Source organism: Tinamus guttatus, unplaced genomic scaffold, assembly GCF_059628265.1.
Source record: "Tinamus guttatus ecotype Peru unplaced genomic scaffold, ASM5962826v1 Tinamus_guttatus_pri_ptg000356l, whole genome shotgun sequence".
Taxonomy (NCBI): Eukaryota; Metazoa; Chordata; class Aves; order Tinamiformes; family Tinamidae; genus Tinamus; species Tinamus guttatus.
The window spans coordinates 4,378,198-4,445,526 of NW_028288890.1; the positions used below are offsets into that span (position 1 = coordinate 4,378,198).

The 67,329-nt window shown below is 59.5% G+C and overlaps 7 protein-coding genes across 7 annotated transcripts; 4 read left to right on the top strand and 3 right to left on the bottom strand.

Moving 5' to 3' along the window:
- Positions 1-15,542: 15,542 nt before the first annotated feature.
- On the top strand, positions 15,543-18,754 carry LOC104575689 (caspase-1; the record flags this gene model as incomplete). Its single annotated transcript, XM_010223073.2, has 7 exons — positions 15,543-15,819; positions 16,145-16,281; positions 16,464-16,640; positions 16,825-17,059; positions 17,184-17,324; positions 18,209-18,318; positions 18,648-18,754. Coding segments are annotated over 7 exons (1,170 nt in total), but the record flags the coding sequence as incomplete, so codon positions are not given.
- Positions 18,755-21,031: 2,277 nt separating this feature from the next.
- ABHD11 (abhydrolase domain containing 11) lies at positions 21,032-23,127 on the bottom strand. Its single transcript, XM_088529962.1, has 6 exons — positions 23,039-23,127; positions 22,446-22,581; positions 22,188-22,361; positions 21,898-22,068; positions 21,466-21,647; positions 21,032-21,173 (listed from the first exon to the last, which is right to left on the bottom strand). The coding sequence occupies exons 1-6, from the start codon at positions 23,125-23,127 to the stop codon at positions 21,035-21,037; spliced, it is 891 nt and encodes a 296-aa protein (XP_088386088.1). The 3' UTR covers positions 21,032-21,034.
- A 3,742-nt stretch (positions 23,128-26,869) lies between these two features.
- Positions 26,870-27,588, bottom strand: CLDN3 (claudin 3). The gene has a single exon (XM_010222423.2). The coding sequence runs from the start codon at positions 27,543-27,545 to the stop codon at positions 26,901-26,903; it is 645 nt and encodes a 214-aa protein (XP_010220725.2). The 5' UTR covers positions 27,546-27,588; the 3' UTR covers positions 26,870-26,900.
- Positions 27,589-31,299: 3,711 nt separating this feature from the next.
- Positions 31,300-40,986, top strand: LOC104574968 (claudin-4-like). The gene is made up of 2 exons (XM_088529996.1): positions 31,300-31,371; positions 40,333-40,986. The coding sequence occupies exon 2, from the start codon at positions 40,342-40,344 to the stop codon at positions 40,984-40,986; it is 645 nt and encodes a 214-aa protein (XP_088386122.1). The 5' UTR covers positions 31,300-31,371; positions 40,333-40,341.
- On the top strand, positions 36,340-36,984 carry LOC104575481 (claudin-4-like). Its single transcript, XM_088529995.1, has one exon. The coding sequence runs from the start codon at positions 36,355-36,357 to the stop codon at positions 36,982-36,984; it is 630 nt and encodes a 209-aa protein (XP_088386121.1). The 5' UTR covers positions 36,340-36,354.
- A 2,668-nt stretch (positions 40,987-43,654) lies between the features above and the next one.
- METTL27 (methyltransferase like 27) lies at positions 43,655-44,750 on the bottom strand. Its single transcript, XM_088529997.1, has 5 exons — positions 44,637-44,750; positions 44,425-44,553; positions 44,209-44,344; positions 44,042-44,134; positions 43,655-43,893 (listed from the first exon to the last, which is right to left on the bottom strand). The coding sequence occupies exons 1-5, from the start codon at positions 44,742-44,744 to the stop codon at positions 43,655-43,657; spliced, it is 705 nt and encodes a 234-aa protein (XP_088386123.1). The 5' UTR covers positions 44,745-44,750.
- Positions 44,751-45,388: 638 nt separating this feature from the next.
- Positions 45,389-46,123, top strand: LOC148593674 (uncharacterized). The gene is made up of 2 exons (XM_088529963.1): positions 45,389-45,655; positions 45,854-46,123. Exons 1-2 carry the CDS (start codon positions 45,389-45,391, stop codon positions 46,121-46,123), a joined length of 537 nt encoding a protein of 178 aa, XP_088386089.1.
- Positions 46,124-67,329: the final 21,206 nt, after the last annotated feature.

Sequence of the window (67,329 nt, forward strand, 5' to 3'; positions counted from 1 at the left end):
GGTGGTAGGCTTTAGAAATGGCCCAATAATATTTACTTGTGATGAGAAGGTAGCCAAAATATTCAGGTTGCCCTGCAAGGCTGAGCGATCAGGACTTAACTACCTGCATTTTGGTACAACCAGAGGCAGGGCCCAAACCTGGAGAAGCAGCAGAACCTACAAGCGGGGCGGCTGTTCACACGCCGGGGGGATCCACGCTCAGCTCGGCGCCAGGACGCGCGGCTGGCAGAGCATCCGCTGCAATGGATACGTAAAGGCAGTCACTGCGCCGCGGCGGGAACCGGCTGCGTCGCTCGGCCACGGCTCGGGCGCTGCCTCCAGGTGGCCGAGTCCTACGAGGGCAAGTTCAAAGCAGGGAAGACACAAAACGATGCGGGAGCTGAGGCAAACCCAGCAGCGCACGCAGCTCCTGGAAGCAAGCTCGGAGACACGACTTGCCCGCTGTGCTGGAATATTTATGCAGAACGCACGCAGCCCCAGGCAACTCTGCTGACAAGAATATAAACACAATCCAAGCGCAGGCAGATGAAGTTTGGAAATTGGACAAATTCCACGGAGCTGAAGAGCTGGTCTTTTTACTGCTTCGGGTATTCAAAATGCGTCACAATTTGTTTTTCAGGTGAATCTCCTTGACGAATCCACGCCAGGCCCCAGAGCGAGCAGGGCTGCCCGCGACGCCCCGCGCACTCGGCCGCTCTCACCCGGCCAGTTCGGGATTTGGTGACGATTTGGGGTTACAGCTTCTATTTCATGGTCAGTGTCAGCCTAACCGCAGGGTTGGGGCAGGCAGGGAGCAGTCGCAGCACCGCAGGGGACTGCCCGTCCTGAGGACCAGGGGACGGTCCCACCTGAGCCATTTTCAGAGAAGCCACAGGCAAGACTGTCACTACCCTGTGCAAGAATCAGATCATGATGGAAAGGCCTTGAAGCCACTTCTCTTCATGTTAAAAATAAAAAAAAAAAACACCCCCACAGACACTCAATCTCAACCAAACAAAAAACCATACAAACAGGCTGAGAAGTCCCTGGAAAGGCTGCTTTTGAAGCAGGAACATCTAGATTTCAAACCAGGCAATTGCACCCAAGATGCTGCGATGAGGCGTTTAGAGCAGCTCTCCGCAGGACTGTGGACAGGCTGGGGGAAAAGGCTCCAGTCAGAAATGCTCCTTTCTCTGCAGCGCCCTCCTAAAACGGAACCTTGCCTTTTGGCCCCTAAAATCACATCAAGGGGCTTGGGCAGTGAAGGGGAGCAGTGCACGAGCCCCTGGGCACAGACAGAACAGGGGAGGACGGTGCAGGAATGAAGTCAAGGGATCACAGGGATTTCGTTCGGAATTTCAGCTGTGCTCGGGGCTGAGGAGGCCGAGCCGGGAGCTGAAATGGGAGGCTGGAGGTCAGCGCCGTTATCGAACGTGAACATAGCTAACATGGAGAGAGTTTTTACCAGAGGTGTTTGAGCCAAGTGCAACTTGGCCGACGGCCAGAGGAGAGAAATGGCAGATCCATGGATTAGCAGCAAACGAGGGGGCAGGATTACTGAAAAGAGAAGCACGTGTGAGCCCCAGCGAGAAAATCCCCAAAGGAAAGTCCTGAAGGAGCAAGACTGTGAGGAAGCAAACTGGAAAAGGGAGCTCAGGGAAGAAATTTCAGGAGCAAAATGGCAGAGGAGTCAGATACCTCGAGAGGTCAAGAGAATGAGGAGAAAAATCCGAGATTTTGGCAAGTCCAAGATTTTAGCATCAGCGATTCTGGTACAGCAGGTAAAACCTAGATGGAAGGGGTGAAGTTCAGTCTGGACAGGCTACCTACTGACACACTATTCACCTTCCCTCGACTTGGAAAAAAACTAAGTTTTCTACAGAAAATAAAGGAAGGAGGATGAGGGGTTTTAAGATGCCGGAGCTGTTCCTGGACCAGCCAAGAACATGGGTTTGAGGCCCAACAAAAGCAAAGAGCCTGTTGGGCGCAGAGGCCCCGCACGCGCTCAAGCCCGGTCACGGATGAGGCGCAGGTCAAGGCGAGCGGGAAGCTCTGCCAAAGCGGCCACATGCTGGATAGAGGGGCTAGGGAGGGCAGAGCGTGGGGGAGCCAGCAGGGAGCCCGGGGGGAGCCGGCAGGGGGGACAGGGTCCTCCCCGAGGCAGCCAGGCAGGACGCAGCGGTGCAGGAGCAGCGTCCGCTGCTGCTGTGAGAGCTGGGAGCGAGGGCGGCCAAGGGGAGGAAAGGGAGAGGAGAGGGGCAGGCACCGAACGGGAGGAGGTCTGAGCGTGGCAGGGAGACACGGGTGTGAGGAGAGCTGCAGAGGGAAGTGGATGGACAGGACTGGGGCTAAAGGGAGCTAAAATAAGACATGAGAATTTGAAAAAACGCTTAACTAGATAGGTCGTGCCCAAAACATGCATTCAGGGAAGACTTTCTGCCGATTCTCAATGCTTTGTGCTCTCTGTGCTTTCCTCCAGCACCAGGACGCTTGTCCCAGCCTTGCCTGTGCCGAGGCCACCTGCAAGCTCTCGCTGACGCCAGGACTCGAGGCAGGCGGACGAGCAGAGAGGCCAGAGCCGCATGCGGCCGCCGCGCAGAGCCATGAACCCCCCTGAGGGCAGCTCGGGAGCGACGAGGACAGTGATGCCCCCAGGGACACCAAGGTTACCAGCGGAGAAGACGGAGCCCGGTGCTCGGCCGGAGCCCTGAGGCTCAGTCTGTGCATGTGACTTTATAGCCGGTCCCTGCTCCGAGGGACATGGCCAAGGGGAAGGAAGGGACAGGAGGAAGGTGGCAGCAGGTGGCAGCAGCAGCCCAGGGATGCTCCCCTGCCAGCTCGGCCTCCTGCTTAGTGCTGCTGAGAAGCTGCAGGCCAGAGGGCCTGGCAGAGGGGCTCTCCTCGCTGCCCGGCTTCCCCACAGCAGCCAGGGAGAAGCAGAGGCCCCGGCGGGGCAAGGGGCCCTCATTCGTTTCAGCGGGATATGGAGAAATTGGGTTCCTTCCTATCCCCTCAGCTGTTTTCCTATGGATAATCCCATCTCTCTGACACCATCCCCACCCTCCATACCTTCGATCCAGGTCAGGCTGAGAAGGGCTTTGATTCCCAGGCTCCGTTTTCCAGCTGAACTTTGTAACCATGGGACTAAAGGAGGCAGGAAGCACAGCTCTGGCAAGCTTTCCTAAACCCCCTGGTAACTCTAGCCTGTTGTTCTCCAGTTTTGTTTGCTTTTCTTTAAAAAGCAGTTGGGACACTTCAAGTTACAATTAAGCCTTTATTCAACTACGAACAATTGCCTGGTCCCTACCCAAAGCCGTGCAGAGACATCCCAGCTGCATCCAGGCTCCCTCCCCGGAGGAGCGCTGGGCTCCTCGGCCGCTCAGCCCCGCGTCGCTCCAGAGCAGAAGGGGGGACCCTGCGGGCCTCCACATCCCCCAGCTGAGCTGCAGCCCTCGGGCGGCAACGGGAGCCACTCGAAACACCCAGGGAAACCCATTCCCCAGGGAGCCGGCAGCTCGCGCCCCTGCGCCGGGCAGCTGCTCCGCACCTGGGTTCAGCTCTGTCTCGGGACGGAAGCAGCAGCAGCTTCCAGGAAACGGCGCCTGCGCTGCTGGGGGCACATCCCAAGGCGCCAGGCCAGAAAACACTGTTTAGCAGATTCCTGGGCAAGTGCTCACCTCTCCTCACGCACCACAACCGCAAGCGTTTCGATTTCCATCCATACATGGAGCCCTTGACAACTGCCCAGTTCTCCTTGAAAAACTCTTTGTGATTGCAGGAAAAAGAACATAAAAGGCCCAAAATATGTGGCCCAAAAGTACGAGAATGCTCAGAAATCAAGAGAGAAAAGAGCTGGAGTGTGTCACTCCCTCCTCGCCCACTACCACCCACAACTTTCACAATCTCTGGATTTTTGGAGTACCTGAACTACAACTGTCTCACAGCAACTATCTGGGTATTTTTAAGAATTTTAACCAAACAACAGCATTACAACTGCAGACCAGATGCCATTGCTATTACTAATATAACTTTGATTATTCTGTTGCACAGGAGAGCAATCCAGGTACATGAAGCCACTCGGCAGCCTTATGGCACCCAAGACGTCTGCCAGAAGCCAGAACAGAGGGGACAGGACCAAGGCGGGAACCATGTTCCCTGGAAACACCCCAAGTGTCCTTCCTGGCTTCTGCATGTCATCTAAACTGGTGCTACAATAAATTCCTACCTGCCTTTGGCCATGTGAACTCCTCCTGCCATAGCCCGCCTGCAGAAGCAGCAGCTGAAAGGAAAAAGATCCAGTCTTTACTCCACATGATCACAGATCTGAGGTGGCTGCACTCCTAGCTCTAGCTGCATCTCCTCAGGCTTGTTCTACACATGCTGCTGATTAAATGTAGACTCCAGGGCAAAAACCTGTGCAGTATCATTAGCATTCAGAATTTCTAGGAGTCTTTTCTCCAAGGGCAATTTTTTCTGTGGGAAGAAAATGAACATTTTTTAGCTGGCATGTACGTGCAAGAGCTCCTAATGAATTGAGAAGAGGTCAGAAAGGATGACAGAACATCCAGATTTCTTCCCTTGATTCACCCAACAAACCAGTCATTCAAACCAAGCCCCATTTCCCTGGCACCATTCACATCATTCGTATGGACAAGGAAGGGGAGAGCCTGTGCTGGAATCCAAAATGCTGAAGCAAAGTCAAACAGCTCGAAAACGACGCAGGGAACGTGCGTTTCTGTTGCTTGCTCCTTGCTTGGTGCAGAAGCCCAGCTCATCTCTAAGACTCGCAGAAATCGCAGCGCTGTGGAGCTAGAGACGCAGCTCCAGCTCTGCAGGAGGACGCTCGAGCAGCAGCACAGGCCTCTGCGCAGGATTGCTGCCATCGAGACCACGGACGACCACAAGCTGAGGGGAAGCCCCCGACAGCCGTTTCCCAGAGGGCAAGAACTCACTTTTTAACGACATGGGCACTCAAAGTCTTTCTGATGAACGTGGCCGGCCGGTCCCACGGCCAAACGCACGAGTTCACGCGGAGACGCCGGGGCTGTGAGCGGCCTCCCTGGACGGGTGCCGCGACGGCGGCCACGGCACCGCGGAGAGTCGCTCGCAGCTGCGCCTCGTCCCGCCTCTATTCCCAATGCGCACAAGCAACTAACCTGGAAACCTTCAACTCCTGAGGCTGCTCCTGTGGCTGAGGGCCTTAAAACCTCCTCTGGTTTTGAGGTTACATCAGACCTCCTAGTCTTTCATTTCTAGGCATCTGGATCCTTCCAAAAAGCTTGGCACTTTAGCAATGGAAAACTATGTCAAGGAACTCTTGCATAGTAACCCACTTTTGTTAATAAACTCACCTCAAGCGACGCCGGCAAGACAGCAAACGCAGATGAGCTTAATTGCCGCTATCTCTGCTCTCTAAGACGAGTTTAATCATTTCTAAAAATAGTGCCGACCACGATGCCCTCTTGAAAGACGCACAGGCTCTTGGAAAGGGAATCCCTGGCCAATCAATAACGGGCAAGGGAAAGCAATTTGATATATATAGCAAGTCCCGGGCTTATCTACCGGCAAAAGCTGCAAAATCCACCCCGCCACTGCCAGCTTCCAGCGGGACACGGCGGGAAGAGGCCACACAACAAGCTCACCACAAAGGGCGGCCTGAAGCGCTCGCGCTAGTGCGCGAAGCATCGCTGCAACCCACCGATTTGAGCCAAGAACAGAGACTCGGACTTATTACCTTAAATAACTGAGTCTAATACAACTCCTTAAGGTTCAGATTGCTGCCTCTTAACAGTTTTAGTACAGAAAATGGAATACATCAGACTTCCTGTATCTAAACACAGAGAATAAAAATCTCAAGAAGGCAACAGGATTTACACTTTTTTTCTGCCTGTATATGAGGCAGTCCCTTTTTTCCAGCCTGTGCACCGCTGACGCGACCACAGGGAATTCCCTGCCTGCCGACAGCAGATCTGTCCCTAACTGCAGCTGGAGCCCGACTTCACCAGCACTGCCTATTCCCTTCGATGCGCCCAGCAGCACAGGGCAGGGACGCGGGGCTGGATGCAGCAGCCCTGGACCAGCCCCAATGGAAACCAGGCAGAGCAGAACGCTCCTGGAAACCAAAGCCCCATTCCCAGCGCTCAAGGAGGCATCTTGCTCCCCACAGGCGCCGCTCCAGCGAGAGCCCCTGCTCTGCCAACGGGGTGGAGAGAGACGATGCAGCTGCCTGCAGGGCCAGTGCCCGGGGACCTGCACGCGGGGCTGCAGGGAGGGCAGTGCTGGTCCAAGCTTCGCTCCTGGCTGCTTCCTCACAAGGAACAAACCGTCAGGCTTCCTCTTTTCCGGAGGATGAGACCTACGGAACCCTTCGGAAGAGCTGAAGTCACTTCCTCTCCTACTTGGATAAAGGCAAGTCCACAGATTGCACCACTCAGGTCTCGCTTCCGCAAAGCCCTCCAGTAAAAACAGCCATCGGAAGAGAAGGAAAGGCGCAAGGGAAGAGAAAGCGAAGAGCGAGGGCGAGGAGGTTTTACATTTCAGTGAGTGTGGGTTATATAAAAACAAAGCTGCTCGTCCAGTTTTAAAGACGGAAACGGTTTTGCTTCCTCTTTCACTTCATTTAGTGACAGCAATGAAAGCTTTGCAGGCCGTTTGCTAACCAGGCGGTTGGGTCTGTGCAGAGCCTCTGTGCTGAGCACCGGTTTTATCCCATTAAAACAACCTGCTGCTACCCTTGCCCTGCACAAAGCTGGCTCTGTCTAGGACTGTCCGATCCAGCATCCAGAGGCACTTGGCTCCCCCTTTTCCGATGGGGAAGCAGGGAACAGGCAATGGGAAGGCACCTGTCTGCCCTGCAGCAAGATAGGAGGGATGTAGCAGCAGAACATATCAGCTTTCAAAAACAGAGAGAGAGGAAGAGCAAAGAACAGAGGAGGTAAGAAACTACCTCGTGGCAACTTGAGGAGCTGCAAGGGAGGGAGTGAGGGGCACCCAGCACCCCCCTCTGACGCATCTCCCAGCCTCCCAAAACGAGCACAACTCCTTGTGCTGGGAACCCCCGGGAACGGGCAGTGACGCGAGGCGGCCACGGGCAAGAGCAACGAGGACAAATACCCATTCCCCGGGTAAAAGCGCTGCTCATCCAACGCCCTTTCCAATGGTTTGTCTTCAAGCACTGCAGGGGCTCCCGAGCGCACCCCGCTCTTCAGCGAGGCCATTTCCAGGTGTCAGTCTCGCACTCCTAGCGCGACTCCGCTACGACATTGATCCCCGCAGCAGATCCCGGCCCTCGCCGGCTCTGCGGGCGGCGCAGCCAGAGCTCCCCTCCAGCACCGCTCCGCCTCCTGCCCACCCGCCGGGCTGCAAAAGCGTCGGCTCTCTTCAGGGCCGGCACCCCGATGCACTGGGCATCCCAACACCGCCAGCAAACAGAGACAAGGTCCGCGCTCAGCCTGCAAGGGAAGCGTTAGTTTTGCCTGGGTCAGATCTCCAAGAAGACATCGCCTCCCAGAGCCGATATCCTTACCAAGCACTGCAGAAATCCAGCTGAGAGATCCCACCTGCGGAGCCGCTGCTCCCAAGGGAAGCTGTCCCGGCCACGGCCACGCTCGGGGCCCGGCCTTCGGCGCAGACGGAGCCGCGTCCAACGCGCCCCAGAGCGCGGGGCGACGCGGGAAGCTCTGCGACTTCCTCTTAGCTCCTCCTGGGGATTTCTCTCACAGGCTCGAATGCGTCTGAGTTTCCAGCCACAGCCCTTCCCTTACACTGCATTTCAGGTCCTGTGATAACCATGTTCCGTGGCCGAATTCCCTCTTTAATTACAACCGCCACTACAATGATGCATTGAAGCTCCAAAACCCCCAGAAACAGGGACTTCACAGCTTAAACAAGCACTTCTCCTTTGAAATTAAGGGACTTTCTTGTCCCATACGCAGCATCAATAGCACACATTCAGATCTCAACATTCCTTTCACGTTCCCAGTGACAGTTTAATGGCAATAAGGCCATAAAGGAGCAGCAGTGCAGAGGCTGGAGCAGCAGAGAGAAAAGGGTGTCAGGGACCCTCAGGACTGGGTTAGCCCAGAGATAAGAAACCTACAATATTCAACAGTAAAATCATTTTACAAGGCCACTGGATGACCTGAGCACTAGTATCCACCTAAATCTCACGGCAGCTGAGCTGGCTTCATTACCAAAATTCACCCACACTTGGTTGAGAGACTATGGAGTCGGTGAGGTCCACAACTTGGACATGCTGAAACAGGCAGTAACTGATCTGAACGCTGCCTCCTGCTTGCACAGCCTTAGCACGATGTTCGTTGGGCCCATTTCCCGCACGATCGCCCTGACAAAACGGGAAGAGGCAGCACGGGGAGCCCACGGCCAGGGTTTGGGTGCTACCATCAGCATGAGACTTCTTTGCTCAGACCCCTTCTCCCTGCATCCACATCTGCGCTCGCGAGCATCTCCTTGCCCAAATCACCAGTGCTCTGGAGACGCGGCGCACAGGGCAGTTCTCCTTGCCGAGATGCCCTGTCTCTGCCAGCTGGTTAAAAAGGGAAGGTTTGGCAGCAGCCTGTTCCACGGAGGGGACAGATGCTCATGCAACTCCCGCTCCTGCCCGCCACAGGAGGAGACACTTGGGAAAGTGAGTTACAGACCCACAGAAGGGTTGAGGTTGGCAGGGACCTCTAGAGATCGTTCAGTCCAGCCCCCCGCTCCAGCAGGGACACTCAGAGCACAGGGAGGCATCCAGGGGGGTTTCTGCAAACTGGCTGCAGGTACCTCCTAAACGAGGCACCGCGCGAGAACCCCGTTTCCCTGTTCCACGCTGAACTCCCAACATCTACCCGCTCCTGCCATGCTGTGGCAGTGCCAGCCACGCTCCAGCGACACAGGGCACTCCTGGCAGATCACTGTCAAAGAGAAAAGCAATTATTCTGCACCCAGGCCGAGCAGCTCAAAGGGAGGCAGCTGAATAGCCTCCTGCTGCATGACCGCGGGCTCCCCATCAAGTCTGAAAAGCTGCCGACTTCAACAAGCTGCTAGAACAAAAGAGAACAACAGAAACGCTTAAGCTTTCCCAAGAAACAACACGAACCATATCCCTCGCTCAGGCCAGTTCTTATTTTCAAGGGAAAACACCAGAGAAAGACTGGCAAAGGTCTAAGCAATTGAAATGGATTTTAAAATGCAGAAATGCCTTGAGGACCCTTACCATGAAGCTGTCACTCACAAGCAAGTGCCGTGTCCAAGCAAGTTCTTCTGGAATGAACAATTCCACAATTTCATTTTGCAACCAAGAACTGGACAGGCTAAAAAAATAGCAGTAACAACTTTCCGGTAAGTGTTTTTTTGAGCCATGCAACAGGAGACAGCTAAGCTCTAGAGCACATATTGCTAGGAATGCGGGCTTAAGTTCAGATATGAGACTTTGCCCCAAGCAGATAAGTTGTGAACAGCTTCTACCTGTGTCTCTGCTGCCAGGATGGGATCCTCCAAGAGGGGTGGAGCTCCCGGCAGTTAAACAACAAACTGCCGCTGCAAAAAACACCAAAAATGGCTTCTTGCTAAATCTCATTAGTGGTGCCCAACATTTGGCTTGTATTTGCTACCAAAACAGCCCCATCAAGCTCATTCCTAGCCAACTTCCTTCCCAAGGTAAATCTCACTGTTGCCACCACCCTTTCCAAGAAGCTGGGCCAATCCTTCATAGTGCAACCAAATCTGCACCTTTAAAGGAGAGAATGCAACTTTTTATTATTTTTATTCCACAGGAAAGCAAATACTGGCAAAAGCAAACTGCTGTCATGCGTGTCCAGCACAGCTGACCTTCATGGGGTTTGCAGAGCATGAGATCAGCTGTATCAAACATGTTGAGCAAACACTCCACCTAAAGATAAGAGATACAATCCACAAGGGAAGGAGCATTGCTTGAGCCAGCTGGATGGATTTTAGCCTCATTGGAGGCTATAAGGAATGAGGTGCCTACGAATAAAGATAAAAAGGAAGCCTCTTATGCCAGTAACTTAATATGTGCTGAAACAGAACATACAGACACGTAACTCCTCTCCAGAGACATGCCCTGAGCAGGATTCCTGCTGTTAGCAAGAAAGTTGGGAGATGCCCTGAAATGAGAGACAGCAGCACAGTTGAAACAAAAAGCAACAAAGTCTTTGCCCCTGGTCGGAACAGGAACCGTCTGTTTCGTTTTGTTTTTGCTCTGTCCCATTAAGGTTGTTGCCTCCCTCAGGAAAGGCAAGGTGCCCCTTCCAGCACGCAGCACACACATCATCCGGCTCTGCAGAAAGACACCGCAGAACGAACCCCACGCGAAGCTATCGGCTAATTCCCAGGATTTGACCACACGTCCCAGGGAAGCGCAACTCCCCCGGGAAGGGGAAGGTGCTCCCCTAGCTCCAAAGCAAACCCAAGAGCAGATATAGAGGCTCCTTGCCAAAGACATTGATTAAAGGAAGACTGAGCATAAATACAACAAGCAGAGCTGCCTTTTACGGCGCTGCATTGGAAATAACTCACAAGCAAGTTCATCAGGGAATCCTGAAGGTCCCTAAACCTCCCTGTGTGTCACATCTCTCACGGCAGCAACAGGACTGACCAAACCAGAGATAAAACGAAACATAAGAGAAACTGATTCAGGTAAGAGATGGGGAAGAGGGATGATGTGGCTTCATAAAGGACTCCAGTAACTTATTTTTTAGGTTGAAAGGACTTCCCTTGCACTGGCACGGACTGAGAAGAGGCTCATCTCAGAAGGAATTCAGCCACCAAATGCTTTTGGGTTTCATGTGGAACACGCACTCCCGGCGCGCGGAGCTCATTTACCCACACGGGCAAATGATCCGCACCTCCTCGAAGCAACCTCCGCCGGGAGCGTTTCCCTTCCCAGAGGCCCCAAGGTCACCAAAATTCATCAGCACTGATGAGAAGTGCCCCTTTTTCTGGAGAGTGACTTGGCTCTGCACCTTGCAGTGCCAGACCACGTTGCATTCGCAGTTTAGCAGCAGCGCAGGGAGCGAGACCAAAGCCGAGCACCATGCGCCCGAGATGAGGCCGGAGCGGGCAGGCACTATTTATAAGCCCATCACCTGATCCCTCCCAAGGGAAATCCCATCCCTTGGCCTGCCCAGGGAGCGCGCTCCTGCACGCTCGCCGCGGGATCACCAGGAAGGAACAGAAGGGAATCAATTATCCCGGAGCCGGGCACATTCCAAGAGCACGGTTAGAGTTCCTGCTGCCCTCGTAGCAGCCCGGGCATCTTCCTGAAGAAGGAACCAGGGATTACGAGCAGGGATTAATTTGTTAGGCTAATTTACTAAAAGCAAAGTAATGTTTTTAATAGCTCTCTTCTCCACCCATCATCATCTAGGAAGGGCTCCAACCTGGTTCTACAAACATGATGTTTTCCTGCAAACAGAGAGAAACAGAAGCCTTGCAAGAGATGGCATCAAAAGCCAGAGAAAACAGTTGGTGAATGAACGTGCTTTGGATGGTGGGCAAGCAAGGATGGAGGAGGCAGGTATGAAATTTCATAAATATTTCACAGTTATTAATTGCCTGGGGCACATTCACACCCTGGAAAACCGAGCACGATCTGGAAGTACACAACAGTAGTCATCTTCTCCTATGCAGCCTCCCCCCAGGTCAAAATAATTCCAGGTTAGCTTCTGCTTCCTTATTTTCTTGCAGGAGAGCGCTCAGTGATTCTCAGTGCAACCAGATACGCTTTCCCAATACAGCTACACACATTTGGGAAAGATCTCCTTTATATCAAGGCTTGGCTCTTCACCTCCCAGGCCGTTACGGAGAACATCGCTCTCCCTGCAGTGCCAGCGGCAGCTGAAGAGGGGCTGTGGATACAGCCGAGCAGGGCAAAGAGCTCCCTCTTAAAACGTAGCAAGAAGCAAACTGGGAATCCTCACGTGCAACAAGGACAAGCACCATCCAGGCCTGGTAGCTGCCTTGGCACAAGGAAAGCTCAGCAGGAGGCAGCCGCCAGGAGGGGAAATCACCCCCACCACCATCCTCTTCCTCCTCCTACCAGAGCGGGGCAAGGGCTGCTTCAAAAAGCCCCACGGGCACAAGGAACAGGAGCAAGGTAGTGAGTATCCCGGCAGAGGGGGACAGCGGGAAGAGCCGGCACTGCATCCTCCTCTGCCAAAGCCTCCGTATTGGAGCAAGGGCTGGCCCTAGCATTTCCCTGGAACTCAGGAGCCTCCTTTTTTTCCCCTCTCCCCCTGTGATTGCTGAGGACAAGTTGCACAGTTAACTGGGCAAGCCCCAGCGGCACGGAAGGATCGGAAGGACGTCGTCACATAACAACAACGGCAAAACTGAGGATGCTCCCTTGTCCAGGCTCTTGGAAAAAAACTTTTACTGCCAGTGCAGTCACATTGCTGTGTTCTTGCAGCAAAGCAGAGGGGAAACACAGATGTTCTTAGAGACTAATAACTATAAGAAGGCATTTTAAATTTATAGTATTTTTCCCCAGTCTTCACCTTATCTGGTTTTGTTGGATGGTCTTTGTCCAATTAACACTCTGAAGATATTTGTCCATGGCATCCCTGGCTCCCAACCTGGGCACAATGCTTGGCATTTCTGTGTGCATAAATATATATATACACACACATACACATACGTATGCACAGTGTGTGCACACATACACACAGAGCATATATACTTTTCCCTGAATAGTCTGTGCTCTGCATTACTACACTTAAGGCCTTATGTCAACCACAGCAAAAATACAGATTGTCTGCGCTAAAACTAACCAAATTCTCCAAGACGCTGCAATGAACAGTCCCCATCGCTCAGCTTCTACTCCTCCAACCTCTGTGTTGGGATATAAAGGTGACAACTTTTTCTCAGCTTTAAGCAAATCAACCCAAGCCTCATGGGTTGTCTGTGGGCATCCGTTGGCTTTCCCAAAACGGACACGCACTTGCAGACCTGGGATAGCAGCACAGGAACATGTGCACCAGCACGTGGGCAGAGGAAAACCACCTCTCCTGCCTCTCCCCAGCTGCAGGTGGGTATCTGAAGATCATGCCGTGCTGCCCACCTGCAGCCCTGCTGGAAGCATCTCCAGGCCCCGCACGAGCCACTGCTCCCCAGCGCGGCCCTCACTCCCCCCTCACACCTCTGCGCCTGGGACTGTTTCCCTGAAGACTCTGTGTTCTCCAGGACGAGACACGGGACCTCACATCAGCCACACCAAGAACACATGGAGCCAAACCGCTGTGCCCTGTCCCCATCCCATCTTTTCCGCCCTACTCCACGTGGCTTGCGCGCTTTGGTGATTTGAGCCATACACGTTGCCAAACACAGCGCAATGGTATCGAAACACCACCCGTAACAGCGCACTGACATAATCACCCCAATAAGGCTCCTCTAGTTCTAGGGCTACTTGAGGGGGGGCTGCTTTGAGTTCGAACCTTTTCAGTATGCCCAGAATGTAAACACAAAGAGCCCATGCCAAGAACCTGAATAAAATACACATTTATACATATACACATATGAAAATATAAGAGTGACAACCTGCGACAGCGCTGCCTCCCAAGCAGATCACCGGCAGTTTCAACAGCTTTGGAGAACTCGGAGGAACCCTCTGCTGCACGCAGAGGCTCCCGAGCAGCCGGGCAGGGAGGCGCTTCCCTGGACAAGGGCGGCTCAGGCGGGAGCACAGCGCGACCGCCCCCGGGGCGGGGGGAACGGCAGGGCAGGGACGCGCGCCCTCCGCCGCGCTGCTGGCGGCCTCCCGGCTCCAGCACCGGGAGGACGAATCTGTGCAGCCGGCGGCTCCCGCGACACCCGGCCAGGCCCCCGAGCCGCCGGGGGGCGGGAATTACACCGAATAACGAAGAGCCGCGGTTTTATTCACCAGCTGCACCCGCCCGAGCGGGGCCCGCAGCAGCCGCGGGCGGCTCCGTCGGGGCGAGCGCCCCAGGGCCGCTGCCGCCTCAGGCCGCTCGCGGCCCCCGCCAGCACCGAGGGGCGCCCGCGCGCACCGAGAGGCACCAGGAAGCAACGGGAAGCACCGGGAGGCACCGGGGCGGCGGGGGAGGTGGGGAGTGGGGGAGGGGGCGGGGGGTCTCACCTGGCTCCGTCCCCGCCGCTCCCGCCTCTGCCGCGTGCAGCCGCCCGCCCTGCCCCCACCGGCCACGCCGCGCAGCCAATGGGCGCCCGCCGCCGCCGGCGCCGCGGGCCAATGAGCGGCGCGAACGCGTCCCCGCCCCGCGCCGCGCCGCCGGCACCCGCCCTCCCGCCAGGGGCGGTGCCCGGCGCGCCGCGCCCAATGAGAACTCACAGCGCGTCCCGTCGCAGCCAATCCCGGGGCGCGCAGCGCTTCACCTCAGAATGGACGTGCGGGGGGCGGGGCGCCGCGCGGAGGGGGCGGGGCGGGGCGGGGCGGGGCGGGGGCAGCAGCAGCAGCAGCAGGAGCAGCATCCGCCGGCGCGGCGGTTGCTCCCGCCAGGGGTTGTGTCCGGGGCTGCCCCGAGTCCCTCCGCGTCCGCTCACGTTCAATAAAAGACGCTCTTTCCCTCGCAGCTTCACGCCCCCGCGTCCCGTCCGTGAACGCTCCGTGTCCCGCCGCGCGCCCAGCCGCTGTTGGCTGCTTGTCCCCGCTGAGGGGCTGGGGTCGGGGCCGAGTTGCCGCCAGGGTTCCCTGTGCCGCCCCGTTGCGGCAGTGCGGGGCGGACGGAGGGGCCCAGTGCAGCTTCTCCCCGCGGGCAGCCGAGCGGGGAAGGGAAGAGGCGCGCGGGTCCCGCCGGGGCAGCTCCCGGGAAGGGGGCGAGAGCGCCAAGGGGCCGCGGGCCCTTGGCCACGTGGCCGGTGGCCCTGGGGCCGCCTCCGCTCCCCGGAGCCCCGACGGGGCCGGCTGCGGCCGCTCTCCCGCCGCCGCGGAGCTGCCCGCCCGGCACGGGGCCTACTGCCCTCCTCGGCTGCCCTGCGCCCAACCCCGAGCGGGGCCGGGAGGGCTGGAGGGAGGGAGCCCGCGGCGGGGAGGCAGGAAGTGAGAATCGTTCACTCGCTTTCATTTTCCCCTGTTGCGAAAGGGTGACTTCAGGCGGCGCTGAGGGCCGATGGCTGGTGAGGGAGAGCGCGGCCGCGGGACGGGCCCGCTCAGCGCCCGCTCGCCCTGGCCGGCCCGGCGCGTGCGGACAGGCCGGGGCGGGGGACAGGGCAAGAAAACTGCTCCTACAGGCTGGGAGCTGAGGCAGGGACAGCTCCGGGGACGCGGGCGCTCCGGGGCCCTGGGACGTCCCTGCTGGCATGTGGGAAAGTGGGAGGTGGGCAGTGAGGGAAGCAGCTCCTGGGCGAGGGAGGGAGGGGTAGGGAGCAAGCGGAGAGGGAGATGGGGAAGGAGGAGCACCCTGGGGTGGGAAGTGGGGGAAGAGGAGCGCCAGGGCGGGGAGCGGGCACAGGGAGGGCGCCCTGGGGAGCACCGGGACCGGAGAGCGGCCTGGGGCGGGTGATGGGGAGGACGGGTGGCCCCGGGGCAGAGTGCGGGGACGGGCGGCCCGCGCTGACGGGGCTGCCCTGCAGACGAGCGGCTGCGCGGGGTGCGCACGGCCTTCGTGGAGCGTGTGGGGAAGGCGGTGATCGCGGGGCTCCTGGACGACCTGCTGGAGCAGCGGGTGCTGAGCCCCGAGGAGGTGGACACGGTGAGGGACGCGCACGCGCTGCGCGCCGACAAGGCCCGCTGCCTCATCGACAGCGTGCGCCAGAAGGGCCCCCGCGCCAGCCAGATCCTCATCAAGAGCCTCAGAAACCGGGATGGCCACTTGGCGAAAGAGCTACGCCTGGATGCAGATGCGGGTGAGCCCTGCGGAGTGGCGGCCTGTCCGGGCCCTCCTGCTGGGATTTGCCAGGCGCTGGCCTTGCCCATGCTGGGCTCTCTCTTGCCACTTACTGGGGTGCCAGAGGGAGGCCTGGCCCTGGTGGGGTGGTCGGGAGCCCCCAGCGTTGCTGGGCTGCGGCACTGCGTCCTTTGTGCCGCGCTATGGACATGGGGCTCCCTGGGGGGGCAGTTGCTGAGGGGCAGAGCTCAGCTCGCTCGCCCATGCGCACTCTGCCCTGTGCAGGGACGGTCCCCGCCTGCTGCAGCTCCTTCGTGGCGTAACTGCGGGTTTTGTGCTTGCAGGGCCCCCTGACACGCAGCTGGCCTCCCTTGGGTCTGATGTCACCCCCGTGCTCCCCACCAGCATCCAGGGCCAGCAGTGGATCCAGCGGTGCTCCCTGAGCGAGTATCAGCGCATCCGTGAGGCAGAGGGAAACCAGGTGCAGTGGGTGCAGGAGAGGAGAGCTGGGAGCACGAGCAGGCAGGGGCTGCCAGGGGGATAGGGCAAGAGCTTTGGGGAGATGCCCTGCGGGTACAGAGAGGTGGGTGCTGGGATGAGGGACCCAAGAACCCCCCTCTGCAGTCTGCCACAGCTGAGCCCAGCCTCTGTCCCTGCTTACAGATCTACCCCCTGTACCTGCCCGCGGAGATGCGAACCCGCAGGGCCCTGCTCATCTGCAACATTGAGTTTGAGCACTTGAGCAAGCGGCATGGGGCCGAAAAAGATGTTGAGGGGATGACAAAGCTGCTGGAAGAATTAGGCTACAAGGTGGAAACCCACCGCAACTTAACTTCCCAGGTAAAGTATCGCACAAAGCAGCCAGCACGTGGCCCAGGAGCGATGCGGAGACCCTTGGGAGGACAGTCACTGCGCAGGAACAACCCTGTCCCCAGTGGCAGTGGCTCCTGATCAGGGCTGGTGGTTGGGTCTTTGCCAAGACAGCTGCAGGTCGCTGATGTTCCCACCTCCTGGTTCCTTGTAGGAGATGGCCAACGTCTTGAAGGAGTTTGCCCATTGCAAAGAGCACTGGAAGTCTGACAGCACATTCCTGGTGCTCATGTCCCATGGGGTCAGGGCTGGCATCTGCGGGACCAGGAGCAGAGATGGGAACACAGACATCCTATCCCTCGATACCATCTATGAGACCTTCAACAACAAGCACTGCCAGGTGCTGCTGGGCAAGCCCAAGGTGCTCATCATCCAGGCCTGCCGAGGGGGTGAGTCCCACGCACCAGCGGCACGGGAGCGCTGAGGAGGCCGGGCTCTTCCAGGGCACGTGAGCCCTTGGGGTGGCGGGAGAATGAGAGGCCCCATCGCTGACAAGTGCTCCTGCTTCCCTAGAGAAAGATGGGTCTGTGCTGGTGAGTCCCAAAACGGCTGGTGCCAGCTCGACTCGCATGACCACTGCAGGGCTGGAAAGCGACACGATCCGTGAGGTCCACCTGGAGAGCGATTTTGCCTGTTTATATTCGTCCACCCCTGGTAACCAGTTCCCGAGATGGGTTTCAGCTGCGGGGGAACTTGGGAGGATGGTGGTTCCTGTCCCTAGCCACAGACCTCCTGCGTCCACGTCCTCCTCGGGGCACGTTGGCCGAGTGTCCCTCCTGTGTGGTCTGGCACGTGCTGTTCAGGGAGTGCTGCAGTGACAGCTGGAGGAGGCAGTGCCCCTTCAGTGCCGTGTTAACAGCTGCTCCGGGATTCCCAGTTCTTCTCAGGGACAGCAGTTCCACATCCAGGCTTTTGTGCCCTCCTGATGCTGCCTTAGCTCAGAGCTGCTCTTCCATGTGCCTTGGAGCACCATCCCACCACGGTGCTCCCCAAAAAGAAAAGCTGCCCGGCCTCCCTGCTTGTCCATGATCCCACTGATTCTGCCTGGACTTCTTCCCAAGCAGATTTATCAGAGTGGTTGGCAGAGCAGGAATACACCGCTCAGCTCCAAGCCCTGCCAGCCTGGCACACAGCAGGAATGTGGGTGGAAACAGAGAAAGGAGAAACGGGTGGAGAAAACCACATCACATCTAGCCTTCCTCTAGGATCCTCTAAGCCATCCTTTGCCCATCCTTCGGCCTGCGGGTCAGATGAACCAAACCTAACGATGTCAGAGAAGGTTCCCACATCTGCCACCCTAGCCCATGTCCTGTCCAGAGCTGCTGCAGCCCCCACGCTCATGGCAACAGCCTCTCCTCAGCTATGACTCCTTCAGCACCAGCAACCCCCCTTCCTTCCCACAGCCCCAGCCTCGGTGGGAGCTCCATGCCACCTGGGTGCTCAGAGCAAGGTGAAGCCTCTGCCCCTGCCCCAGCGCTGGCCCCTGCTGCGGTGGGAGGTACCCGTGCAGTGACACTTAAGGCCTTCTGTCTCCTCAGATACTGTCGCCTGGAGAAGCCCCCTCACTGGCTCCATTTTCATCCAGCGCCTGATACAGCAATTTAGAAGCTGTGCCCATAACAACCACTTGCGTGAGATCTTCCGAAAGGTGGGATGTTGGTGTGAAGCATGCGCGCCCGCAGGTGCAGCCTTGCTGATAGTTACAGTCTCTGCTCTGGGAACAGGGCCCTGCTCAGGGCAGAGCTCTAGCCAGGGCAGGCGACTTCTCCGCACGTCCCTAGGGCTGTATCAGAGAGGGCTCCGGGCCCTCCAGTTTGGCCAGGAAAACCAGCCTACCGAGCAGTGCAGGGCGGCCTGCCACACAGTGGGCACGCAAGGCCTGGCGTATCAGTGCGGCCTGCCACATCCCTCCCATCGCCAGACACCGGAGCTGCTCTCATTTTCCTCTCATTTTCACCGCTGTCTCTCTCCCCTCAGGTTCAATCTTCCTTTGACAATTTTCCTCAGCAGTTGCCAGCAGAAGAACGAACTACTCTGATCAAAAAGTTCTACCTTTTCCCAGGCTGCTGATCTCCTCCTGGGGGTGAGTTATCTCTACCCAACACGTGTGCAGAAGCCCTTCACCCCCGCCCTTAGGATTCCTCTGCACCGCCGGGCTGCAGCGCACGCGGCGCTGGCTGCCTGTCTGTAGGGCTTGTGGCAAGGGCCAAGCAGTGGCCTGGCCCTCTCCATCTCCAAGCTGTGTGTCTAGAGGACAGGAGCTCAGGGAAGGGCTCAGTGGTTTCTCTTACATTCTTAACAGGAAAAAAAAAAAAAAAAAGAAAAAAGAGACCTGCACAGAAAGGAAGTGGTTGAATTTGGTGGAACACCTTTTGCTCAAGGTGAACACGGCTCTGCTCCAGGGAAATACACTTCTTCAGACAAGCGGGAAGAGGAAAGGCCAAAACCAGCTTCGTATCTGTAATGTTCTGCCTCCAAAAAAGCAACACACAGAAAAGTCTGCATTCTCTACAGAAGCACAATGAATTGCCAAACTAAATCATGTTGTCCCCTTTTGCTAAACAACAGGAATATCCTCTAAATAAAATTGTCCTTGGTCTTCTTGGTTCTTTTTTGGGGTTTCTAAGTAACCTCGACCAGAGCACGCTCTGTTAGGGAACAGCAAAGACCCTGGCACAGGACACTAAATGCAAAGCTGCTTCAGTATCTCTTAACCATTCCCAAAAAGAGCTCCCAGCACAAGCATGTCCCCGGTCATGACAGGTACTACGCCTCGCCACCAGTGCCACTTCCTCCATGTCTCCAAATTTACCTTTTGCTTGATAAAGAGATTTTTCACAGCAGATTGCACCTCTCCTCTGCCTGTGCCCCTCGGGGGGTCGGTGATCACCCCAGCTGGCAGCTGTTGCATCCCCATCTCCTGGCTGCTGGGCAGGAGGTGCTGCAGCAGCTCGGAGGGATTGCCCGTGTTTGGGGACGAGCGGATGCTCCCGGGTGCCAGGCTCCTGCACACGGACTGCTCAGTGCCCGCCCGCTTCCCTGGCGTGTGGCTCAGGGCAATGTGGCCTCTTGTTTTCTCCATTTCCTCCAGTGCCCAATTCACCCAAGCGCAGAGCTGCCAGAGCAGACACCAGGGTCCCTTCCCAAAGCTCTGTGTTAGTTTGTCTGTTCCAGCTCAGAGGGCAGCACAGATGCCTCTTGCCCTCCCTTCCCTCTGCTTTTCCAGCCTTTGGGCCGCAGCCCCTTAGGCTGAGCCTGCTCTGTTGGCTCTCACTGCAGGGTTATGTAAAAGGCCGTTATGTCCTGCCCACGCAGCTGATTTTGGCAAAGCTCCTCTCAGGCCCCCGCCCCAGAGGATTTCCGAGCATAAGCCCCAAGCCTGAAGCAGTAGGTCGGTTGTCCACATTCCAGCTGTTCCCTCCTTGCAACAGCCCCTGGCCATCTCTAAACATCCCCCTGCTCCAGAGGCAGCTTTCCCCCTCCCTGTGCCTTGCTCAGCAGCACGCAGGGCACCGGCACCTTGGCAGGGCTGAGGGACATTCAGTGCATGCAGGGGACACCAGGAGTGCAGAAGCCCCAGACTCGCACTTGCTTCCCCCAGGACGTCACCGTGGCCCTTGCGACACCCGGGCACAGCACGGTTGCAGTGCTGGGCTTTGATCCCCAGGCAGAGGAGGGTCTCTCCATGCTACCCTCTCTTTCACAGGAAAGGGTACCTCAGAGGGAGGATGCGTTTCCCTCTGGGAGCCAGGAACGATCCGTAAATTTGCATCTTGCGTGTGATGCTCCCAGAGCCTGCTGTGTTACGGGCCAGGGCATCTCTAGCGTCCCATCAGCGTCCCCTCGGGTAAGCACGGCCCCATTTCCTGCGCCTGCCAGCACCTTGCTCAGCCTCCATGGCACATCCAGACTGGCTTCTGCCTCAGCTTTGATGCAGCTTTATTGCAAGTTCTGCACAGCCACAGGCAGCTCTGCAACTGTGTGCTCCAGAAGCAGGAAAACATTCTGAGCCCAACGTGAGGGGCCAGAGTTGCCCCGACACATCGGAGCAGCTTCCCGAGGGCTCTCCTGCTCCCTTATAACATCTGAGACACTCAAGTGCAGCCCCTGGCACTGCACATTCTAGAACAGCGTCCTGGGCTGGTGACACTCTGCATCCCCACAGGCCACAGGGCTGGGCAAGGGAGGGCAACTCACCCCCAGCTCTGTCTGACCCAGTGTGGGAGATGGCTCTGCAGGCAGGATCAGACCGCAGAGGCAGTGATGGGCTGGGAGGTTCTTCTCACACTGCCCTGGAGGCCTCACTGCCCTCCCAGAGCGCCTCGGGTCCCACATGGTGCTCAGAGAAACTGGACACCCCGGCTCTACGGTGCTGGCAGGAAATTGAGGACGGCGGTCATGAATTCTTCAAACTTATCTTGATGGACTATGTGGCCGGCACCTTCAATGAACTGGATATCTGCCTTTGGGAAGAGGCGCCGGATCTCCGGATAGTCCTTAGGGCTGAAGGACAAGGGAACACAACACAGGAAGCATGATCAGAGTCTGTCCAGATGCCTTCCACTCCACGTGGCAGGATCTTAGGTCTGATCACAACTCCCTTCCCTGGAAAGGGAGGCCAGGACTCCCCCCAAACCTCCCTTGCCCTTCATGGTGTTGGTGACACAAGCCGCTGCACGCACAGAACTCCTTCTAGGACCTTTCCCGTCTCTGAGCATCCTCCCACCCTTGGCAGCTGCAGGAGCAGAGTGCGGGGATCAGACCAAACCTCTGACAGGCACCTCTCCAGACCCACCTGATATAGGGTGAGTTGGATCCTCCCAGGAAAAGTGTGGGGCCTGGATACGGCTTGTGGAAGACAGGGAAGTTCATGATATCTGACAAGTGATGAGAAATAGCCTCCAGGTTTACCCGCCAGACGTAGCGGCCCTCCACCTCCACCAGGTTGGTGAGAAGGAACTGCCTCAGCTCTGCCAGCTGCCACAGAAAGGGGAACACGCCAATGTACACTCTCCAGCAGGAGCAATAAGCCCTCAAGATGTCCCAGCACCCAACCACGTTCTGCTGGAGGTGTGTGCAGTACTGTCCCCAACACAAGTGCAGGCCTGGCAACCTGCAGATCTGGGGAGTAAGCAGGGGCAGAAAGAGTCCAGCCAGGACCATGGCCCTAGAGCCATGAGCTCCAGTCCCAGGGACAAGATCGCATCCAAGCAGAGGAATCTCCAACCTGAACAACGGGACGCAGCTGCTCGTCGGCCAGCCGGCGTGCTGCGGAGCGCGGGAGGCCATCAGGGATCTGCACCGACTTCATGGCGGCGATGTAGGCAGAGAATTCAGAGACGGCCGCGGTTGTGCTGGGACTAATGTCCACAGCGATGAGGCGCTCCACCAGGTCTGGCTGGGGACACGAGCAGGACAGCTGGGAACGACCTGAGACCTCCCTGCCCTGCTTTGGGCAGCAGGACAGCCCGGAGGGCCGCAGATCCCTCCTCCCCGGGCAGCGACCCCAGCACCCACCCGCTGCAGCGCCAGCGCCATGGCGGTCTTGCCGCCCATGCTGTGCCCCAGCAGGACGCACTTGGTGATGCCCAGGCGGGCCAGGAGGTGCTGCACGTCCAGACTCATCGCCTCGTAGCTCATGAGTGGGCTGTGGGGGCTGCCGCCATGGTTCCGGGCATCCAGCGTCAGCACCTGGCAGGGCGCGGGGGCACCGTGTCGCCAGCGCCGGACACGCTGCCTCCCCGGGGCCGCCACGAGGCCGCGCGGGGCCCTCACCTTGGTGCCGCGGCGCCGCGCCACGGCCGTGGCCACCGAGTGGAGGTTGGCGCCGCTGCCGAAGAGCCCGTGCAGCAGCACGAGCGGCGGGCGCGCGCCACCGCCCCCCAGCACCGCGTGCGCCAGCGGCAGCGCCCTGCGGCGGGAGCGGCCTGTGTGGGCGGGGCCGGGGCGGGGCCGCGGCTCCGCCCGGGCGGCCGGGGTGGGGGCGGGACCACGACCGGGGGCGGGGCCAGGGGCGGGGCTATGGATGGGAGCGGGGCTGTAGCCGGGAGCTGGGCCGCGGCGCAGGGGTGGGGCCATGGCTGGGACGGGGTTACGCCCGGGGGCGGGGCTATGGCAGTGGGCGGGGCCAACAGCACCGCCCTTTTGGCCGGGGTGGGGCAGCTTGAGGGCCGGGCCAAGGCTTGTGGGCGGGGCCGATGAATGTGGGCGGGGCCAGAACATTCCCCCCCCCATGAGCGATCAGTCCCGTCGGGGGCGGGGCCAGGGCCCAGGGGCGGGGCCTCGGGCACGGCCTGTCGGGGCCTTTCCCGCGCGCCCCCTCCCGCCGCCCCGCGCAGGGCGGCTTGGGGGGGGGGGGCGCCGCTTACGTCACGGCGGTGCGGGCGGGCGCAGGCGCAGTCGGTCTCGCGGCGGGGCGCGGGGCGCGACGCAGCGGGAGGCGCCGGCGCAGCCACATCCCGGGCGCCGGGCGGCGACGCGACTGCGCAGGCGCGCGCCCCGTGACGTGCGGCGCGTCACGTGGCCGGGCGGCTCCGCCCCTGCCGGGACCGCGGGGGGCGGCGCGGGCGCCCCCTGGCGGCCGGAGGGGGCGACGCTCCCCGCACCGCCCGCGTCGGGGGGGGCTGCGGCGCGGGGGCCGCGGCCGGAGCGGGGCGGGAGCGGCTGCCCGGGGCCGCCCGCGCCGGTCCCCGCCGGCCGCAAGCGGAGCCGCCAGCGCCACCTTTATGGGGCCGTAAAGCCATAACGGCGCCGGGTCAAGGCCCGGCCGCGATAAGGCCGCGGCGGGGAAGCAGGGCGGGGTACCCCGCCCGGCCCGGCTCGGCGTGTGTCCTGCCCTGCTGCGGGAGCCCGGGGGGATTCAGCGGGCCGGGGCTCGTGGCCCAGCGCCCGCACTGCCCGCGCTGCCCGCGCACCGAGGATGTGTCACTGCTCAGCAGCAGGAGCGGAGCACCCAGCCCGGGCAGGGCGGTGGTGGCACAAACACGCGCGGAGCAACCGCGGTCCCCGCACCAGGCGCCTGGCACAAGGGCTCCAGCCTTGGAGCGGCTCTGCCCAGCAGACGGGCAGCCGGAGCCCTGCCCAATCCGCCCCGAGCGAGGGATGTGCCAGGGCGGTTGTGGGGTGCCTGCTGGAGTCCCCCTCGCCCCGCTCTGCTGCTGGGAGCATCCATGTCCTGGGGGGGCAGGAGGGTGGCGGGACACGATGCCGCCAGGATCCTCCTGGAGACGGACGTGAGCGTTTGCACCCTCCAAACCTCTGCTGAGATCTCTCCTCTGCACTCCCCGGGGAGGCACTGGGAGGCTTCGTGCTGCCCATGGGCTTTGCGGGCCCCCGGAGCCGGGCAGCACGCGTGCTGCGGCTGTCGCGGGCTTTGAGGAAGTTCCTGCGATGGGTGATCCAGGAAGAGTCCCAGGTTTAAATTCTTGTGTATAAGGAAGGGCTCAGAAAATCTCCCCGGGACTTGGAGAGCCTCTCAGGGAGGTGCTGGGTGCTTCCCCATCAAGTTGTTGTTATTCGTTCTGCAAATTGTCACGGACTGAGGGAAGTGCCTGCCAGTAATGGTCCCAGGTGCTAAACTGTGAAAGGGGACAGGGCCACCAGCAGGCCTGTGTACGGCCTCTTAATTTCCATCCAGGTTCTTGGGAGACAGTTGGATGGGAACAAATGTCTTGCAGCATGAAGGTCGGGAAAGCAGCACGGGGAATTTCAGCAGTTTCGGTCCCTGTGGGTCTGTCTTTGTTGGAGAGACGGAAAGGAGAGAGCCGAGAGCTGAGGGCTGGCTGCGGGGGGAGCCGCGGGGCCGGCCGCGTCCCTCAAAGGTCTCCTTGTGCTCGGAGTCAGGCTCAGCCGGCAGCGCTCGCCAGGCTCTTGGCAGCAAGGTCAGGCACTGCCCGCCTGCCCTCCCCTCCAGCAGGGAGAGCATCCGTCCACGTCCCTCTGCCCAACACCCCGAGCTCCGGGGCGCCAGGCCCACCCCGCTGGAGCGGCTGCGCGGAGGAGCCCCGGGCGGGCAGCGCTGGGCTGCTCCGTCCTGACAATGATCTGATCTTTATCGCAGGCGAGGCAGCCAGGTGTGCAGGAGCGCTGGGCTAGGTGGGGCCCCCGGGAATTTGAGCCGGGCAGATCACCTGCCTCGCAGCAAGGGAGCCCGGGTTGCGCGGAGACAAAGCGCGGAGCCACCCGTCCCCCCGCGCGGCGCGGCACCCAGCCAGGCTCCGGCTGGCTGCACCTGCCGCAGGTGCATCTGAGGCCGAGAGCTGCTCGCTCTCAGCAGGGATTTTCCCCCGAACCGGCTGCCCTAGCACCTGAGACGGGAGCTCCGCGCAAATGGCTCCAGGAGCTGCCCTGATCCCGCTGCCTTGCCGAGGAGCGTGAGGGGCCTCCCCCCCGCCCAGCTCCTGGCCATGTTTGTCCCTGCTTGCTGGAGTGTGGCAGGGAGGCGGGGACTGTCCTGCGCCGAGCCGCGCGGCCGGGCCCAGGACAGGCGGTGCGGGCGGTTGTGCAACGCGGCCTCGCCCCAGCAGCTGCTGGGGGGAGAAGGGCCCGGTTCCCCCTCTCGAGAGCCAGACTTTGAACTGTGTGGGCAGGGAGTGTCGGCGGGAGGGTTTCACCTGCGTCTCTGCTGTCTCTTAACCTGTCACCTCACAGGCAGAAGTCACTGGTGGAAAGTTGGCAGATCACCCCAAATGGGGAGTGCGGAGAGCAGTTTTCCCCTTCCGCTCAGCAGCAAGACCCCGGGGAAGGGCAGAGTGGTGGGCCCATGAGGTGGGAGGAAGCTGATGGGGAAAAGAGAGGGTGAGGAAGGGCTGGGGCTGCAGCCAGAAGGGCCGTGGAGACCCCTGTGCTCCAACCTGGTGCCAGGGGCCGCTGTCACCCAGCCCATGAGCTGGCCACGGTCTGCGGCATCAGCAGGCAGAGAGGGGAGCGTGTCCCGTGCGCAGCTCCTCGGGGTGCGTCACCGCCCGCCAGCACCGAGCGCTTCCCGTGGGTCTGTGAAGTGAAGGGTGGCTCTGAGCTCCTGCCCGGCTCGCATGGGACAGAGGGTCTCTCCCAGCGTGTGCTGGCAGCGGTGGGTTCCCATGGAGGCTCCACTGTGGGGCAGGTTGGCGTTTCCATTGCCAGCTGGGCTCCTTGGCGCCCCGTCGGGTCCTTGTTGTCCGCGTTGAGGCCATCCCCACATGGATCCTGCCCCTCGTGTCTCCCCATTTCCCCACCCTGCGCGGCCCCAAGGATACGCCACAGCGCTGGCTATGAAAACAGGACACTTTTATTGACAAATGTAACTCGTACAGCCCACGCGTAACAGGAGGAGAGGACGCCCCTGCCCGGCCGCTGCCATGGAGCCGGGTGGGAGGGCTGGGGGCTGCAGGCCCCAGCCGAGCAGGGAGGAGAGGGGGGCCCATGGGGACAGCTTCCTCTGTGCCTCGCTCATGCGAAGAGCTCTCCTGGCAACCCGAAACTGGCTCTGTTTACCCGAAACTGTCTGTATTTACACAGCCGCCTGCATGGCTCCCGCTCGCGCAGCCCAGCCCTGACCCCAGAGACCTTTCCTCGCCCTGGGTCGGCCCAAGCCCCCTCCTTTGGCCCCTGCCCCCGCTCTGCCTGCTCACTCCCGCCGTGCCGGAGCTCGGCGGCTGCCAGCGGCCCTGCCAGGGCCCTGCCGGGCGCCTCGGCCAGCTCGGAGCCCCCGCGCCGCCCTGTCCCCAGTCCTGCTGGAGCTCGGCCTGCCCTGCGCCTGCACACGGTGCAGGGGAAGCCTCGGCACCTTCTTGGCTTCGGATAACCCCCCGGGTTAGGGTGCGAGGGGATTAGCCCCACGAAGGGCCCAGGGCCGGCACCATCCTCCCTCCCGCCTGGAGCTCAGCCCCGTGCCCCCCGCCCAGCTGAGCCCCCGCCGGGGCACAGGACACGGCTAGGGTGAAGGCAGCGTCTAGCTCGGAGGAACGTGTGCCCCCGGGCCGCGGGAGAGAGGACCCCTGGCTGTCCGGGCAAGGGGGTTCCTCGGAGCCGGGGAGCGATAGGTCAAAGAGAAAAAACTCCACCGGGTGGAGACGAAAGTCCGAACGGAGGTGGCCGTTCTCCTCGCCAGAGCCCTGCGCGGCCGTGCTGTGCTGGGGAGGCGGGTGCGTTTCGGAAGGTGGCCCCGCGGCACGGAGCGCACTGGCAAGGCGGCTGCCAGCGGGTCGGGAGGACGGTGGGGAGCAGGAGGGCGAGGGGCCGCCCGGCTCCTCACACATAGTTCCTCTTGTCGTAGCTGGTCACGGCGGAGCGCGGGGCGGAGTAGGCCACCTTGCTGGGCGTGTACCGCTCGTCTTTGGGCGGGCAGGAGCAGCAGAGCAGAGACCCCCCGAACAGCAGCAGCGCGGAGGCTGCCCAGCCCACGTACAGCGAGGAGCCCAGCTCCCGCTTCTGCGCGTCGAGCACCAGTGGGTTGTAGAAATCCCGGATGATGGTGTTGGCCGACCAGGAGACGGGAATGAGGGTCATGATGCCGGAGAGCAGGAAGATGACTCCAGAGACGATGGTGATCTTGGCCTTGGTGGTCTCATCCTCGACGCAGCGGGTGCACTGCGCCCCCACAATGGCCACCATCAGACCCAGCACGGCCAGCACGATGGCCACCACGATGAGGGCGCGGGCGGCCTGCAGGTCCTGCGGCAGCGCCAGCATGGAGTCATACACCTTGCACTGCATCTGCCCCGTGCTCTGCACCACGCAGTTCATCCACAGCCCTTCCCAGATGATCTGCGCCGTCACGATGTTGTTGCCGATGAAGGCCGTCACCCGCCACATGGGCAGCGCGCAGCACAGGATGCTGCATAGCCATCCCAGCACGGCCAGGGACAACCCTCCGATCTCCAGGCCCATCGACATGGTGGCCGGTTCTGAGTGCGCTCCGAGGCGGTGGCAGAGAGGAATCCGCTGGCTGAGACGCCCTGGCCCGGGGCTGCTGCTGCTCCGCTGCGCCGCGCGGGGAGATCAGCTCACACCTGCGCGCACCTGCGCCGCTGCCCGCGCTTATAAGCGGCTGCGGTGCCGGGGCTGGGCTGCATTACCTCAGCGCTCGGCGGGGTGGGGTTTCGCCGCCGGACTCTCCTTTTCACTGGCTCTTTTGCCAGCATCCCACACCCTCCCCTTTGTTTGCAGAGATGGCGCTGGTGCCGGGGAGGGAGGGGGGAGGTCACCTGTGATGGCCACGGCCGTGGGGACGCAGCGGGGATGCCTGTGACACCGCAGGCCCTGCCAGCCTGCAAGCCAGTGTGGGGGGTCCAGGGCTGGATGAGCCCCAACCTGCAGCCCGAATCCTCTATGCCCCCAGGTGGGAGCAGGAAACCTGAGCCCGTCAGCCTGGGTGCCAGAGGAAAACACGGAGCAGGAAGCGCCTGCCGCGCTAGCGGGCAGCTGTCCCTGTGTCACGCGGCCGCCAGCTCGGCCCTGCGCCCGCCAGCGGCCCCGGCCTTCCAGTGAGGCCTGCGGCCATCGCTGTGGTGCCCAAATGCTCTGCGGGGTGCGGGGAAGTGGCCACAAAGGACCCCAGAGCAACGGGGCCTGTGCGTCCCTCAGCTTTGCGCTGCTCTTGGACCTTGCTGGTGAGCGCGCGGGAGCTGGCCGTGCAGCCTGGGGACACTGCGGCCAGGAGCATGGCCGAGACAGGAGGTGGCCCTGCTGCCCCTGCCCGGGGCTCTACAAGTGGGGCAGTGGAGCAGGAGTGCGGGATGGTGCGGGGGGAAACCCTTGTTATCACGGCAGGCCTGGCCGCTGCGGCGGCGATGCTGAAGGTCACAGTTTGTGTTATTTCTGTAACTCTTCATCAGATCTCACGTTTAACATCGTGTCCAAAAGGAAGGCAGTTTATTTAAGATTACAGCCTTGTCGGCTTTTTTATCCGCTCTGAGATTGCTCCTTATCGGCCCGTGGCCCTGCAAACGCCGGGAACACTCAGGCACCTTTGCATTGGCGTGCAAAGTGCAGTGGGACGTCGCTTCGCAGCTGCGAGCTCTGCTCATGGAGGGCAACAGCCCCCATGGCCTCCGCAGCAGCAGCGGTGCCTCGCCGAGACTGTGGTCCCCCCATCCTGCCCCTGTGGGCCTTGCTTTCTCCTGCTTGCTGCCTTGGAGCAGGGACCTGCCAAGCCTCCTGCATGGCTGCGCCCTGGGGATCCCCGGCCGGGCAATAAATGACTTTGCTCATCCTGCTCGAATGTTTCGTCCTTGAGTTTATAGGAAACAGAGAGTGCACGTAATTGCTCTGGGACTGTCACTCCCGTGAACTCACCAGCCTCAACAGGGGACAGGCTGTGAAGGAAAAAACTATGCGTGTGCGGGGAAGGCTGCCTGGGCACTCTGTTGGAGTCCCCAGTGCCAGGCCCCACACAGAGCCCCTCACCGCGCAGCCCACGGTGCCCATGGCTTCCTGGAGGGGCAGGTGGACCCGGGGCGGGCGCCTTGCCAGGGCACTCACATCCCCCTTGGGCCCGGCCTGCGGGGAGGAGCGGGCGTCTGCGCCCCGGCTCCGCTGGGCCGTGCCTTGCAGGTGCGTATGGCTCCCTGCCGGCCTCCCGACACGCACAGTTGCATCTCGGTCCAGGTATTTGCAGCTCCCCCCTCCCCAGGAATGTGCTTGCCGTCTCCGTCCCCCTCCGTGAGCAGCAGGACACGCTGAGCTGGTGCCTGCGGGCTTGCTCCGGCCTGTCCCCTGCCTTTGCCAAAGCCTCCCCTACAACTTATTAACTCCTGAAGTGTGTGGTGCTCGGTGGGCTCCGGGCAGCCGGTCTCCTGGCCTGAGTGCTCCTGCTGTGCGGGGCATGAGGCTTCTCACCGGGGAGAGTGGGGCAGGTCTTGCACCCAGGCAACTAATGGATCGGTTTCTGCCATCCTGCAGCACCTTGACACCCTGCAGCCCCCCCGGTCAGCCTCTGCCACCCGCAGAACGCTGCAGCTCACTGCATTGGTCTCTGCCACCCTGCAGCGCTCTCGGCTGGGCTCTTGCACCCCACAGCACCCACCCTGTGCATGCGCAGAGGTGCAGACACGCACAGGTACATGTGCACGTGCTCACAAATGCGCGTGCAATGCACCCCCTTCAGGCAGCGTGTGTGTGTACCTGCATGAAGTGGTGCAGACAGGCTCACAGGTGCATAAACACACATGCGCGATACGCACCTAAGGCCTGGCCGTCCTTGTCCCCCAGGCAGGGACAGCCACGTGTGCCCGCGCTGGCTGGTGTGCGCTCGAGGACACACGCCTGCAGCAGCCTGTGACTGCAGAGTCACTCCCGGACAGCCCGCTCAGGGGTGCACACACACGTGCACGTGGAGCCCTTTAAGGGACGCACACGCAGGAGCGCAAAGACGCGAGCAGCTGCACACAAGCGCAGGGGCGCGTGGGGGCACACGCCGGAGCGGGCGCTGCGCCGCGTGGTGCCGGCAGCTGCCGGCGCCCTCACCCGCGGGATGGGGCATGAGCCCTGGCACTGGGAGGCGGGCGGAGGCGGGGGTGGCAGGGATCATCTGTGGAACAGCGACAACCCTGGGGTGATCTGGGTCAGGGTGAGCAGGATAATCCTGGTGGGATGGGGGGCTAGGAGGGGAGGATAAACTCTAGGATAGAGGGCAGGGGCAGAGCTGCGCCCCAGGGTGGGTTGTGGGGCAGGAGTGCAGTCCAGGGACTGGGACTCAGCATCCTGGCAGGGGAGGTGACCTGTGCCTGCAGCCAGGCTGGTGAAGGGGGAAACTTGTGCTGAAAGAAAGGGCATTTTTCACGTGTTTGCCCGGCAGTTGGAGCAATGGGGCTGCAGGAGCCTGGGGGTGGCACGTGGGAGCTGCGAGTGCTGAAGGTGCTGCCACCCCGCTGCCGCAACTCTCCTCCGGATGCCGTCGTGTCCCGGCCCTGCCTCCTGTCGGAAAAAGCCCCTGAGGAGCAGCCCTGCGGGCTCCGCGCCCCTCATCCCAAATTGCTCAAAGTACAGGTTGTGCAAAGCGGCGGCGCGCGGCGAGTGTTCCCAGCCCGCCGGCGGTTTCTCCGTGCGGCTGGTGGCTCCTGGCTGACTCAGGTGAGAGGCAGGCTGGAAGCACCGTGGTTCGGAGAGGTGTTGGCGCTGGAGCCACGCCATGGCAGCCGCCTCTCCTGCACGTGCCTCCGCGCGGACACCGGCCCCAGGGCGCTGCTGTCACCACCAAGGGCAGGTGGCGAGGGAGGAGCCATGGCCTTGCCCACAGCCCCCTGGCTCATCCCAAGCGGGCGGGCAGCAATGGGGACCTTCGCTGGGGACAAAGGGGATGCTGCGGCGATGCTGCAGGGCTGTGTTTGCCTCACACATGCTCTCGTGCCCCTGTTGTGGCTGCCACGCAGCAGGAAGGGCGTTTCGGCCCTGCAGCCCGGCCGCATGTCACCCTCGCCCTGAGGGGGCCGCTCCCCCGGCCCGCGCGGGTGCCTTGATGGGAGGTCAAGGCAGAAAGGGCCGCGGGCAGCGCGGGGCCGCGTGTCCCGCTCACGTGTGCACTGGGGCCGGCAGAAGGCCCGAGGTGTTCCCCCGCGTTGTGGTCTGGGGAATGACGGTGCGTTTCATCCCCCGGGGAGCTGGGCCGGGACACTAAATGCCGCCTTGTGTGCTTATATTGCAGGAGCCGGGCTGCCGGATCTGCCCCGGCCAGGGCACACAGGTCCCATTGTCGCAGCCCCTTCCGTGACGGCGGCAGCAGGTAAGTCGTCTCGCGGCATCAATGGCAGCTCTGTCCCGGCCCGCCGAGCGGCTGTGGCATTGTGGGGACAGGGGCCGCCGTCCCATCAGGCGAGCGGGTGCACCGGCTCGCGCCTCATCGAGGGTCACCCGCCGGGGGCCAGTGATGCCGAAACCTTGGCGAGGACGTGGCCATGGGGTGTCCCCAGCTCTGCTGTCCTTGCTGTCCCTAGCACAGCCCTGTGACAGAGTGTTGCCCCTGTGGAGCTGTTCTCCTACCATGGACGTGGCTGTCGGCTCGCACGTCCCGTTCTCTGAGGGCTCAGTAGCACCTGAATGTGTTTTGCCAATTCTGAGCCTCTTTGAGCTCAGTAAGTTGATAATCTTTTTATTCCCCCGCCTCCCCCCCGTGCGTTTAGGCTGAAGCTCCAGGTCTCCAAGTAACCCTTGCTGCGTGCACAAACACTCCTGATTGCAGAGGAAAGGTTTCCTGAGTGTCGGCGCTCTCAGCTCGGCTGATAAAACCGCTTTGGCTTTAGACACCTGGAAATAACCTTACCGTGCACATTTGAGACGGTCAGAGAGTTTTATGTTGGGAAAAGGACTTTTTGGGAACATTCAGTTTCTCACAAGTGTGTGAGTATGTGGGTAAATAATCCGCTGGTTGAGCTGTTTCGTGGTTGGTGTCCGCCGGGAGGGAGCGGCCGGATCAGTCACGGCAGCTCGAAACGGAGAGTGGGAGAGTTCGTGACCGTGACTCATCCCGTAGAGGTGAAGCCGGGGATCTCAGCTGCTTTCCAGTTTCTCTGAAAGCTCCGCCGTGAGTTTGGGATGTCATCCATGACATCGTGAAATCCGGAGCTGTGAGTTTGTGACTCAGCCTCTGCATGTGCCCAGGAACGGGCACTAGGCACATGGCCGAGCTGCCTCTTGTTGGGCTAGCAGGGAATATTGCTAGGGAAAAGGGAATGGTGGAAATGCCATCCGTATCCTGGGAAAACACCCACTGTAGGTCTGTTTGCACTGAGATCCCTGCCCAGAGCTCTCTCCGTGCAGTTGTCCTTCTCCCTGGCGCAAGGTCGGTGGCGGTACCTCACGCCACGCTCACCAAACGTGGCTCAGGCTTCGCTGCCTCCTCCTAGCAGACTCAGCTGTCCCCCAGGAGGGTCTCCCTGCCTGGCCATGGGGCTGTGTGGGGCTGGGGCATTTCTCCCTTTCCCGGTGAAGTGCCTCTCACCCGCAGAGAGCAACTCTGCAACTTGTGGCGGGAGTTTTGGGGCTGGTGGCCAGCGTGCTGAACGGGACCTCTGCCCTCTCTGCAGCCACTCGGATGCTTTGCATCAGCATGTGGCACGTCGGGCCTGGAGCTCTGGTCCCCCCATTCCTACGAACAAACTCCTTGAATTCAGAGCAGGGCACCCACAGCCCAGGTAGGTGCTGGTGCAAGTGCTAAGCGGAGAAGGCCTGAGGTGGGGTGGGCAGCCTGTTTTGGTGGAGAGGAGCTCCCTGCTGAACAGCCAGGCCATTGCCTCATGCTGGCTGCTGGGACAGGTTGGTAAGGTCTCATCAGGGCGAGTTGTGCCCTTGCTCCACATCTAGTGAGAGGTGGCATCTCCTTGGCTGCATGTTGCAGTTCAGGGCCTGGGAAACGCCCGTTGCTTTGCACGGTGTGTCTATCTGCAGGGGTCTGGGCAAGGCCCGTGGATGCTCTTGAGGTGCTGCCCTTGCTGGGGCCGTGCAGGCCGGTGCTCTGAGCGGCCACTGTGCCATGGACCAAGGCCTGCCCTGAGCCAACAGCGCCCGTGGAGCTGGGGTGACCTGGAGGAGCAGAGAGTGCTCCGGGCGCTGCAGTCCCCAGGCGAGCACCTCCATGGGGGCTCAGTTGGATGCCCCTTGGCAGCCCCATTGTGGGCAGCTGGGAGTGGGCCATGCTGCTGTGGGGCTGGTGTGTGGGCAGTGATGGCCTCGCAGAGCACACACCAAGAGCTCAAACGTGCTTAGGTGCCACCTGCGCTTCACCAGCATCCTCTGGCCAGGGCTTGATGTGCCTTGGTGTGGGGGGATGATGCTGCAAGAGGTGGTTGCTGCTCCCCCGCGCCCTGCCCGGCCGCTCGGCTTGTGTCTGTGCATCCAACCGGCCACAATGGCTCCCAGCAGCGCGGGGTCGGGGCCGGGGCCTGGCCTGCTGCACTGGCCCAGCCGCAGGAAGGCCCAGCCGGGGTCCATTGCCTCGTGCGGGTTTCGGGCTAGCTGTGCAGCACTCGTGTCTGCTTGGTGAATGAGCTGCTGGGGAATGTGGGGAAGGGCAGGAGGGGAGTTTCTTGGTGGCAGACACTAGTTTAAATACCTGTCACATTCTGGCCTTAATTACAGGAATCAGCTGTCAGTGAGCCTTGCTGGCGCCTCTTTGGCTCCATGGGTGCGTGTGAACTGCCCTGCGCCTGCCTCGGCGCGGGTGTTTGAAGCTCTGCATGTGGCGGAGTCCCTCTCCCCCCGGCTGTCTCTCCCAGCCCGGGGCCTTGTCACTATGCGCCCAGGGACATCCTGGCCCTGGAGGCAGCCAGTGTTTTCCTGTGCAGATACGTGCACATACGCGCACTGCGCTTGTCTCCAGCCCCAAATAACTCTGTGGTTAGGGCAGCAGCCTGGGAGGTGAGAGTGACATTCAGCCTTGGGGAGAGTTAAGTCGCGTCCCTTTGGGTGTCGCGTCCCTTGAAAAGTGCCCCAGCCGGAGGATGCTCAGAGTGGGGCGGATCAGTCCCTGCTGCTCCCATGCAGATTAAAGGGAACCTGACTACAAGCTCCTCTCTTTGGCTCGAGGGGCGAGTTGGTATTCAAACAATGTGGGTGATCCAGCAGTGGAGACAGACTGGGGAGCATCTCCGGGTAAACAGAGTCTGGGTGGAGACCAGGTCCCTCCCGTGAGGAGGCAGCGCAGGGAGCTGGGCTGCTCCCCACGTCCCTCCCGGCTCAGCTGCCCCGCGCGGAGCTGTGTGTGCGTGTGGCAGGGCTGGGGGGACACTGCCTTGCTCTGCTGAGGGCTCCGGGGCCACAATCTGGAACTAGAGCCAAGCGCCCGCGTCCCTGAGCCCCACCTGCGCCCTCCTGCCTCTGCCCTGCGCCCTCCGCCTCTGCCGACGTGCGGATCCCGAGCCCTGCACTGCTGAGTGCAGGTACCGGCACCAGCAGCCTCCCGGGCATCCTGCTGCTGCTGCGCTCCCCGCTTCCCAAACCCGACCTGGCCACAGCGCCCGCCTGCCACCCACAGGTCTGCCCGGCCACACAAGAGCTTTCCTAGTAACTTGTCCACCCAGCTCTTGAGCGCTCCGAAACACCAAGGTCTCAGGTTATCTTTTCCCAAGCCCCTTGACTGAGCTGGAAGGGTAACTGTGCCCATCTGCCTGCCCGTCCTTGTGCTCTGGCTGCCCTCACACCATGCCTGTGGCAGGGCCGCTGCAGAGGCCGTATGAGGGGGCAGGAGGAGGCTTCGTGCATGAAAGTAGGAGGGTCTGACCGAGCCCCAGGGCTCCCGTGTGGCACCTGCAGGGCTCGGCTGGTGGGTAGGTCCCCGCTGCCCTGGCTGCGAGCGCCCGGCTCCTGCTCGCCCCGGCACCCTTTGGCTGCTTCGTGGCATCGCAGCCCTGGCGCTCCCTGTGGTGCCGGCAGTGTTGCCTGCGGCCTGTGCAGGAGCTTTCGCGGGCTCTCTCTTCTTATCTGGGTCCTGGGTGCGCTCAGTCCTTTCCCTGTGTGGGGAGCCACATCTCCCTGGCCAGGACTGGGAGATAAGAGGAAACCTCAATGGTTGCCTCATTTTGGACCCGTTACCCTTCGAGAAGCAGAAGCTCTGGTGCACGCGCATGGTTCACCTGGGAACACGCTGCGTGTTGCCTGGGGCGCCTGCACGTCCGGAACGGCAACCGGAAAACCAGGAAGCAAAAATCTCAGCAGCAGCTGCGTGGGTGGGTTGGGAAGCGGCTGCTTCCCATCCCAGCTGCTGCTTTCCCTATGCATGTTTCTGCCATTTCCCAGGCCTGGGCCGCCCGCACCAGGATCACATCGCCCTCGCTCTGCTCCCGCCTCGCATCCCCACAGGGCTCCCTCGCGTCTCCCACGCTCCGCACGCTCCTGCCAAGCACGGCCGAGACGCGTGCGGGGATCACGCTGTGCTGACTCCTCCCCTGGCAGCGTTTTCCTCCCACAAGCCACAAGCGGGACGGACGGGGCGGTTTGGGGGCCACTGCCCTTCGCAGCCCCTGCGGCCCCGGCGCCCCTCGCCTGGGTGGGCTCTGCTGCGCGAGAGGGGCAGTCGTGTGAACCCCAGCCTGGGCTGGTGTTCACCGGCCCCCGGTGCCGCCCGCGGCAGCTCCAACCGGTTTGTGGATCTTGGCGGCGGCGACACCTCCTGCCCAGGGCCTAATTGCAGGATGGGAAGCGATCGGCAGATGCCAAGGATCAAACAAGAGCCCCTTGTGCCCCGGCAGGGGATGGAGCTGAGCGGGATGAGCCGCGGGCTCCTGGCGGGAGGCGCGATGCTCCCGGGAGCTCGGCCGGCAGCCCCGCGAGCTGGGTGAGACTGAGGCACGGGAGTCACAAGTGGCTCCGTGCAGGTCTTGCGGCAGGAGGCCAGTAGAGACGTTGGCTCTTCCACATCCTGTGGCCCCCGAGGCTTTTCAGGCTGCGCCTCAGACGCATCCTAACCTTTCTGATGGCCAGTGGGCAGGATGAGGCATCCCTGCGAGGCTGTCCCCGCGCCAGGCCAGCCTGATCCCGGTCCCCATCATCTCTTTCTGGGAGCAGCAGGAATATTAAGTGTCATTGCTGTGGGGAGAAATGTGAGTGGAGGAATCTCGGGGAACTGGTTTTACCCCTTCGTACTGTGCCGACCGGATGGAGCAAGGGGGCTGAGCTCCTCCCTTGGCGAAGGCATATAACGCCTCCAATGGTCCCGGCAGCCGGCACTGCGGCGCTGCGGGAGCTGGGCACACGTGTCGGCGGGCAGCGAGCGATGGCTTCCATGGGGATGCAGGTGCTGGGCATTGCCCTCTCCGTCATCGGCTGGCTGGGCACCATCCTGTGCTGCGCGCTGCCCATGTGGCGGGTGACGGCCTTCGTCGGCCACAACATCGTGGTGGCCCAGATCATCTGGGAAGGGCTGTGGATGAACTGCGTGGTGCAGAGCACGGGGCAGATGCAGTGCCGTGTGTACGAGTCCATGCTGGCGCTGCCGCAGGACCTGCAGGCTGCCCGCGCCCTCGTGGTCATCGCCATCGTGCTGGCCGTGCTGGGCACCCTGCTCGCCATCACCGGGGGGAAGTGCACCAACTGCGTGGAGGATGACACCGCCAAGGCCAGGGTCATGATCGTCTCTGGGATCATCTTTGTGATCGCCGGCATCATGATCCTCATCCCCATCTCCTGGTCAGCCAACAGCATCATCCGGGACTTCTACGACCCGCTGGTCACGGAGTCGCAGAAGCGGGAGCTGGGCTCCTCGCTGTATGTGGGCTGGGCGGCCTCCGCGCTGCTGCTCATCGGCGGGCTCATCCTCTGCTGCAGCTGCCCGCGGCACGGCGAGAAGCCCTACTCTGCCAAGTACACGGCGTCACGCTCCGTGCCAGCCAGCAACTACGTGTAGGGACAGCTCCGCGTGCCGCGGGGCTGCTCGCCCGGCGCCTTCCCCAGGCACCTCTCTCCTGTGCAGACCCCGCACACGGGCTCCTGCTGCTCGGCTGAGCCCGTGACCGCTCTGCACCCGACGCAAGGACATCCCGCGCCTGCCGGGGGGTCCCAACAGCTCCAGCGCTGCAGGGCAGCCTGGGGAGCGCTGCTCCCCGCGGCCGGGCTGCCCGCCCGTCCCCAGGGAGCCAGCCAGGGAGCATGCCGGCGCTGCGGGGCCGTGTGCTCCCCGGCGCAGAGCATCCAGCGCTGCAGCATGTTCTGCAGGAGCGCAGGGAAGCCCTCGAGGTGCCGCTGCAAGCGCCGGCAGCCCCACTGCCTGTCCTGGCCGCGGTGCGCGGCGGACCCGGGCCTGTGCTGCGGTGCCTGTGCCGGGCTGGCCGGTGCACAAGGGGTGCGGGGCGGCGGGGGGGCAGAGCGCACAGAGCTGCCTTTGTTCGCCGACAGATCGAAGCTGGATCTTTAATCTCCGCCGAGACAGAGAACAGAGAGACCCTGTCCTGGTGCCCTCCCCTGCAACCTGCCCGCCGAGGGGCCCCAGCTGCCTGGGCTGCCGGCCCGGCCCTGCCGTCGGCACGTGCCGTCCCGGGCACAGCGGTGTCTGCGGGAGGGGAAACGCAGCCGGCTGCCTCTGGGAAAACCCGCGGGCTCCGCCGGCCCTCAGTATCGAGGTGTGCCCAGCTGTGTCACAGCTCCGAGCGCTCATGGTCCCGGGTGTCCACGTGGGACAGCGCGTCCGTCACTGCGGGGACACTGCGAGCAGCGCCTGCCAACCTTTCCTGTGCAGCTTCTCGCTCTGGGGCACATGGTGCCTTAGGAAACCCTGGCATGGTGCAGAGAGGTGTCCAGGGGCTCTTGATCCCTGTACCCTGTGTTTTTACTTTGACCTACTTTTGGGGCTTGTGTTTGCGTAGCTGGACGTATTTATTGCTCCTCTCGGCTCCTTGGGGCGGGGGTATCATTATCCTGGGAGTGGGAAGACAGCAGCTGGGCTGGGAGAACCGGTTGGGGAGGGAGCAGCGGAGCTGGGCAGGGGCAGCGCACAGGCGAGCACTGGTGGCCCTGGCACCGGGGGCATCAATTCCCGGCGCTGTCCCTGTGGCACGGGGCGCACCAAGCTCCAGATGGGCTCCCGGGGGGGATCCCGAGCAGCCAGCAGGGCTGCAGGGTGCCCAGGGCAGGACAGGGTGACTCGTGTTGCCACCTGCTGCAGTGACACCCCCCCCACCTCGGCACAGACATCCCCCATTAAACAGAAGCTGCTCACACCCCGCTGTGCTTCATGTTCTTTATCCTCTCCAGGTTTGGCCTTGGTCACAGGACAGCCAGGGCCACGGACACCTGTGTCCCAGGAACACCCGCTTCAAGACCTGCTTTCTGGGGCCCCCACAGCACCAGCCTCTGCCCTGGCCTGCAGCCTCCATGCCAGCGCCAGCACCCGTCGCTCCCACCAGACGGGCGGTGCAGATGCAGTGGCCGGGGGCTGGGTGCTGCTCACAGGGACGATGCCGGGGAGGCGCTGCCTAGCCCCGGGGCTGAGCGCTGCCCGGCGTGGGTAAAGCCAGATAATTTGCTTGTTTTGCTTCCAGCGGTGTGAATTGAGGCCATGCCCAACCTGGCGCCTGATCCAGCCCCAGGGCCTCCCTCGCCTTGAGCCTTGCGTGCGCAGGAGCCTTGACGGCGCCGTGCATGACGCCTGCCCCGTTGCTCACGTCCCGCATTGCACGCACGAGGCTCGTGGTGCCTCAGCCCGCATTGGAGCCTTGAGGCCTCGCAGATTCCCTCCTTCTCCTTGCTGGGAGTGGAAATGCGGAAAATGGAGACCTCCCCTCCCACGCTCCCGTGGCGCTGGGAATGGTGGCAAACAGACAAAAACGTGAGCGCAAGGGATTTGCTGGGTTGTTCCTTGTCCCCACCATCTGCAGTGCTGACATGTGCTGATGCGATGGGGACAGTCACAGCCACATGGTTCGGTTGTCTCTCCACACCGAAGTGGCTCTGGCCTGGCTGGAAAGTGCCCCGGTGGCAGCGCTTGCTGCAAGCAGCTACATTGGCCCTGCTGCAGTCAGCCTACTGCTCCCCTTGGCCCCTGCCCGCACTGGGGCTTTTCACCTCCTCCTGGGACCAGGGCTCAGTTTCTCCCTGCTGATACTCACAAGGTGCCTGGGAAGGACAGAGAAGGCAGTGAGGAAGGAGAGGTCACAGAAACCGAAACCCGGCACCGAGAACGGAGGCGAAACCTCTCACAGCTGCCGCAGGGTGTGTCGGACACGTACGTTGGCACTGCTGATGCCCCTGTCCATAACACCCTGTCCATGGCAGCGCCGTGTGGCAGTGCCGGCTGCTCGCTCCTCTCGCAGGGCCAGGCAGGCCCCGCGTCCTGCCGGGCTCTGGGCTGCGGCTCTACGTGGAGCCAGGCACCCCGTGGGGATGAGCAGCGAGTTGGGCATGTGTGGGTGGCACCCTGGGCACAGCCCCTTTGGCGCTGGTCCTTGCTCCTCCACAGGGATAAGCAGCTCTGCTTTGCCTCCAGGATGGCTTCCTGCGCCGTTCCCGGTGGGAAAGAAGAGCTGGTATCGCTGAAAGTGCTGAGCACTAAAAGTCAGTATCAGGGAAAGCCGTGAGCTCTGACCTGCTCCCAGCGGCCCGCAGAGGCAGCTCTGGGTCCAAAGGGCGTTGCAATGCAGCAAGCAGAGGCAAAGCTAAACCTACCCTTGGACTGAGCGTGGCGAGCGTCGCTGGGAGCGCAGGGGGCTGCTGTGTGGCGTGGGGCCCGGCCCAGGCACCCTCTGCAATGTGCTTCCCTACGGACAAGGAGCTGGATAGGGAAGCTAGCCTGAGCCCCTAGAGATGGACCAGGACACAGGGCAGACCTTCTAGGTTGGCCACCACAACCACGCTGAGCAGAGGAGCAGGACTCAGTTGGTCACAGGACAGTGGGTTGTGGGGCTATGCAAGCCCCTCGCTCACCTTACACAGCCCCACGTGCCCAAACCCTTCCCAGTGCTTTCCCACACTGGGCATAGGGCAACTCTCCATGGCTGCTCCATGATGGGCTTGGGCGCTGTGGGGCCGCTTTGGCCGCACGCAGCTCATGCCCGCTCTTGCAGCCCAGCCTCTGCAGGAGCCGGGTGCTCAGCGCCCCATGCTGCCCGCCGGCCTGCAGCAACGCTCGGCGCAGCCCCTGGTGCTGCGTGGCCTGCAGCCGTCCCCATGCAGACGGAGAACAAGATGCATCTAGCCCAAAGCAACAGCCTCCAGGTCTGGTCTGGGGGCCGTGTGTGACTGTTGTGCCCTCTCCTAGCAGGTCCTGCTCATGGAGACGATGACGATGCAGCTGTGCGGCCAGGTGCTGGCCATGCTGGGCTGGCTGGGCACCATCCTCACGTGCGCGCTGCCCATGTGGAAGGTGACAGCCTTCATCGGCTCCAACATCGTGGTGGCCCAGGTCTTCTGGGAAGGGCTGTGGATGAACTGCGTGTACGAGAGCACGGGGCAGATGCAGTGCAAGGCGTACGACTCGCTGCTGGACCTCTCCTCCGACCTGCAAGCGGCCCGCGCCCTTGTCATCACCTCCATCATCGTGGCCTTCTGTGCCTTCCTCACCTCCATTGCGGGTGCTGACTGCACCCGCTATGTGGAGGACAAGGATGCCAAGATGAGGATCTCCACCGTGGCGGGTGTCATCTTCATCATGGCCGGCATCGCGCTGCTCATCCCCGTCTCCTGGTCCGCCAACAGCATTGTCAGCAACTTCTACAACCCCAGGGTACCCGAAGCGCTCAAGAGGGAGCTGGGGGCTGCCCTCTACATTGGCTGGGCCTCCAGTGCCCTCCTGGTCTTCGGTGGAGGCATCTTGTGCTGCTCTTGGCCCCCAGCCCAGCAGGATCCCTATCCCAAGAAGTACAGAGCAGTGAAGACCTGCAACCCTATGAGCTACCCCATGAAGGACTACGTGTGAGACATCCTTCCCAGGAGAAGCTGCTCCCTGCTCAGCTCTACTTGGCTGCAGGGCCCCAGAGCTGCCAGCAAAAAGGAAAACAGTGCTGAGCCTGGGCACGGTGGTTGATCAGGTCCCCACCGCATCTCGGAGCCCCCCTCTGCCTGCGTCCCACCAGTCCCCTCCCTACCCACGCAGCCCCTCCTGCCCCGTCCTACCCCGCGCTCACCGAGGCAACACGGCCACCCCCTGCCCCTCCACACATGGGGCTCTCCGCAAGGAAAGGGGCCACCGGCTCCTGCTCAACCTGCTCTGCCCACAGCAGAGCCACCGTGGGGACACAGCCACGTGTGGGCAGGGGGCTGCGCTCACGCTCTCCTCAGATGCTGCTGGCTCCTCCTGATTGCTTATAAACGTCCTGGTGCCACCAAGGCTGTCTGGGCTCATTTCAAACTGGTCGAGGCGGGAGGGGAGCGATATTTCCTATCACTTTTCCCAGCTCCAGCACCTCTGCTGTTAGTTGTGGAGCTTGGGAGACACTGGCCCAGCACACGGCACCCAATCCCCCAGCACCCACACACATCCCTCTTGGCCTTGAGCTCGTGCCTGACAGGGAGCCAGGAGGAGCCCCTGCGCCTCCCCGCCGCACGCGGTTCCTGCACCGTGCACCCTGGCTCTGCAGCCTCCTGCTGGCCTCAGCACAGGGAAACTGAGGCAGGAAGAGGGCAACAGGGGCCAGATACCCGCTGCAGCCTCCCCAGCTACGCTGGACGCAAGGGTGGCCCTGGCAGCCCCCACTCCGCTCAGCACCGCGCTTGCTCCGGCTCTGACGCCCGGGACCGCTGCCCAGCGCTCACAGAGCCGAACGCAGCCCGGCTGCCCCTGCCCAGAGTGCTCCCAGCGCCCAGGCTGCAACACACCCAGGCAGGTGGCTGAGGCATAGCGTTTATTTGAGATGCTGAGCGTGGCACGGGGACCACCGCAGCCCCCCACTCCCTGCCTCACTTGATGCCCAGGGAACGGTACTCAGGGGATATGAGAAATAGTGACCGAGGAGAAGCACGAAGGGGTGCTGGCAGGGTGGTGGGAGCTGCCAGCAACCACCATGGCCCGTCGCAGCGCTGTGCTGTCAGCAGGGCTGTGCCAGCAGTGCCCGCACGCAGCACCGCACTGCATGACCCCGCCATGGGCAGCAACTAGAGAGCAGGAGGGAGCTGGGGGTTGAACACAGCCGACACAAGCAGACAGCAACCGCTGGAGAACCATGGAAGGCTGCAGGTGCCTCTGATGCGGGCTTGGAGCTGGGGACGTGCTGGAGACACGCGATCCCAAAGCAGGCACAGCCCCAGATGCACTCAGGTATTTCCAAGGTTGAGGGACAGGCCTGAGGGCTCTCTGGGCTGAGCTCCCAGGAGATTCTGCTGGGCCACGGTAGACGCAGAACACAAACCACTAGACATGACTGGAAAGAAGTGGGGAGCTCAGTATGAAGTGCAGAGACACAATCACCATCCGCAGCTGGGAAAGAGCCCAGAAGAGGAAGCAGATAACCTGTTCTCCAAGGGAAGCAGACAAGAAGTAACAGGCCTAAAAAAAAAAAAAGAGATAAACAAGAAATCCCAGCACGAGATTTGAGTAAAAACCTTCCCAAGGAAGCACTCAAAGAGGAAGGGGTGAAAGCACCACCACAAGGGGCTTGGGGAACAGGCCAAACCAGCAAGGAGATGGGCACGGCCTGGCAGAGCCAGCTCTTGGGTAGGGAGCAGCCACCAGCCTCCCGAGTTCTCTTCCAGCCTCATTTTCCATACAGACCATTAACTGCCAAGCTGTAGGAAAATGAGAGCTTAAGCAGCCACTGAAGAGAGGTGGATGCGGTGCTTTGAAGGCTGCTGTAGGCTGGGTGTTAAGAGCTGTTCCCATGCCAAGGCACGCTGCCCTTGAGGAAAATCCCTTCTGTAGCTGCTGGATTAGTTCTTGGTAGAGAGGAAGGTCAAGGGAGGATGAGGAGGAAGACTGCAGCATGTGTCGATGGGGACCCACCAGCAGTTACACCTAGCTGGGAAAATGAGGATGGATCCAGAGTTTGCCCATAGCCATGTGGGAGGGTTGAGAAGAGGACAACGCAGGGAGGAGGAAATCCAGATAGGGAACGGCTCTATCCAGCCAGATCTGCGAGATGTCACAGTAAGGATGGGAACCAAATGGCTGGAGAAGGTACCTGCACATCAGACCTAAGGCCTGGGAGACCTAGTGAAACCTGGAAAGCATCCCAGAGCTGAGGGGCAATGTCCCCAGGGCTGCGACCTCCGAAAAGGAGCCAGTGAAGGGGAACGAGGGCAGTTTAGGCAGTAAGCAGATCCTCGGGAGCAAAGAGGAACCGTTTCAGGGCTGTGAGCTGGGCAGGGTCCAGAAGTGCTGCAGAAGGATCTGGCAAAGGAGCCCTTGTGCAGGATGGGGAAAGAAGGGGACAGGCCTCCCAGGCAGACTGCTCAGACAGGTGGGTGTTGTGAGTAAGTGCTGAGCACAGGAGGCTGCTGCTCCAGCACTTGGCTCTGATGGTTCCCCAAGAACATCATCACTCCCAGCACTGAGGCTCTGCTCTAGGAGCGAGGTGGAAAGCAAACAAAACAGGGTGAGGTTTTACAAGGGACAAACGTGCAACTTCCCTTCCCAGATCCATCCCGTGCCCTTAATCCTCCTCCAGAGGCGGGACTGGGCACTTCCGATAAACATAGACCACCCCAGAGATGTAGCCTGTGCCCTGGGTGCTCTCCTCCTCGGACACGGCCCTCTCCCACCGCTCCACTTCCTGCGCCAGGATCTTCTGGCAGGCGCCCTGCTGCTCCAGGCCGTCCAGCACGGCCTCCAGCTCGGCCCGGTAGCGCCGGTTCGAGACGTCGCTCCTCGTAGTCAAGCACAGGAAACCCCCTGCCGAGAGAAGGGGGCGCTGGGTAGGTGCGCACCCCGGGGCCGCGGTTGTGCCCTGGGCACGTGGACACGGGACAGGCGGCCAGGCAGGAGCCCGCTCCGCCGGCCGGGCAGGGCCGCGGCTCCCAAGCGGGGCCGGGGCGCTCACCCGCCTTGGCGACGCGCAGCAGCTCAGGCACGGCCGAGCAGGGCACCTGCCCCTGGTCCAGCGCCCCCACGGCCAGCACGGCGTCGTAGCGACCTGCGGACGCAGCGGCGGCTGAGCGGCGCCCCGCGGGGTCCCGGCGCCCCCGGCCCCGCGGGCGCCGCCGCTACCTGCGGGCGCGGGCAGCGGCTCACGGCCCAGCTCGCAGCGGCGCAGCTCGCCGTAGCGGCCGGCGCGGCGCGCGCGCTCCAGCATGGCCGCGCTGCCGTCCACGCCGTGCAGCCGGCGGAAGCCCCAGCGCCGCAGCTGCGGGGACACGCGGCGGGACACGCGCGTCAGCGCCCGCCGTGCCGCGCCGCAGCGGCCCGCGCCGCGCCGGCCGCTACCTCCTGCGCTACGAGCCCGGTGCCGCAGGCCACGTCGAGCAGCAGCGCCTCGGCGGGCGGCGACGGGAAGGCGAAGGCCAGGGAGGCGGCGGCCAGGTGCGGCGCCCGGTACTCCAGCGCGGCCACATCCTGCGGGGAGTGGCAGTCAGCGGTGCCGGGGCCGTCCCGTCCCGGTCCGGTCCGGTCCGGCCTGGCCTGGCCCAGCCCGGCACCTGCTCGTAGCACGCGGCCCAGCCGTCGTAGAGGCGCATGCGCTCGGCCAGCCCCGCGCTGCCGTGCGCCGCCGCCACGCGCTCCCGCAGCGCCGCCGGCAGCCGCATGGCGCCCGCACTGCTCCGCCGGCGCCGCGCGCCATGGGCCCCGCGGCCGCCCCGCGCGCCATGGGCCCCGCGCCCGCCCCGTGCCTGCCCCGCGCCCGCCCCCCGCGCGCCATTGGCCGCCCGCCGCCCCGGGGTGACCTCGGGCCGCGGCGGCGCGACCGGGCGAACAGAACCGGCCGGGGGGCGGACTGGGGGCGAGACCAAGTGCGTGAAGAGGGGGGATGTAGGCGCGACCAAGCCCCCGTGTAGGGGGAGTGAGGGCGCCGACGGGGACCTGGGGGGACACGAGGGGTGCCCTGGTGCCCCGGGGAGTGGGGGCGCCCCAAGGTGCCCCAAAGAGGAGGTGAAGGAGCGACCAAGTGCCCGGGGGCTGCGGATGCTGCCCGTGCCCAGAGGCTGTGGGCCCGGGCACGTTCCTGAGCTGGGACTGGCCCTGGGGGGAGCGGGGAAGCCCCCAGGATCCCGCCGCGGCGCCCGGCAGCCGCAGAGACCACGGGGCCCGGGCTGGCCCCCCAGGCGGGACGGTTGCCCCGGTGCTTGCGGAGGCTCCGATCCCCATGGAGACCGCAGGGGCTCTGGCACCGCTGCGGTCGCCGCCGGACCCTGCTTGTGCTCCTGCCCGCAGCCCCGTGTTGGGCGCCCCGATGGAGCGGCCGGCATCCAGGACGCACGGAGGGCCGGGCCAGGCCAGCCTGAGCCTGCGGGCACCCGGCCTCAGCCTCGTTGCCCGCTGCTGGGCCGCCCCGCATGACGTGGCCGATGGCCTCCGCCTCTGCCTCGAGCTGGTGGCCAACGTGCTCTTCTGCCTGGCCCGCAAGGCGCTGCTGGGCGCTATGGTGCTGCTGCTGCTGGGCTGGCAGCTGGTGGCGAGGGGCCGGCGCTGGGCCCAGGCGCAGCTGCGGGGCGGCTCGGTGAGTGCCGCGGGGCTGGGGGCCCGGCGCCCCGTCCCGTGCTGGCCTCCTGGGAGCCGTGCGCGTGGGGTGGCCCCAGTGCTGGGAAGGGCTCCTGACCCGCGCGGTGCCTGGTGGGGGTGGCCCGTCCTCCCCGCTTGCCCTCGTGGCTCCCCGGGGTGCCAGGCTGGGTCATCACCTCCCTCCTGTTCCTGCCAGGACGCGCTGCGGAGGCAGCTCATCAAGGCCCGGCGCGTGCTGGGGACCTGCCGCTGGCACCTGCAGGGGCTGCTGGTGGAGCTCACCTGGGGCCCTGCCTACACCCTCGCCTGCCTGGGCTACTGGCTCCTGCAAGCTGCCCTGGAGCTCCTGGGCAGGGTGGCTGGCGAGGACGAGGAAGGCGAGGAGGACCACGTGGAGATAGAGCTGCTGAAGAGCTGGAAGGAACTGGGGTCACATGCCAATAGGGAAAAGGAGGAAGGCAGCTGAGTTGGCTTTGCTAGTACCATTAATAAAGCTGCTGGGAGGCTTTTACTCTTGGTGCCTCTTCTGTCTGGAGAAAAATGGAAAGTGGAGCTGGCCTCATGCTCAGGAGTCCCTTTGCAGGGAGAGCAGTGCCCAGAGGCCTGAAGGAAGCTGTGGCAGAGCACGCGTCCAAGGAGCCTGTGGGGCCAGGAGAGGGTGAGCAACTGCCCATTCTGGGCATGGTGCCACTGTGCGGGGTCACAGTCGCTGCCTTCGTTTCAAAGATCTCAAAGGGCACCTCATCGTGTGTCTGACTTGAGCCTGGGGCATCAGCAGGGCTCCTTGCTGTGCTGAGCGGACTCTAGGGGAGGCCTTCACACTCCTCACGGAGCAGCAACATGAGGAAACGAGGGACTGCTGCTCACTGAGCGTGTCTGGCCTCTCGGCCTGGGGTATGGGCAGGATTGGTGACAGGGCTTCAGGTGCTGAGTGCTCAGCATCTGCAGAGAGCCCAGAGGGGCTGAGGAGGAAGGAGTTGTTCCTGAGGTTCCCATGGACACCCCAGAACTCCCTGTTTGTCACCTCTGGACCTTACCGTCCTGGCTGGAGGTGGGGGCTGGAACCCTGCGGAACCCTTTGCTATCTGTTGAGGTCACTGCGGCTGCGCTGCCTCCTGCACTGGGCTATGCAGTGTCTGGTGTGGGGGTTTGGGAGGCAGCTGGGTCCCTAGCGGTTACCACAATGGGTTGATACTGCACATGTGCTTCAGCAGAGACCCTGTGCACTCCTGAGGCTCTGCTGTGGGACAGGTCACCTCCAGCTCCCCTTATACGTGCCACTGTTGCTCTACTGCACTTGCAGTGTCGAATCTGGATTCATGGGCAGGTGCACACCCGCTCCATAGCCCCAACAGGTTGCTTGTAGCAACAGAGGGTTGTACCATTTCCGTGGTCACATCCTGTCCCAGGGCTTGAAATAATCATGTCCTTGTTACTTGGGCCAGGGATCTTGCCTGCAGTATCTCCAGGCCCTGTCCCATCCCTCTCCTGATACACATCCGCTGTGCTATTGTTTTTGCAGGTCAGCTACTGCCTTATTGCTGCCTTATGTTACTAATGTTAAGTGTGTGGTGACTGCTCTCTGCGCAGGTCACCTCCTGTTCCACCACTTGCCCCAGCCCAATAGCGCCCTGAAGCTGTGCTGTCATCCTATCACCTGTACTCACCATCCTGATCTCCCCTGCCACCACTTGAATGGATCCTGCCCCATGACATGTAAAAGTAGTGCCTAACATTGAGCAGCTCTCCCAGCCCCAGAGGAAGAAGGAAGCTGCACCTCGCGCAGATCATGTCCTGATGCATATTCACATCTCCAGCTCTCCAGCCAGAGAGAGGGTCAGTCATCCACCGTGCTGCCCCTTGCACATGCTTATAATTGAAAAGCAGAAGAATTTGGGGTCAGAAGGCAGCGACCAAGCACCTTGGAGCTGTGTAGGTGTACGAGGAACGCTCCGCCGCTATCATGTTTGGGTTTTACTCACCAGAATCAGGACAAGGATTAGGGAGAGTGCCAACAGAAGGGCCAAGGATTTGGTATGGTACCTTCTCATTTGATCTGCGTGCTTTCCATTCGTTATATACCGTATCTGGCCGATTAATGAAGAATATTCATTACTTTGTAGATAGAAATGGTCCCATGTGGAGCTCTTCTTTAAGCGGGGTGGCACGCTTGCTGCTTGGTGAGTCTCTGCTGAGCTGTGAGCGTGACACTCGCTTTCCCCAAAGCTGCCTTTGACACAGTTGTCTGGTCTTGGACTCTGGTTTATGTGCTCACCCTCATCTGCTGCAGCTGGTAACTTGGCTTGAGGCTTTTACATGGGAGAAGCTACGTGCCAATGATGGGAAGGACATTGTGCATTGTGACAGTCAGTGGTCCCCCAAGGCCATCCTTGTAGCTCACATAGGCATTTGCTGTGCTCTTGCCCTTCCTCTTGCCACAGTGTCCTGCTGGCCTCCCTTCCAATCCCCGGTCACTTTAACTGTTACTCCACTGGTGTCCAGCTGCTCTCCGTCCTCTTATGGTCCCTGGGAAGCCCAGACGAACGCACCGCTTGTGTAGTTGGGTGGCTCTGCTCAGGGCACGTGGCTCCCACTGCTCCTTGGTGGGGCATAGGAACACCTAAGGCACAAGACCTTGCTCTGGAAGACCTGCCTGCTTGGGCTGCGCGTCCCAAGCTGGGCAGGAGCCTTGCTGTGCGTCTCGTGCACGGTGGGCACTGTGGGGACTCAGCGGAGCAGGGCGCCCCGGGCAGTGATGACTGTGAGCCTGGAGAGGGAGCCCTCCGCCTGTGCTCCGCGGCCTTGAACTTGGCACCTGCTGCTGCAGCCGAAGCGGGAGCGAGCCGGGACGCGCGGGCCCATGGCCTGCGTGAGCTGCCGGCCGCCCCGGCGCCCAGCAGCCTCCCAGTGCTGCCCCGTGCTGCTCCATGCCGCCCGCGGCCCTCCTGGGGGTCTCCTCCCTGTGCGCTCAGAGCACCGGCTTCAGGGGGGATGTTCTTGCAAGCAGCTGAGCGGGGTGAGACCTGTGCCCGCTGCTCTGCCCCGTCTCCCCAGCATCATTGGCCACTGGCAGAGCACAAGTCTTCCCCCATCGCCTGCTGCAGGGTGGGCTCCTGTGCCTGTCTGCAACCCCCAGCCCTGCCTGCGCTGGCCTGGGCTGGCTCAGAGCTGGCCAGGTGCTCCCCGTGATGAGGAGCATCTCCTCCGGGACAGGTCTCGAGTGCCCAGCAGGGCCGCATGGCAGGGATCAGACTGGCTGAGCTGGGACTGGTGAGAGCAGGTTTGTTCCCTAGGAATGTGCAGGTAAGAGCATGCCCATCTTGCCTGGAAGTGCAGGCAGCCAGGAACTGGCCTCTCCAAGGGGCTGTGACAGCTTGTGCCAGATCTGCACGCTGGTGCTTTGTACCCCCTGCAGGCAGCGGGGCAGCTCTGGTCCTGCCTGCGTGATCCCTGGCACATGGGGGTAGCCCTCTTGCTTTCTGGCACTGCCGTGACCAGAGACAGTTTTGTGGCGGAGCCTATAATAGCCCATTTCACACTTTCAACATCATTTCACTGCTCATTGAAGCCTGGTCTTCATTTACAAGGTAAACAAGAGGCAGAGTATGTCGGCCAGCTTCCTCCCCCCGCTCCCTTGCCCACCCCTGGCTCCGCTCCCCAGTCAGACTCTCCTGTACTTGGCCCCTTCAGGCTGCAGCTGGGCTGCGCGTTCCCCGAGACTCGACTTGCACAGATCAATTCTCAAATTAGTCGGTGCTTTTCTAAACATCATGTTCCTGGGGCTGGCTCGTTCCAGCGTGCTGTGCACAGCTGTACAAACAGCTTCTCTCTGCACCCCATGTCACAGCAGCTTTGGGCTGGCCTGGACCCAGCCCTGGCGAGCCAGGTTCTGGGCCATACCCCGTGCCCATGTTGAAGGACCCGACGGTGCCGTCCCCTGAGGCCACGCAGGGTCACAGGGCTGCTGGGGACCCTGCAAGGGACAGCAGCAGGTTTCTGCAGCCTGGAGTTTCCCTGTGGCAGAGCGTGCTCGTGCTGAAGCTGGACCTTCTCCTGGCCCGTGGCCCATCGCTGGCAGGCTCCAGCCACATCCTCTCGGGCGTGTGCTGTCCTTGCTGCTGTGATGTGGCTGCCCGGGGTCCCGCGGGTCACCTGGAGTGTGTGTGCATATGGCTTGGACTCTGCCGGGCACGTGGACAGGTCCAAGGTTGGGATGGGATCTGATAGTGCTCAGCTGGGAGCTGCTCTGGCAGCTGCTGTGATGATCATGGTCCGTAGGGTGGCAAACTATGACTACCCCATGTGCTGGAGCTGCCAGGGGTCACACATGTACCCCAGGGTTTTGAGCATCCCATGAGGACTCTCCTGAGAGAGGGGATGGGGAGCAGACACTGCCGTTCCCATCCCTGCTAGTGGGTCCCTGCGCTGCATGTGTCCCTTGCAGGAGCCAGTGCCCAGCTCCTGCTTCCAGAGCCTGTGCTGCCTTTGGCACCCTTGTTCATCAGTTTTGACATCTCACAGAAGTGATGGAGCAGTCTAACTCCTTCAACTTGCATTTTGCCAATCCATCTAGGTGCCTCAGCTCATCTTTCCCTGACCAAGGATCACTGCCGGCTGCTTTGCCCTGGTCCACGGGTGCTCTGCCCCGCGGAGCCCTATAGGACAACAGCCCTACAGGCCCTAGGTAAGCAAAAGACTCCCCAGAGCAGCAGCATCCATCAGCTGCCTCCATCAGGTGGCTGAGCTCCTCCATGACATGGAGAATGTCCTTTCAGACATGACATATGGGTGCTGGTGAGTCCCGGGCCCATTTGCACTCTTGGTGGCTTGGAGCCTGATGCTGGTGGGGTTTGGGGTCTGAATCCAAGTCTGAACCCGAGTCTGAACTGGGGAGAAACCAGGAGGGCCAGACAGCGGGTGGGAAGGGCAAGCACAGAGCCTGAACCTGGCTCTACAGCATCTGTGCAGCAAGGAGTGAGCTTGCAGGTGCTGCCCCGAGCATGGTGGGACATGGGTGGCCACCAAGGGGGAGTGTTGCCTCTGTGGACTGGGACTGCAAGACCCTGGCCCTACGGATGGTCATCATGACTGGATGGGGTTACTGGCTGCATATCTCTGCTCTGTACTCCCCTCCCTCTTGTGTGTCCTCCTTGGTGCTGCATGCAGGGTCCCAGAGCCAGGAATCATCCTCAGTGGACCCAACCCATGCACAGCCCTGGAAAGGGCAACTTCACAGTCCTCTGAGCTCTCTGCTAACTGCTCTGGGTCTGGAGGAGCAAGGACAGATATCATGCAGGGCGCTATAGCACTACACAGTGCAGGACCTGCCCTGCTGAGTGGAGTGGTTGGGTCCACGGAGCAGAGCTGGGCCGTGGAGGCAGGGCAGGGCAGGAACGTCCCACACGATGACAGCCCATGGAGAGCCCATGTGGGGAAGGCAGAGACAGGACAGCCTCTTTCCCTGTATCAGGAGACAAGGGCAGCAGGACTGATGCAACGGGCGGTGGGATTCCATGCAGCACTGCCTTGGGCTGGGCCAACTCTCCACGTGCGTGCTGGAGGGCCCCATGTTTTCTTTTCCCAGCATCCAAATGCAGCCAGAATCCACCAGCCCTGGACCGTCCAGTCCTTCCTTAAGACCCAGCCCTTCGGTGTCCCGAGACTAGTGGATTTTGCCCCCTAACAAACACCACTCAGCACCATGAGCCCCTCGGGAACACTGGGCCCCTGCCCGACTTCTCAGTTCGTAAATCCAGGCATTCCTGTGATTGATTGTGGCCAGGGCTGCTGTCACTAAACCATCCACACTGGCCCCTAACGCCTACATGGCTCATGACCAGGTAGCAAGGAAAGGCTGACATATAAATCAGCATGGAACGGCGCAGAGCTGGCCGGAGATCAGACCGGCGGAGCGGGAGGGCAGTCTGGGGGAGCAGCCCACATAACTGATTCATGATGGTTCGCATGGCCGGGAAGCCTTGTCCTCCTGCTAACCAGCCCCACCGCCCCTGCCACATGCAGCCCCGGGGACCCAGCGCGGTCCTCGAGTGGGACCTGCCACCCCGTGCTGACCTCTGCAGAGCTCTGCAGTGCTGCTGCTGCAGCGCCGGGAGCTTCCCGTCACGCTGAGCGCTTCTCCAGGGCACAGCGCTACCATGCCAAGCACATCCTCATACAGAGCGCACCATGCCACCCCCATGCCACCCCCTGCACACCCAACGCATGGTGCTGCACCCCTCCTGTATCCCCAGCGTGTGGTGGTCTCTCCTACACCCCAACACGTGGTTGTCCCACCTCTTCTGCACCCCAGGGCACAGCACGCCCATCCACAGTTCATCACAGGGGCGCAGTGCTCCCCAAATGGTGACATTCCTGTTGCTCATTGTCCCCATCCCAAATGCCGGGACCTCTGCAGACAGCACGCGCCCCGTTCACACCCCTCCGGGAAGTGCCGCCTTCAGCCACACCTGAGCATCCACCGCCCGGCGCAGCCTCTTCCTCAGCGCTGAGCAGCCCCACCCGGCCGCGTCCCCGCACACCTCAGCCTTAGCTCACGACTCGTGTGCCCTCTCCGTGTTTCCAGCTGCACCTTCCCCTGTGCTCCTCTGCCTCCTCTCCTCTGCTCCGGTTGCCAGCTGATCTCTCCCATGGCCAGGGACTTCCAGCTCCCATCCTGTCCATGTCCAACGCACACTGCGAACCTGCCCCTCCTCCAGCTCCCTGCCCCAGACCCATCCTACTCCTGCCTTCTCTGTCCCATCCCATGATGTCCCTTTTGCTGCCCACACACATTCCTTCCCATCCCTTGCAACCCTTCCCCCAGCCACCCCCACCATGGTGAATCCTCTGGCCCCAGCACTCGCTGCCCCCTGTCCATGCACGTTGCCATCACTCCGCTGCCGTCGTGTAACAGCCGCCCAGGGCTCGTCCCTCTGACTCAGCCTCACTCACTGGACAGCGTCCTCGTAGCGCCGCATCGCGTCCCAGGCACACCCCAGCGTGACTCGGGCAGCTCTGCAAGTCAGTGATCACATCTCTGTGACTCAGTGTAACACCTAGATCACATCCGTGTGACTCCAGGTAACACTCCACATCACATCCCTATCACCCAGTGCCAATCCCTGGACCACATCCCCTGCAACTCCTTCTAGCTCATCTGATTACATCCATGAGACTCAGCCCAGCTCCTGGATCACATTCCCCTGACTCTGTATAACTCTCCTGATCAAGTTGCATCCTGGAAAGTGGCTGGTATCCACTGGGAAATATCAGGGACAGGCAGGATGAGACTCAGGGGAAGTGGGTAGGATGATAGGCTCTTACCTGTTCAGGGCCATCCAGATGATCTTAAAGCACTTCTGGACTTAGGGTAAAATGAACTAAATTATGGGACTGGGATTTTGGTGGCATTTGGAAATCAGTCTCAACAAGTAATTTACAATTCACTACTACAATACCTGCTGGTACAGGTATTCAGGTAGGATGGGCTACTACTACTCGCCCTTCACCTTTCCTTTTTGTTTTTTTTCTTTTTCTTTTTCTTTTTCTTTTTCTTTTTCTTTTTCTTTTTCTTTTTCTTTTTCTTTTTCTTTTTCTTTTTCTTTTTCTTTCTCTTTCTCTTTTTCTTTTTCTTTTTCTTTTTCGTCCTCAGGCCCTTGAATTAGTCCCTAGAGACCAGGTCTTCCTTTCCTAGGGGCACCTGCATATCCTAGGTCTTATTTGAGCCCAGTGACTCTGCTTTAGTAGGAAGGATGGAGGGTCCTCTGGTTCCTTCAGACCCTGCACAAATGGAAATTGAGGGGTTCCTTGGAATGGAGCCAAATGGGATATTGACCAAACCATTATTTGTTTTCTTGAACTGGAGCTGAACATGGGCTGTGCTTTCTTAATTCCAATTGGAGCCAAATCACTAGACACGGGCTGTAAACATATTGCAGGAAAGCATGCTGTAGAAGATAGAGAAACAAGTGGGTTTGATTTGGGATTTGACCATCCCCGGGCTGAGAAGGTGCTAGTGGATTGAGTGACAGTGACCATGGAATGAGAGTTTGTCCTTCCTAGGGTGTGATTACACGTTCCCTTGTGGTTGAATCTCTGTCAATCAAGCACTCTTGGCTGTTGATTCTTGCCCTCCTTTTGTCAGAGATCATTGCATCTTTGGATTTCCTGGCCCGAGTTGCTTGTCTGAATGTTCTCCAATGCATGTTGATCCAAAAGATCTGGTTAGGCTGTTTAGTGGTAGGTCTATCCTAACTCACAGTTGCAGCTGGAAGAGGATATGCAATTAATGTGTTGGAAAAGGAAGGAGAAAGAACTGCAAAATGAAGACTACAGACTCTGAAAACTGCTACGTAATAAGTCCCGGGAAGCACATGTAAGGGAAAATACTTCAGGGCAGCTGTCTGGTCCTTAAAGAAACAACTTGAGGGAGTAAGTTCAGAGAGAGGCTAGGAATCTGGCAAAATTGAAATCTCTGCAATTATCTCAAGAACAAGGAGGAGGAGCCCAGACAGCGGAAACTGCATTAAATCATTAGAGACGGGATAACATGAGCACATGGACCGATGCAGAATGACCTAGGTGGAAATTGCTGCTACACTTCCAAGGGCCAGCAGGGAGGAGAAGGTGGTCTGCAGAGCCCAGCACTCCAGCAGAGAGATGTCTGCGGCTGCCTCCAAGACGGCTGCATTGTTATCACATTGCCTTTTTGCTTTGGTGGTCAGCTGGTAGTGAAGGGAACACCGTCCAAAACCATAGAGAGCTCAGCCTAGGACAGGGCATCTGGGTAGAGGACGCTTGGATAAATCCAGTATTTTCAGACGGACTGAGCCTTTTGCTCATGGCACTTTGAAAACTGGCTGCAGAAATCTCTTCAATGGATTAGCTTTGAGAACAAGTAAATTAAGAGATCACATGAATTCAAAGCGGGGAGGGTTCAGCTCAAGTTCATGGAAGAAAAATACATGAAGGATTACCACATAAAAAGGCTCAACTCTGCTTCAGGAGGTCCATGAACTGCAAACTGCTGTAAGCTGGGAAAGTATCTGAGGATGTGTCACCCTGTGTGGGCTCCATTCTTTCTGCCTCTTTCCAGGTGACTATTATTTACATCTGTTGACGAAGATATACAGGAATGTACAGACTTCAGGGCACAGCAGCCACCTTTGAAAACACAGAAAAGGCAACAAAACCACTTCTACAGTGAGTGAAAAAGCAGGTGGAAAAGGCACATGACACATCCTTGACTGCAAGAAACTTTTTGATGTTGTATCGCAGCATCAGTCAAAAACACAGTCAAAAGTATGAATTACATGGAAATATTATAACCTATAATGCAAATATACTTCTTGCTGCAGGCCTGATGCTTCACTCTTGAGTGCAAAGCATGCTGGTCTCATCTGCAGACTCCACGGCCCTGCAAGAAGCTGTAAGCACCCTGAAGGATTGACTCAGAATTCAAATTAATCATGATATATTGAAGAAATGATCTTAGAAAAAGAAAGAAAATCTCATCTCCTTAAAGAACACACTATAAAATGGAACAGTCAGGCAGGAAGAATCAACCATTCTGGTCCATACTGGGATGGATGGGTCTGGCAGCAGCTCTGCCCCACAGAGCTATGGTCAAAGCTGATCATACCTGAGCATGTGTTGAGGAGGTTGTGCGGATGGGTGAACGTCAGGGCATGGTGTGAGATGCAGAAAGAACCATCTGGGGTTTAGGGATCAAGATAGCAGCAGGGGAGATACAGTGAAGTACCAGTACTGAAGGAGACTCCAGTGCCCAAAGCCCCAGGACAGTCCCTTGAGGTTCTTCCCATCCTGCTTTGGAGAGTTGGTCTCTCATAGTCCACACCTGATGCCACATTAAATGTGTTCTCCTCAGTCAAGCTGGAGGCAGCTCTCTTTTTCAATAGTGAGCTGTACTTGGTGACTGCTCTCCACTGCAGCTCTCCTCACCGCAAGGCTGCTGATGGAGCAGTGAGCACTTTGGTTTACTCCTTGCCGTCACAGCCGGGTCCTCTCCACCAGTTCTGGTCTGCAGGCAGTAAGGCTTCCACTGGCAAAACGAGCCTTGGAAGACGCTCTGTCTGGGATTTGCCATGGGGTGTCCAGGATGGATGGAGCAATCTAACATATTTTGGCCCTAGGACAGGGGATAAAGAACAGCAGCTCTGGGTTGAAGACCTCTGAAGGTCTCCAATCTGACATCCTGCTCAGTGCAGGACCACTGCTGCGTCTAGAGTCCAGCCTCGAGCCAAGACTCCTGCTGTGGCTTGGTGGTCTCTGGGCGGTCCTTTCTCAACAAAGGAGTAGTAAATTGCTCTGCAGTGATGTCCCAGCTCCTTGACTGGGAAGGGAGGAATCACAAAGACCCCACACTTCCAGCTTTGGGTCTTTCTCCTGCATTCCCCATGGGCTACAAAGGACCCTTGTTGCTACCTGGGCTCTGCGTTAGTAGATTAATCAGTTGTTCTGGAGGTGAAGGGGTGTCTGAAAGTGACCTGGAGGCAGGAGGGTGGCCGGGCCGCGTGTGCTCCATCGTAGTTCACTGCAAAGCCTTGCTGCCCAGCACGGCTGCCTGTGCGCGGAGCTCATCCCGTTCACCTCGGGCCACCTCTCATGCTGGCTGCTTGCCACTCAGGCACTGGCCATGCTTGGGTTCCTGGCCGTGACCCACTGCCCTCGGTCAGGCGTGGAGATACGCGCGCAGCCCCGGATGCTTGCAAGCTGTGTGCAACACAGATACTCTGGGTGATGCCAGATCTTCTATGTTTCTTGGCCTGCCGTTCCTCAGCCATCTCGCCAGGTATGTAACTATCTCAGCTATTTCCTGCTGTACTCAAAAAAAAAAAATCCTCCCTCTGTTTGATATAAATACGCACTACGGCTGCCCAGCCCCCTGGCTGGACAAGCAGCATTGCAGACGGATTGCGTCTCCCAGCCGCACAGCCAGCACCCCCATGCCCTGCTTGTTCCCTTTGGCAACAGGAGCAGAAGGGGCTGCCATGGTCATGGCCCAGATCCAGCTCCCATCACAGCTGGAGTGATTTATGGTCCGCTTTCCTTCTCCTGACGACCACATCCTGGGCTGGTGCACTTCTGCACTGGGCTGGCTGGGAAGCAGGGAGCCCACAGCTGCCTGTGACCACCTGTGCACTGAAGCTACCTCTTCCCCTTGCAGGGGAAAGCTCATGAGCAAGGAGAAAGTCCTCAAGTTGGGGCAGCCTCCTACCAGTTTTGGTACCGCAGGAGTAGGTATGATGAGAGAATCCCCCCTTTGTGTTTTCCTTTTTCCAGAATCAAGAGAACTTCAGCAGTATCTGAAGATTACACTCTGTAATCCCAAGATCACATCCCTTTGCTGCCCTATTCCAAGGCAGGTGTGATGGGTTATTCCCAGCCCAGCACAGAAACTTGCCCAGACTGTGACTCAATAGCTTGGTGCCATCAGGGAAACCCATTGCTGATGTGCAGCTTTCGGGGTGGGCAGTTCTGCCAATGCCAGTTCAGCTTTGCTTGAGGACCTTTGCTTCTTGGGTATGAGTGGTTTCCTTGGGAAAGCTGCTTCCCGCTGTGTTTCTGGTGTGCTCCAGCTTGCAGAATCCTGGCTTGCCCCTCTCTCATGCAGGAAGGTGGTCCTGCCCTCCTTGATCACCCCATGTTAGAGAGGGCCATCTGCTTTGCTTGGAAAGGTCTGGATTTGCTGGCATGGTCTGAAGGCAGCCAACCACTCCCTGCAATGAAGGGTCTGCTCTTTTCATGCCTTCCCTTGACCAGTTCCCCAGACGCACAGTGCACCGTGGATGCGTTGGATATGCGTGGCGCTTGGCAGCAGCAGTTCACAGGTTACCGGATCAGCAGGGCTAGGACAGCTCACCTTCCACTGGGCATGGAGCACAGGCTGGTCCACGTGTATGACACAACGGCCGTTCTGGGGATGCCAGGTGGATGTGCAGGGATGCACAACCTTGAACTGCAGGCCATAAGAGCCTAAAAATGCTGGTCACATACAGCTAAAGGCAATATATCCACAACAGCTTCTGCTTCTCTCTGCTTCTTCCTGGGCAAAGCCAGAAAGTGTCTTTGCTGTCCCTGGTTTGTCCATGATCTCCATCTGCTGAGTGCTCACAAGCATCAGTGATATGAAGGGTGGTAGTTGGGAGATGAGCTGGTGATGAGGCATGGCATGGGGACCAGGTTGGAGGGCAAGATCTGCTTGTGCCTGTTTTGTGGGTATTTTGAGTTCTGTGATGGGGTCGTGCGTGAGCGCAGCCTGGATCCCCATGGCTCTACCAAACATCCCTCCTCTTTGAGGTGAGGACTAAGATAGATGAGATGGTCTGGCAGAGCCCAGGACAGCATCCCTGGGTGCTCTGAGGCCAAGACTGGTCTGGAAGACAGGCTGGCTCCTCTGTGTGCCTCTGATTCCTACCCAGCACCATTTGTGGCCCAGCCCAGGGCTAGCTGTGTTTGTTCATCCCTTCTCAGAAGTGCCACCTCTGGCTGCGGCCTGCTGTGGTTGTGGCTCTGGGACCCTCTGGAAGTGGTAGGGGAGGGCAGGGCATGGTGGCTGTTGCATAAGCTGAAGCAGAAACCTGTCCTCTGAGAGAGGCCAGAGCAGAGACTGGCTGCAGAGCGGCTGTGTGCGAGCTGAGCAGGGGTCCCACATACCGAGCTGTGTGCGAGGAGGAGCAGGGCTGTCTGCGTTTAGAGGCACTGCTTGGTGCTCACTCACTGTGATCTCAGACCTGGGGGTCAGCGGTGCCAATCCCCAGGCCACACAGAAGGGCTGGGGACTCACCCAGGTGTGGGGCTGGTTGCCCTCCTCAGAGGTCATTACTAGGAGGACTCTCCAGAGGGTGTCCCTGGATGCCACCAGGCCCCAGCTGATGGTGGACGTGGTCCCTTTCCCTTTGCTTCCGCTGACCGCCAGCAATCTGGGCAGTGTCCTGCATGCAGGGGCCAGTGCCCAGTGCTCCCGGGCTTATGCGTGTGTGGTAGGTCTTTCGTTATTTAGTCTGCTCTTTTGCCCGCCGAGCACAAGCAAGTCATGGTTTGAATTCCAATTTCACTGTAATTGTTCTGTTATCTCTCCACCAGGGTCTGGTTTCACTCATGCTTTGAGTTGCTGTCTGCAGTGAATGGATTTCTCCATTCTTAAGAGCTGTTCCAAAGCTTTCCCTCCCTCTTCGTGTGTCTGGCCTTTTCCACTTCCAGGTCTGCCCTTGCAGACCTCTGCGCTCCCCTTGGCCCTGAGCTTACTTGTGCTTAAGCCTTGCAGTGCAAGCTGCAATATGGACAGTACAAGGTTACCCAGAAAGGATGGCATCTGCAGACCTGGTGTTTTCAAGAGGGAAAACACTGATCAGAATCCCATATCAGGGTGATCAGACACTGGGACAGGGACCTGGAGAGGCTGTGGGACATCGCTCCGTGAAAATATTCAGAACTTGGACAGACAAGATTGTGATCTTCCTGATCAAACTGGTCATGCTCTGCTTTTCTGTTGTCGGTGGTGGAGGTTTGACTGGAGGCCTCCATAGGCCCCTTCCAACCTCATTTGTTCTGTGATTTTCTAATAATGCACAGGGATGTGACCCATTGATGTGACCCATGGCACATCCGAGTCGTGAGGAACCCAAGGGGCCAAAGAGGCTGAGAGAGGGCACTGAGGGGACTATCTGAGAGAAGGAAAACCACAAAGGCTGCAGAAAACGGGTAGGAGGGAATGAAGGACTGAGCTGGGTGCCAGAGATGATGAGCATCATCAGCTCATACTTTGGCATCGTGGCCCTCCTCTCTGGCCAGGGTCCTCTTTCTTCTCTCGTCATCTGAGCAGCCCCAGCTTGTCATTGTGGTTCTGCAGAGGGGTGCGGAAGCCTTTTGTAGGCACTGGAACAAGGTTGGGGGCATGATGTTATGTCTTCTCCAAGATGCAGTGACTCTGAACATAACCCCTGCAACCCAAGGCTGGTTGCTCCTGCCTCACTCCATTACGTCATTTTTCTTTGCTGTCCTCTCTGACTCTCAGTGCTGTTGTCCGTATTAAGGTTTCCAGTTTCCTGCTTCCTGAGGAATTGGTTTCAGAGGGTCTCCCCCAGGGATTAACAGTGAGTTTTTAGTGTTCAAGCTTTTTGCTTTGGCACTCTCATTTTCTCCTATGCTTCCTGTCTCCCTGTGCAACGCTGGTGGTGGCAGCTCCTCTGGAGGGGCAGGTGTTCCCCTGCCTCAGGAATGGACCATGCGTCTCCTAGGCTGCAAGCAGGACGTAGCTGGGTGCCCCTCACTGCGTCCCAGGCATTGATCCATGTGCTTGCCTGGAGCCAATGTGACATTGTTTGGGACACTGAGATGCATGTGGGATGCTAATCTTTAGGGCCATCAGAGCAGGCATTGAACCAAAACCCAGTTCTAATTGGCCTCCTCCAGTAATTCCTCCTGACAAAACAATTAAGTTTCACAGGCAAGAGATGTTCTTTGCAAACAGTGCCAGATGCTTTCGCTTTTTTTTTTTTTCTTTTTTATCTGAGGTATTTTAGGATCTTTTCTTAATACTCACTCATTATTTTATGAGGCACAGGCCGGTTCTGCCTGCCCTTTTGAGACTTAGTATCACACTCATGTTCGTTTGTTGTCTCAGGGCTTCCCTAGCTCTACGTGAGTTTTTTTTTTTTTCTTTCTTTCTTTAAATAAACATTCTTGCTTTGTAACGGGCTGGGCCCTGCGAGACAGGGCAGGGAACAGGACTGGCTCCAGTCCTGCCGAGGCTCTGTGTACTGCAGCAGGATTGAGGTCAAAGCTGGAAAAACTTGCAAGACCACATCGCAGGGGAGGCTCCGCTCCAGCAAGAGTCTGGCTTACAGATTTGCTTGCAAAGGGGACAGTGGCATGTGGAAAACGTGAGCTCGGGAGGGCTGGCGTTGCCGGTGTCTGTTGGGGTGTCCGAGCGTGGTCGTGCCCGTAGCAAGGTGCCATCCTCCCTGGCACCTTGTTCTTTTTTGAGCACCGGTTGCTGAGTGCCTTGTCCCCACTGTGATGCCCCAGGCTGCCGGTGTGGGGCTGCCATGAGGGACACAGGGGCAATGCGAGCAGCGAGGGGGGAAGGTGATTTGGCTTTACAATCAAGCTGATTTCACTCAAGCTCTCATAGCCCGTGCTCACGTGCACCAAAATGTGTGTCTCCAGACGGGCTGCCCAGGATTTCTTGCAGTGACACAGGATAAGGAATGCTGTCTAGTGAGTCCTCATGCGTCTCCTGGGTTCTTTGCAGCTGGCTGAGAGGGACCCTCTAGAGCTCACAGCGACAGTAACATTTTGTCTCTCATCCTCTGCCACCTCTGGGAGTCATTAGGCAGCACTGGTGATTGCTTGACTATATTTTGTTTCCTAACGTGGGAGTTTTATGACTCCAGTCCTTTCCTTTATCTTTCTGCCATCGACTTTTAGTAGTTTCAACCTATCCCTCGGTGTAGGCTCTCCTCTGTTCTTTGTTTTCCCAGCCAAGGCTGCCTAAAAAAGCTGCAGGTGGATGTGGCCTGTGGATTCTGAGCCAAGCACGACCAACACCTGCCCTTCTTAGGGACCTTCTCCCACTCTTTGCTGCCTGTGGTGCTTCCACACCCAACCCCTCCTCGACACCACACACCCCACTCGATGTACAGTCAGGTGCACCACTCTCCATGCTGCTGTTCCAGATCTCCACAGGTGGAATGGGAGGACAAGCCTGAGGGGTTCATACATGGTGGCCTTGAGGAACGGCCTCCAGAAAGGGATGCAAAGGAAGTTGTTTGTTAGCAGAGTGAAGAAAATCCTCCGTATGGGATGTGCTTCAGAGTGAAACCTACTGGGTTTTGGAGTGGATCTCTGCTGGCTGTGCAGGTTTCTGTGAGTTTCTGGGCCTGCCTTGTCCATGTCCTAATGTTTCTGGTGTCTTTCTGGAGACTCTGGCTCTCCTGCCTGTTTGTTGCAGAAGATCCAGGCTGGAATGGCTGCTGTTCGCCCAGAGTCGCTGATGTCCCAAGAATTACCTTGCTCACTTTTTATCAGAGCCTTCAAACGAAGCTGAAACCAGTAAGTGACAGAGATGCCTGCTCCCGGGGGTTCCCTTGGAGGGTTGGCAGCAGGGCCCAATGCTCTGGGCTCAGCTGAGGCGCAGCCTGGCGATGTTGCCCCGTGCACTACAGGGCTGAGATGGAGAAGGCTGGGAACAAGAATTCAGTCCAAGCGTGTGTCTGTGCAATGCGCAGTGTTCTGCTGGGCCATGCAGGGTGTGCTTTCACAACGTGGGCAAGATATAGTGGGGAAACTTGTCTATGAGTGGTCTTTGGTGGGATACAGGGGCATGGAGCCAGGGGCAGACGTGGGAGGATCAGTAAAGGAAAGGCAGTGGGGATGCAGCTGATGAGGTTGCCTAGGAGAGGAGCAGGAAGAGGTGTGGAATCAACACAACCATCCTGGCACGGCAGCCTCGTGCCAGGCCTTGGCTTGTGTTACGAATGCTTTCCTCTGGGCATGGGGAAGGGAGGACTGTTTCCCTCACCCATGCACTGGGAACATCCCTTGTTCCCAGCCTGAGAGACAGTGCTGGAGCGGGGCAAAGCTGGGATGGCAGAACCAGCCCCTGCCCAAGTCATGTGTCCAGTGCTGGCTCTCTGCTCAGCATATCTGCGGCTGACAACAAATGTCATCTGGCAACTGCGGCCTCTGCAGAAGCTGCCAGAGCCAGACGAGCACAGGCAGCCTCTGCTCTGCTCACAGTGGGGGAGAGATCTGTCCCAGTACCTCCTTCCCTGGGGTCGGCTGGCACAGCCCTGAGCCCAGGCATCCCCACTGCCACCATCCTGGGGCTCTTGGGTCATCCTGCTGCTGGGTTCAGAGCCAGTGTCCTGGGCCTGCCTGCTAGAAAGTGTGTTCCTATGTGCATGGCTGGCTGTGCAGGCACGTGGCCTGGCACCGTCTGACCCATGGCGCTCTCCAGGCGTGCTCAGGAAGCCGTTGCCATCCTCACTGGCCATGTCTCCCAAGGCTGTGTGCATGACAGGTGCTTCTGTGGCTCGGTCTGACCTTTCCCAGTTGGCTCTGGCCCAGGGATTCAGTCACTCCGTAAATCTCCTTTCCTCTGTGGTGCAGACCACAATGAGGCAGCCCTGATTTAAGGCTGGGAGTGTCCAGCTGTGGATACTATCTCAGTGGAAGAGGCCGTGTGTGGAGATGCCAGCATTTCCAAGCGAGAGTCAATTGTGCTTTATTTCCCTGCTGCATAGGAAAAATAATAAACATTCCTTTGGTTTGTTTTCAGCCTGCTTTGTGGAATAAATCTCAGACTCTTGTTGTCTCCCTGGGCTCTCTAGTCCCACAGAACTGTGTGTTCTCACTCCATGAGTCACCACTTGTGCCGCAGCAGAGCCGCTGATAGAGTGCGTCTGAAATGCGATGAGAGGGCCCAGGGAGCGAATGCTGCGTGTGGATGCTCTCCGACACCCGCAGCCGAGCTCCTCTGCACCCACGCGGAGCGCCCACGCGGCGCCTGCCCCCACCGCAGGGCAGCAGCTTCTGTTGGGACGAACGGGCGCTCCTGGACATCTCTCTCTGCTATCAGCACCTGGACAGCCCTTGCGGCCTTATCCCTGGAGCTTTCAACCCCCAGCAGTGCCCTGTGTGTGACAGCATGAAGCACTGCAGATCTGCAAGGTGAAGGGTCTGTGCTGCGGGACAAGATGAGGATGCTGTGCTGGAGCAAGCCGCCTTTCCTCTCCCTTCTCTCTGGTTGGGAAGATGTCTCGCAAGGACCCAAGGGACGCGGTGGCTGCTCTCTTTTGGCCTGGGGGACACCCTTCAGCAGCACCTGTGCTGCTGAGGCTTTTGCAGGTCCTGGTAGTGTGGGAAGAACTGTCTCCCTCCTGCACAGTGCCTTGTGCTTGGCCTGAAGTAGGTCCTCATGCTGGAGATGGGTCCAGGTGGGAGGAGGTGACCCCACAGAGGCATCTGGACATCACAGGAGGTGCATTGAGGGGGAATGGCCTAGGCAACATCCTGGAGCCAGGTTCATGCCGCTGCTGCTGGAGCTCTCCTGCCATCAGGAGATGTGAGTGTGAGAAATACCAGATCGTGCTGGATGGCTGTTTCGTGCCAGATGGGCTGAGCAGTGTTCTTGGTGTGACTGACAACCAAACCCTAACAGCATCCGCAACAACTGTCAAAGAATGCCCAGTGTGGAGACCTTGTAAACTTGGTGTCCAAGGTTTGCCAGCGTTCCTTGTGCAAATGACCCCAACACTGGGCAGATAAAGCTGGACCTGGGAGCCCAGTACGGATCATCCGTGTGAGTGAGGGGAGCCTGGTGGGCACAGGACACAGAGTCAGCTGCTGCTTCGTGGTGCCTGCCATGGCCTGTGCAGACAGTGCAGCACAGGTTGGTGCAGTTCTGGGAAACCTGGAAGACAACAGATTCCACAACCTGGGAAAGGGCAGAGGAATCTCCACAAAGTCGATCTGGGTGCGTGGCTGCATATCCGGCTTCAGATACACTATTGCTGTGAATGGCCCAAAAGAGCCAGTTTTAGAAACATGGAGTCTCCGCGTGCTAGTACTAAGCACATGACACAGATAGTGGCAACAGTCAAAGGGAAACCGCGGCCAGGGAGAGTGTGAGTTACAGCAAACAGAGCAGCTCTTCAGAATGAAGGCAGCTGGGAGGGACTCGGTCCCCAGCACTGCCAATTACGTGGCAGCAGACTAGGCTGACTGTAGAGCAAATCAGGGTGTTTACAAAGCTGTTTGTGAGGAATAATGGCAAGAAAAACAAAGGTAAAGTGTTTCACTGACTCACAGGGAAATAAGGGGATGGGAAATGAATGAACTGCAATTGCCAGGAGTGATTCTTCAAACACCAGAATAGCTGATAAAAATGCCTGATGAATGCTGTGACCCCAGACACAGATCGGCGGCGGGGAGATGCACTTTTAACTGAAACCAGGGAGCAGGAGAGGGAACAGAAACAGTCGCTGCAGAGCTGATAACTCTGGCATTCACTTGCAGTTCTGGAGGCAGCAGACCCTCTTTTATTAGAGACAGAATCGTTTAGGGGAAACATGATTCCGTCTTACAGGAAAGACTTGTGTAGGAAAAGAGATCTTTCCCTCGAGACGCCGGGTAGACTCTTAACGGATGCCTCATGCAGCCAATAATGTAACTTCTTGAGAGTTTCTAAAAATCACAGATAAGAACTGGCCATTACAGAAAGCTCTGGATACTGTCATGGGTAATGAGTTAGTGGAATTTGTTCTGTTAACGACAGGCTAATTGCTGTTCTCAGATGTAGGGGATCTGTAGGCACCAGAGCGCAGCGTGGCTGTGCTCACACTGGACATGAATGAACAAAATGTTTACTTAGATATCTAAAAGGTCAATTTTCTAAAACTTAAAACAATTGCTGGCATGGCTGACTGCGACTGTAAATTTAGAGTGGGAAGTGTTAGCAAAAACTGGGACTTGTTCAAGGACATCCCAACAGTGCCCCAAAAACCATGACTTCATAGACAAAAATAATTCTTCCAGGCAAGAAGCTGTCAAAGGCGGTTTGGATGTGTAACCAAGGTGGCTTGCAGCCGGAGGGGGAGGATTGCTGTGCCCTGAGTGAATCAGAAGACAGGAACTGGGCGCAAGCACCGCTGGCATAAGAGGAGATGGAAGGAAGCTGAATGAAGGCTAAGACGCATCATATGTTTGTTGTTATCCCAGAGGGGACAGATTGTTTTTCCCTCTTCCTTTCCCTCTTTCTTCTGTTTCTACTATGCATTTTGGAGGGTTGAACATGGTGGCATGCTCAGGAGCCACAGTCAGCTGATGGGAGAACCAGCAGTATGGAGCACAGTGACCACCCGATGAAAAAACAGACCTTGGTGGCACCTTCGAGCTGCATAGGACGATGGCAGTAGATAAAGAGCTCCAAAGGGCTCTCTGAAGGTTCACCCCCAGAGAGGTGCAGCCAGCTGAAGAGCTTAGAAGTGACTTCTGCCTTGGCAAAGGTTCTGGAAGATCTCCTGAAAACAGATGGTGGGGTGTCTGTTCCCTGGATGTTCCTGAGCTGCAAGTCTCAAGATCTGGATGAGGCCTATCACCCTGATGTGTGAGCATTTGGACAAAGACCATTAGAAGCTGAACATGGTCTGGTTGTTGCCAGGAAAAAAAGGGTTGTAGGTGATAAAATGCACAGAATCAGTACTTTGAGCAGAGTCCGTCTGGTCTGTGTGATGCTCCCATTTGGCCTGCCACCTTTTGTGCAGAGGAGACAGGAAACATCTCTTCCTTCTCAAAAAAGGGCTTCCTGCTGACAGCCTGGCTCTGCTGCTCCATAAAAATAGGATGTATCAAAACCAAGATCCATCCCATGGCCTGGAGAAGTTAAAGTACTCTGGGGGGGGGGGAACAGAAGTAACAATTCTGTTAGATATAGTTAATATCTAACAGTTAGTTAGATATTAATAGATGACTGTTAGTCATCTAGACTAGGTGTTAATAGATGACTGCAGTCTGCATTTGGGTCAAAACCTAAAGATGTGTTCACCTCCCTGTGGGGTTAAGAGATTAATATCTGTAACAGAGGAGGCTGGGCAAACTGCAGATCAACAGGTCCAGTTAACTTGCAGCCTTGAGTTGGAAACGAGCTGCCAGAAGAGTTCCTGAAGTGCTGATGTTGACTTTGAACAAGTCTTGGGAAGACAGGATACTGAGGAGGCATTTGAGACCTTCCAGGAGCCACAGTTTCAAGGTTCAGTGAGGGTGACTGCAACCAGGCTTGGTGTCTACTCATCATCAACCATCACTCCGATGGGCTGGAAAATGAACAGTGCAGTGCAAGACTCAACTTATCCCACTCACTAAGAGAAGGTTGGGAGGTGACATGATTGTTTTTGCAGTACTTAAGGATGTTTCCTGGTGGTGGAGGCTTTCCAGAGCATTAACAAATGCATGCTAAGATACATGGGCTGGAAGCCTAATTTAAACAGCATCAACCTTGAAACAAGTTTCCCAGTCCTAGAGAGCTGGACACTGGAAGAACTTTCTGGATGCTGGGAAGACTCAGCAGTGCCTGGAGCTTTGGTGCTGTGATGCAGTGTCTTGTCTTCCTACAGGCTTTGGGCCAACCAGTAGGAGAAATTCTCCAGGTAGCTTTTGTTGAGTAGGATTGGATCTCTGGGTTCAGCCCATTCCTTCTGAGGGATTGACAGAGAACACCCTGGCTTGTTTGCACTGCTGTGTGCTCATGATGAGCAGAACTTCATCTCAAATGATTTCAAATTTCCTCCTGGGTTTCAGGCAGTGAGAATAACACCAAGGTCAGAAAAAAAAGGAGACAGCAGTAGTGTTGAACTGGAGGATCTGGATGTTGCAGCTTCCACAGTTGGGAACCAAGACATCTATTTGTCACCGAAGTCCACAAGAGGATGAAGCACAGGTCATTGCCCTTGCCAGCTCTGATACCTCCTGATCTAGAGACCTGGACAATGGCTGGAGTGGCTTGGACAGGCAGCACATGCAAGGTCAGGAGCTACAGAGGAAAGAAGGAGGCTTGATATGCTGAGAAGGATGGGGTATCTGCTCACAAACTGTAGCACTGTCATGTTGCTGACAGTTGCTCCAGGTAGTCCAATAAGATCAGCAGTGAAG

Excerpts from the sequence above, each read along its gene's own strand:
- CLDN3 (XM_010222423.2), bottom strand. The coding sequence starts at position 27,545 with ATGTCGATGGGCCTGGAGATCGGAGGGTTGTCCCTGGCCGTGCTGGGA.
- ABHD11 (XM_088529962.1), bottom strand. The coding sequence starts at position 23,127 with ATGTGGCTGCGCCGGCGCCTCCCGCTGCGTCGCGCCCCGCGCCCCGCC. Across the intron at positions 22,362-22,445 it reads CGCGGCGCCGCGGCACCAAG|GTGCTGACGCTGGATGCCCG; the intron begins GTGAGGGCCCCG and ends GCGCCCTGCCAG. Across the intron at positions 21,648-21,897 it reads AGCTGCGTCCCGTTGTTCAG|CTGGCAGAGCTGAGGCAGTT; the intron begins GTTGGAGATTCC and ends TTTCTGTGGCAG.
- METTL27 (XM_088529997.1), bottom strand. The coding sequence starts at position 44,744 with ATGCGGCTGCCGGCGGCGCTGCGGGAGCGCGTGGCGGCGGCGCACGGC. Across the intron at positions 44,345-44,424 it reads CCGGGCTCGTAGCGCAGGAG|CTGCGGCGCTGGGGCTTCCG; the intron begins GTAGCGGCCGGC and ends GTGTCCCCGCAG. Across the intron at positions 43,894-44,041 it reads GCTGCGCGTCGCCAAGGCGG|GGGGTTTCCTGTGCTTGACT; the intron begins GTGAGCGCCCCG and ends TTCTCTCGGCAG.
- LOC104575481 (XM_088529995.1), top strand. The coding sequence starts at position 36,355 with ATGGCTTCCATGGGGATGCAGGTGCTGGGCATTGCCCTCTCCGTCATC.
- LOC148593674 (XM_088529963.1), top strand. The coding sequence starts at position 45,389 with ATGGAGCGGCCGGCATCCAGGACGCACGGAGGGCCGGGCCAGGCCAGC. Across the intron at positions 45,656-45,853 it reads CGCAGCTGCGGGGCGGCTCG|GACGCGCTGCGGAGGCAGCT; the intron begins GTGAGTGCCGCG and ends TGTTCCTGCCAG.
- LOC104574968 (XM_088529996.1), top strand. The coding sequence starts at position 40,342 with ATGGAGACGATGACGATGCAGCTGTGCGGCCAGGTGCTGGCCATGCTG.